At 37.7% G+C, this 72,089-nt stretch overlaps 1 protein-coding gene across 1 annotated transcript; it reads left to right on the forward strand.

Annotated features, from left to right (window-relative positions):
* Positions 1 to 29,812: 29,812 nt before the first annotated feature.
* On the forward strand, positions 29,813 to 31,893 carry LOC149147132 (uncharacterized). The gene is made up of 2 exons (XM_089440524.1): positions 29,813 to 30,029; positions 30,868 to 31,893. The coding sequence occupies exon 2, from the start codon at positions 31,056 to 31,058 to the stop codon at positions 31,695 to 31,697; it is 642 nt and encodes a 213-aa protein (XP_089296650.1). The 5' UTR covers positions 29,813 to 30,029; positions 30,868 to 31,055; the 3' UTR covers positions 31,698 to 31,893.
* Positions 31,894 to 72,089: the final 40,196 nt, after the last annotated feature.

Below are 72,089 nucleotides of genomic sequence, written 5' to 3' on the forward strand. Positions count from 1 at the left end.
GGCAAGAGTAACAACAAGTCGTCCACTCTCCAACAAACATCTGCACAAGCTGCAACACATGTGTAGACTACTGAAGCATCTCTGCAACATCATCATCAAGCCAACACACAGCTGCAACAAATCATCCTCATGAGCATAAGCATGAAGACCTAGATGAAGACCTAGTATGAAAGCTCATCAAGTGTGGCAACTCCATCCATGAACAACTTACAACCAACAAGATACATCATCGAGGTTGACATCATCAATGCCAAAAAAATCATCCCAATGCCATCTCAACTAGCTGCAACCATGCTACAAGGAAGACATCCAAACACCAGCTAGTCTACATAGGGTTAACATCAATGCCAACATGAGCTAGTCCCCATAATGAACCAATGCCAATATCAACTAGTTGAAACCATGCACACTGTTATCACTTAGAATAAAAATTTTATGCATATAGTCCTTGGTCCTAGTTCAATGTCAAAGGTCTGTGTCATATGGTTTTCGTTTTATGTTTCATACTTAGGATTTGGAGTTTTAAAGGTGTTTGTTTTAAATTATACTCTAATCCTATTGGTTCTCCTCCACCATCATTGTGTTATAAGCCATGTCTTGTCTTATCCTATTCACCGAGTCTTTTCGTGATTTCGCAGCGTAATCTCCTATTGGCCAGTTTCGCAGCGTAATCATTGTTCAGTCATTTCGCAGCGCGTTATCATTAAGCCATTTCGCAGCGCATTATTAGAATTTTAAACTAACCGCGCTGCGAAATCGCGGATTCGTGCATTTTGCAGCGAATCTTTCCTAAAGTGTCAAGTCTGTTAATGAGTCACCAATTTTGTCCTCTCATGTCAGTTTTTGTGTACCTCCCGTAGCATGTCTAAGCGCTCATTAGTCATCACTCCACCAATAGATTTGATGAAACACACAGAAATATCATTCCGATGGATTGTACCGTGCATGGATCTTGATGATGATTGTGAGTGTTACATAAGTGACAAGCCTATCGGATGATGTATTTGAGTTTTCAAGCGAGGCTGTTTTCAAGCGAGCCTGATTACAAGCGAGCCTGAGTTAAAAAGAACTGAACCGCCATTTCAACTGAAGCTGTTGGTCATTGTGAGTGTAAAGATTTCAAAAAGCAAATGGAGAGGAAGGAACACAGATCTGGAAAATGCCAGAGGACCGAACCTGAAGGTTTAGACATAGCATTGAGGGATGAAGGCGTGAAGAAAGCATTCAAAGATGCCGGGTGCTGGAACTTCTGTAAAAAACTGCAAGGCGGACATGCGCAGGTAACCAAAGAGTTTGCTTTGAACTTCACCGGTTTAAATTCAAAAATAGCTATGTTGGAAGTTCAAGTGTCTCTGGAGGCAATAGCTGCTGTAACAGAAATCCCAAGAGGACAGCAAGAATGGTTTAAGAACTTTAAATTTGATATGAATCCATGTAAAGAGTTCTTAAAAGAGGCATATGTGAATGAAGACCTAACAAAAGCAGTACCCAGAAACTATATTAAGGAGCATTATGCCCTTCTTCTCACCTACATTAAGAAATACTTGACATGTGAAGGAAGATACAATAAGGTCTACTCTTATCATTTCAAGTTGCTTTTACATTTCACTGGGAAGGCTTCCATAGATATTCCTTTTTACTTATTTCGCAGTCTAAGTAAAATGTGTGATAAGGTGCAGCTGAGAAAAGAGGATTGCGAGACTTCTTTATTTCACCATGGTTTGATTAAATTGTTAGTTTTAGATGGCCTCCAGAAGATAGGCAGAGACTGGAATTCGTTCATCTTCATGGCTGGATTCCAAAGCAAAACTGGCCTTACTCCACAACCAGTCAGAGAACAACCAGTCAAAGAACTCACAATAGCTGAGCTTCAGAAGGAGGCCAGAGCTAAAAAGCAAACCAAGTCACAGCTTAAAAAACCAGTGAAGCCACTGATCATTAAAGAACAACCTCAACAAGCAACAAAAGAAAAGACTCAGGATGAGAAGACTGTAGCTGAAACAAGCAGAGCTGAAGCAGTTTCAAGAGTAAGGACAAGAAGCCAAGTAAGTAAAGAAAAAGGTAAAGCCTTAGCTGTTGAAGAAAGCCCAGTATCTAAGGCAAGCCTGAATGATTTATTGGAAGCCATTGAGTTTGAGCAAATTAAACCAGTGCATATTGATTTGACATAGTCATCACCAGAAAGTACCAAGAAGCCTAAGGCCTCAAAAAGGCTGAAGTTTGATGAACCTGGTGAAGAATTCATCTTCAAACCCAGAAGACCTATTACAAGGAAACAAGTAAAGGAAGCTGAGAAATTGCCCAAAACAGAGGAAGCCGAGAAATTGCCTAGAACAGAGGAGGCAGAGAAAATTAAGCAAAAAGACACCAACAGAACAATCATCATATCTCAAGGGGGAAATATTATAGCTATAAAGAATCAGCTAGAAGCAGCTAAACATGAGATTGCTCAGGTGAAGAATGCCACTAGGGAGTCTGCAGTCAGGTATGCAAATTATCGTAAAGCCGTATTGAAAGGAAGTGAAAACCTAATAAACCAGGTGGATTCAGTAGCCGATGTTTACACATGGACAGTACCTGCTATTAAAGAGGCCAAACTCCTCAGAAAGATAAACATGCATCTAAGAGCTGAGAATAAAGCTATGAGAAAGAAAGTGGAAGACTTGAAGGCACAACTAGGCCAGTTAGCTGCTGAATGAAATTGTTGTTCAAAGAAAGGTTTTGTTCCAAATTTTGTTAAATTTTGCTTAGTTTTGTTGTTTTAAAGACATGTAAATCCCTGCTATATATATCCAAGATCAAAAGAAGTTTTTGCAATCAAATGTCTGGGCAGTAAATATCTCAGGGAAAAGACAAGCTGTTTAAACAATTCAGCAGTTTCGTAGCGCGCTACGAAACTGCTGTAGGTGTTGATTTTAAACGCAGATAAACAGTTTGGTAAAATGATCGGGAATTTTCTAAAGGAAACACCTAAAGGACATGTAAGAGACCAAATGAAGCTATCACAGCCATTCAGATCAAGACAGGTGTACCTTTAAAAAGGTGAAATGTTTTGACTCAAGTTTAAAGTTTTTGTTATAAAGCCACTTTATTACCGGTCATTAGGGTTTTGAAGGAGTTACATACGAGGGATTTTGGCCTACACACTTTTCCATTGACGAAGTCTCCAACACATCAGGAATATAGTGGTGCTCTATATTTTTGGGTTATTAAAGGGCTAAAGACATGCTGCTGTATATTCGAGCAAGTTATGGAAGACTGGAACCGAAAAGCAAGGGATATCTCTCAACATCACTAAGCAGTTAAAGCATATAGCATCCAAGGCCAACGTGGCTCATCTCAGCCATCTCAGCCAAACTGAAAGGAGTCCAGGTGTCAGACAACAAGAAGGAATCATTCTACGAGGAAGAAAGAGTTAGAGTTATAGTCAAATTAGAACTCTTTAGAACTCCAGTTAGCACTAATTGTATTTAATAGTTTGTTGTAAAGCAGACAGGTGTCATCATAGGCAGAATTCGAGTTCCCCTCATGTTGGAGGAGGAAGCTCGAAGTAGTTAGAATAAGGATTTTCTATATATAGCTGGAACATCTATGTAATGAGGGTTGGATATTTGATAAAACGGAGTATTGTTTGGCTTGTGTAAAAACTCAGTTTCAGTAATATAATTTGCTGCTTTTCTTCTTAGGATTCATACAGTATTTCTATGTTCAAGATGTGTGGTTTTACTTTGTCCTGGATGTTTTTTCAGTTGTATAAATACACAATCACTCAGAATACACTTATGCTGCTCTGATTTCCTGTGTGTATTTGTAAACTGTGGTTTTCTATGAGTTGTGTTTTGAGCATCTAAATGCAACATGCCCTGACTTCTATGTAAAAGCAGTGTCATTGTTTACTGAAGTATGATTGACTCCATAAGCCCAATGGAAACTCATGTAATGTTCGTCCAGCCTTCATATTTGTTAATTTTACTTCACAAGAGTTAGCCATCTTACTAATAGTCAAAATCAATAACCTTGTTGAGAGAGCCCTCTCAGGCTAAGGAGGCTAAGCCTTAGTCAAAAGATTGGTCTGAAATAGTTACCCAAGGTCTGCCTGATCAGCAGCCTTTCAGTGCTTGATTTTGTGATAACACACACCATAATGCCAACACCATTGATAGATGGGAAAATAAAAGTAGTCAGTGAGACTTTGGTGCAACTTTGAGGGGTTGAACTTACAAGCATTTAAAGACTTAGGACAAAAATATGGTACATATACAACACCCTTATAATAGAGCAGTCCACACTTCTACAGGTAAGTCCCCAGGGGATGCCCTAAGGGTAGAAAAATTTGTTAAGAAGATCAGGTAGATCCATCTACAGGTATATGATACATTGCAAAAGTCACAAGAAAAATACAATGCCATGAATGATCAACACAGAAAAAAGAGGTTGTTCAAGGTGGGAGACAAAGTATGGTTACAATTGAGTAAGGAGAGGCTATAGGGTCCTCATAACAAAATCTGTAGGGTCCTCGTAACAAAATCAAGGCTTTGTGATATGGTCCCTTTGATATAGTACAAAAGGTTGGAGCTAATGCCTATAGAATAAATCTACCCTCTTATATGTGCATTTACTCAATGGTTTATAGAAAATTTGAAACTTTCTGAGCCTCCCATGCTGGATCAGGAAGAGGGACATGTCCTCCCTTCTGTAAAGGACACCATATGCTCAAGAAGAGTTGATAAAGGATACAATTTTGTAGAAGTGGTCCAAAACTACAAGACATGGGAAGTATGAGCTTTAGAAGATTGGGTTAAAAGGATAGCTTTGAAGCAAGGATAAATGGTATTATAAGGAGAAGGTGGAGAAAAAAACTGTTCACCTCATTCAATAAAAATTTTCGGGGTCCTAAAGCCTCAAAAAATGGGGAGGTATGATCCATATTGGATCAATGTATTAATTTTCATCCATCTTGATGCTTTTAGAGCGTAAAATTCGAAGAAACCAACTTGCATGGTCATTTTTAACGATGGTCCCATTTTGGAAAATTTCGAGTGAAAAACTTCAGGAGCCATTTTGAGGCCTTAAATGCCCACTTTTGGTGCTCCCAACCTTGCTATGGATCTAGATTCCATAATTGACACTCTGATACCTTCCCAACGACACAAGAATCACCTCAATGGGAGCTAACATGAGAAAGTTACACCTTTAGGAAGTTGACCTTTCAAAATAGACCACCATAATTTGAGAGGATGCCATGTCAACCCCCGTTACTCATGGAAAATGGGCTAGCCATGTGGGAACTATGAAGAAGACTCTATTAAGGGCTAAGTGGTATGAATCGAATGGAAAATGCCATCAACCCATGGTATTCATCCACCCATGAAATTTACCCATGGTATTGTAAGTGGAATCCACCCATGGTATTGTAAGTGAAATCCACCCATGGAATTTACCCGTGGTATTGTAACAAAAAAAGGCTATAAGTAACAAGTCACATTTTGTAAAAGGACAAATTGTCCACCACAATGTAGCTTTTACAATTATTCTCCATTTTAATAAAATATTTCTTTGTGGTTTTGTTTATTTGGAATTATCTTCTTTTTCTTCTCGTATTTTAGTTTTTTAGATCTTGGGGGCCTCTCCCCCAAAATCCATTTCAATCTTTTAGATCTTGGGGGCCTTCCCCCAAGATCCGGATTAGTGGTATCAGAGCAGGTTACGATTCCATGGGAATGAGGGTTTAATGCATATTTTAATTTCAAATTTTTGTAGCAATATTCAACAAACTTCAAGCATGTGTTGCGACCTCCACAGAGCACTTTCTTGGGCCAAGCAAGAAGTTTCTTTTTTTTTTTCATTTTTTTGCAGGAATTCTTTTTGGGTGAAGAGTTTGCAGATCAGATTTGAAACCATTGGTGCAAAATTTACAAAAAAAAATAATGGATCTAGATTCCTTGCAAAAAAATACCCAAATTCAAAAAAAAAATCTGTCAAATCAGAGTCTAGATGAGAGAGATATTACTGATTTAAAATCATCTATGTTGTAGAAATTTCTCTGACGACAATTTGTGGACGACACCTCTTCTATCATCTTTTTCAATTTTGGTGCAGGATTTTAGAACAATGATTGTAGATCTGATCTCCTCTTGAAAAATCACTCGATTTCAAAAACAAAAAGGGTCGAATCGGAGTTCGGATGTGGAAGCTATTGCTGATTTAAAATCAACTATTTTTTTCCAAACTTTTGTGACGCCGAAACAATTACATCGCGAACCTGAGATTCTAGAGTGTCCAGATAAGGATTTCCAACACATGGGAAGATGCAGAATGATCATTATGTTTCCAAAAATAAGTTATAATATGGATTCTGAGATATATTGACCGAATTATGTCCATTTTAAATCTAGTGCAGCATTCAGAGCAGGTTCCCTTTGGAGACGTGCCCTCCCACCCCGCTTTAGTATGCACCTGCTTCACATTCTTCAGTTTCAACATAGCAACATTCGGCTTGGGTTCTTTGGAGACGTGTCCTCCCACCCCAGGCTATGTAGGCACCTGCTACTTCATCAACAACCAATATCATGGTTATGGGTCAACCACACAAAATCTTTATCATCGAAGTCCATTTGTTAGGTTGCACACTGTTAGTATCACAATTGGTCACAAGCATTACAAGGTATCTATATCCTCGGATCTTCGTTTGTCATGGTTATGGGTCATTCACAAACCCACACTTCATCGAAGTCCATTTGCTAGGCCGCACACTGTCAGTATCAGAGTTGGTCACAAGCATTACATGGTATCTCTATCATTAGATCTTCGTTGATCATGGTTATGGGTCATCCACAAACAAAAAGTTCATCGAAGTCCATTTGCTAGGTCGCACACTGTCAGTATCACAGTTGGTCACAAGCATTATAGGGTATCTCTATCCTCAGATCTTCGTTCATCATGGTTATGGGTTAACCACATAAAACCCTTCTCTTCAGTGGTTCTTCATATTCAACAAAGGCTTTGCAGGAGGGAACTTCATGCAATGGGGACCATTGCTTCTTAAGGAGGAGGAATGATGTTACACAAAAATATCGTCACCATGACTATTTGTAGTCAGTATGGGTCTATCATCACTTATATTGTCCTCCTAAGCAAAGTCTCAGACCTCAGCTCTTCATGTCAAGCTTTGAAAATGAGAGAAAGACATTAAAAATCAACAAAGCTCTAGTTCCGCACTTTCTCTCACTGTTGCCTGCGGTCTTGCACCCCCTGTTCACATTACCTGCGAACCTGCCCGCTCTGTCTCTAAAGGAGTGGGTGCGGACCCCTATGAAAGTCAAAAAGGCGCAAGTTTATTCTAAAAAACTCACTTTGGGTTAATTCTAGATGATTCTAGAAGGAATTTTGACGTGGATGGTTCGCTCTTAGGTGGTTCATGCATCCCAAAAGAGAAGGAGCTAATCCCTTGATGAGAGGAGTTATCCCTTTGAAGGAGGGCTTTATCCCTTTGAAGGAGGACCTAGTAACTTCCCTCCATTGCACTATAAATTAAGGCATTGGGTTGGTTGCTAGAGAGGTTAGAAGTTGAACATTTTTTAGGGTAAATGCTGGTGGAATTGAGACTTCCTAGTTAAGCTTGACAAGTTTCACTCACTTCCCAATGAATCCAAAAGGTATGCGATCTCTCCTCTTCCATTTTAAACAGGTATGAGTAATGTTTGAGTTTTTGTTCAGGATAACGGATTTTTCAGGTGAAATCGGTCATTTTCGACGAAAAACATTAGAGTCACCTTTAAGATTTTTTCTGACTCCTAAAACATGAAAAGATCGCCGAGTTTTTCTTTTTAAACTCGTTAAAACGGAACTAAAAAGACGGTCCACTTACAGCTCTTTTCTTGACCATAAAAACATGAAAAGATTGTCGGATTTTTGTCGTTTCAAATTCGATATTGGTTATAAAACAACGTGTCATTGATCGCTTTTTTACTTTTTCGGATCAGAGGCACTAATTACGAAAAATACTCCTTGGTTGTAATGATCAAGCGGTTCTCTCAAGTATTATTTTATACTTTTTCGGGCTTGGGAGACACAAATTTACAAAAAAGGTCAACCATGGAGTCTTCTTAAGTTTTTTCAGACTCTCTAAAATTGAAAAACACCGAGTTTCTCCTATACTGGACTCGTTAAAATTTAACAGTAAAGGACCTGTTCAGTTACAAACAGGGACGGACCACTCCTTCTTAGGGTTTGAATTTAAACTAAGTTGGACTCATCCAAAGGATGAGCTTATAATCAAGCAAATGTTATCCTCCTCAAGCTTGTCAAAAATAAAGAGGTACTTGCCAGAAATGGTGGGGGAAAAGAGAGAAAAATGAGCCTGTTTGTCATACTTTGTAACCACTCTTGAACACGACACTTTTATTCACCTGGTTTGGGAAATCCTTTGCCTAACAGTTGATCAAACCACATTGAAAGTCTTCAGCCGGTTTCTAGGTATTAACTTTGGGTCAATTGTCACCAAACCATTTGCTCTGTCGTTATGTGTTCAAGAGGTCAGTGCAAATAAGCCATTCATCTGCAAAATATCTGTCATCCATCTTGACCATCCCTGAGTCAGTCCTTGCAACTAAATTTCTTCAAACTTGATCTATGATTTCGTGTTGTGGGCTTGCCTATGACGGATCGCTTTCTATCGACTTCAGATCATTATCTAGAAAGATGATCTAGAAATCGTCAGTACCTTGGGATCTGCATGCCTCAATGGCAGATTTCTCGCCTTCGATGATAGGTTGCATCATTGACCTTCAATCAAAGGATTCCGTCACATGTTCGACATCAACACATCTATTCACATCTCATGGATTGTACTGAGTACTTTGAGAGCCATTGACATTACTGGTGGTTTCTGTCACACTTGTTAACATTTTACATCATTGACTGATAATCAAGTGGTTTCTACCATGTTCGACTTCAACACATTCATTCACATGGATAGAATCGTACTATTTCGGGAAGTAGAAATGGAGACCCTGGATCTAGTTTCCACCATCCAGGTTACGAGGAATTTTGTATTCATTATACAATGGACTATTCATAAACAGATGACTGCGTCCATACTGTGTCTACATGTGTCTATACTTGTGATGTATTACAAGATCATTCCTATATCAGAGCAGTAGTTAGTTTTCTAGTCAGTTTTGATCTGAGTATGGGAATGCCTACCTCAGCGATGATATGATCTCATATATATATTTTGCATTGAATGTTTTTACAGGTTCCAACCAGGCTCTCCACAAGATGATCCTCGAAATGATAAAGTACTTCACTCTTCCTAGATGATAAATGAAATCCTCATCTACTACAGACTTTGCACTTTAGGGGGCAATTTGTTACACAAAAATATCGTCACCATGACTATTTGCAGTCAGTATGGGTCTATCATCACTTATACTGTCCTCCTAAGCAAGTCTCAGACCTCAGCTCTTCATGTCAAGCTTTGAAAATGAGAGAAAGACATTAAAAATCAACAAAGCTCTGGTTCCGCACTTTCTCTCACTATTGCTTGCGGTCCTGCACCCCCTGTTCACATTACCTGCGGACCTGCCCGCTCTGTCTCTAAAGGAGTGGGTGCGGACCCTTGTGAAAGTCAAAAAGGCGCAAGTTTATTCTAAAAAACTCACTTTGGGTTAATTCTAGATGATTCTAGAAGGAATTTTGACGTGGATGGTTCGCTCTTAGGTGGTTCATGCATCCCAAAAGAGAAGGAGCTAATCCCTTGATGAGAGGAGCTATCCCTTTGAAGGAGGGCTTTATCCCTTTGAAGGAGGACCTAGTAACTTCCCTCCATTGCACTATAAATTAAGGCATTGGGCTGGTTGCTAGAGAGGTTAGAAGCTAAACATTTTTTAGGGTAAACGCTGGTGGAATTGAGACTTCCTAGTTAAGATTGAGAGGAGAGATCACATACCTTTTGGCTTCATTGGGAAGTGAGTGAAACTTTTCAAAGTAGAGGAGACTTCTTGTTGGACCTTGGGAGGAGCTTGTACAGCATCAAGGCACAGGTTGTAAAGTTCTTCTTTGATTTGAATTAATACAATGGACTCATTTTTCTAAACAAATTGTCTTATGTCATTTGTTTCATGAATTCCTTGATCATCATGATAAATATGCTTTATGATATTGGCTTTTCAGGTGCTATTTAATTTGTTTGCTTGTTTGTGTTTGCAGATTTGCTACCAGGGAGCTCATTTGGATCAAAGGAGCGAGGCTTCCTCAAACTTGCATTGGACCCAAGGTAGGCCTAAAACACTTGTTTGCCTTTGTTTATAAATTGCATACTTAGAGAAAGATAGTTTTTGATTGGCTTGCTTGTCACTAGATATCATTAGATTCTAGGGAGGTCTATCTTGTCCGCAAGAACGACTCATTCTGTGTGACAAATGATACGAATGGAAAATGACATCAACCCATGGTATTCATGCACCCATGGAATTTACCCATGGTATTGTAAGTGACATCCACCCATGGTATTGTAAGTGGCATCCACCCATGGTATTTATCCACCCATGGTATTGTAAGTGGCATCCACCCATGGTATTCATTAACCCATGGTATTTTCCCATGGTATTGTGACATCCACCCATGGAATTTACCTATGGTATTGTAACAAAAAAATGCTATAAGTAAGAAGTCACATTTTGTAAAAGGACAGATTGTCCCCCAAGATCCGGATCATGGTAACTCATATTGAGAGTTGAATGGGTCAAATTTAACCCCTAGTTGGCTATCAGGTTGTGTTATAATTGGGTCACTATGAGGAAAAGGGGTTCCATTTTATTTGAGTGCATTTTGTTCCATATGAATTAGAGTAGTTGAGAGTGGATAGAAAGGAAGCAAACAAAGAGGATTTGTGTACAGTAGCCACCCATGGGCCACAAGTCTCACTTTGTTGTACTTGCATCCATTTTCATTCAAAGAAAGAGAGAGCAGAGCAACCTCACCTTCAAACTAGGTTTTCTCTCGGAAGGTTTTCCCAAGTCATATCTTGTGTGTGATTATATTTGTGTCTATTCTCTATTTTTTGTATTTCATATATTGAATGCATAAGCATAACATCGTAATTAACATATCTAAAAATCTAAGGAAAACTCAACCCTCATAGAGTAGATTTCGTATTTTTACATATAATTTAGTAGATCCATTGTGATGCATTATGCAATGGAAATCTCCACAATAATTCATGGATCAACCATGCAAGGTGTTAGATCTAGCACAAATCTCTCTCTAAGGGGGCATCACCCATTGCACCATATATTTGTAGCACTAGTGTGAGTATTATAGTGATATGACTAGTTAGCCTTTTCCATCATATTGTTCGTCTTATGTTTTGTTGCTTGTATTTTAACATTTTTTCCATCCTACCTCTTCAAACTCCAAAGACCTTTTTCTAATATTCTCTTCCTTTGTGCAAAAATAGAGAAACTTTAGTGAATACACAATGGCTAGGGTGAAACCTTAGCAAAGTTTTTCTTGCATACTAAACCCATCCTCATTCTTGCCCTAAACATTGTTTCACTTGACAAAAATTTATATAAACATTTATATTTCCTACACACAACATATATAAAATTTACATATATACTAGATTAGATTCATCTTAACTCTGGATCTACCAAGTGTAGAAAGAGATCAAATCTCTTTTCACTCTAAAAGAGGTTTGCACTTCAAAAGATTTGATCCCTCTTGATGTTTGGTAGATCTGGAGTTAAGATGGATTTAAGTTGGTTTAATTATTATTTTTTATTAAAGCTATTATGATATGTGTGCATAAATTACTGTCCATTTTATATTTAAAAGAATTATATATATATATATATATATATATATATATATATATATATATATATATATATACATTCAAAAATGCTTTAATTCTTTAAATAAGTTATATTAGAGATGAATACCATAGAAAAAACCACGGGTTAAGAATATCTTGGGAAAAATCATGGATTGTCAAAACTAAGAGTAATATTTACATGACATGACAACATCTCTTCCATAAGGCTATTTATTATACTTTTTATTTATTTTAAACTATATGATATTAAGAATAAAAATAATATTTTTGAAAATATATATAGGTGAGTTTATATGTTAAATTGCAATAAAGCCAAAGAAAGTGGTAGACAACTTAATCATTTAACCATGATTAATTTAATTAAATAAATTATTAATATTTTTAATAAATTTAAAATATTTATTTAATATATTATTATATTTTTTGAGTGCATTTGTTTTTCTTTGATAAAAAAATTATGATGTTTATCTATAGTTTAACAATGATAATTCATTTTTTGTTATTTTTTATTATTATTTAAATCTATTTATTTGTAAGGTGATTGGTTGAGGTCTTATTATGGGATGTTTAGTAACTTCCATTTCTATTAGTTACTAATATTTTTGTTTTATTTCCTTTTTATTTAACTTTCTTGTTATTTTTTATTTTTTCTCTATTATTTCCATTTTTTTGACTTTTAGTTTTTTCTCTAATTTTGCAATTTAAGATCACTTAGTATTATATTAAAAACATATTTTAATCATTTTAAATATATGTGTGTGCGCTAATATAAACAATATTAGTTAATAATATTTCTTAATTTTTCTGGATGACTTTCAACAATACAATATTTTATTAGTTGTTTTATTTTTGTGATGAAATCTTTATCTTTATTTTTTTTTAGTTTAATTAAGCTTTATTTAAGCTAAGAGGCATGTACTAGCTACTATGTAGCAGGTACTAGCCCTTGTTATACCTGTAGCAATATGGCATTAGCCCTTGTTATACCTGTAGCAGATATGGCATTACACATTCAGTATTGTTCTCATTGTGCATTTGTTTTTCTTTGACCAAAAATTTATGCTGTTTATCCATAGTTTAACAATGATAATTCAATTTTTGCTATTTTTTTTCTTATTTAAATCTATTTATTTGTAAGATGATTGGTTGGGGTCTTATTATGGGTTGTTTAGTAACTTCCTTTTCTATTAATTACTAATTTTTTGTTTTTTCTTTTATTTCCTTTTTATTTAACTTTTTTATTTTGATTTTTTTCCTTTTCTCTATTATTCCATTTTCATGACTTTTTTTTAATTATAAAATATTTTCAAGTTATAATGAATTATTATTATATTAAAAACAATCTAAAGTGTATATATTATATCATGACTTATTGGATTTAAGACATCTGTGGTTTTTATCTTCTGACTTAGTTACCAGAGAATCCACAGTAAAAACAATATTTCGTCAACGTTTCAAATCCCAACTGGGATCCATCATCACGACTTCATGCATGCTTGATAGAAGAAAAGCTCAATTGAGGGATTAAATAGTAATGAGGAGATTAGGTTTTGGGATGAGATGAATGTCAGCCATGTTTCAATAATATTAATTTTTGATTAATTATTGATGAGTTAATTAATTGATTTTAATTTATTATAAATTATTATTCTAATTAAAATTAATAACTTAATTTTATTATTAATATAATATAATATAATAATCTTTATTATAAATATTTAGTGATTATTATACTAATACTACATATAGGTATTTGATTTTAATATATGTTAGTATAATATAATATTATTAATTATAAAATAGAATGTGAATATTTAATGAATAGTAATCTTTAGTAAATTGTATTAGTATTTAATATTTAATATATATATATATATATATATATATATATATATATATATATATAATATATGTTAATATAATATTTATTATAAAATAGTATGCAAAATCTATATATTAATTAATAATACATATTGGTATTTTAATAAATAGTAACATTAGTGTATTGTACATTAAAATAACTTAAAATAATAATTATTAATTAATATTAATAATATTAGAAATCAATATTAATAATTAAAGTAGTAATCATAATAATTAATAATTAATTAATAATAATAATTGATAATTCATGTCAAGTGTTTAATTTTTAATTATTAATAAATAGTTTAATTAATTAATATATTTATTTTTATAAATAGTATAACTAATTAATAGCTTATGATTAATACATCATAATAATGCTTTATAATATTAGTTAATGATAAGGTAATAGCTATATCAAAATTACTAATGTAAATATTGTAATTAAGTACTAGTTATTATTATTATTATCATAATTAAATTATTATAGCAATGCTACTAACTACTAAAAAAGAGAAAGGGAGAAATCTACCACTCAATGCTAAGCCTAAGATGTATTGTTGACCTTAATTTCTCTGATTAGGGGAAGCCAGCTACCACTAATCTCCATACCATTGTCTCTGTTGAGATTATGCGGATGCTTCATAATTTCAAGAGCTTCTCTAATCTTTCGTCTATGATGTTGTTCTTCCCTTGCGACAATTGAGGCGCTTTCCAAACAGACATGGTGTTTTGTTTTTGAGGAGTGTTCTGCTAAGGTCGAGGTAGGAGACCTTTCATTCTTAATATCAGCTCCATGTTCCTTGAGTCTAGTCTGCAGTGAGCGACCTGTTTCACCAATGTAGCTTTTTCCACATGAACAATCTATTTTATAGACTCCCTTAAGCTGATGTCTATCAATACTATCTTTGACCGACCTCATACCTTGCCTAATAGTTCCAGGTGCTGAGAATTGCGTGTTTATGTTTTTCTTCCTTAGGATTTAAACAATCTTATCTGTTACTCCATGAATATAAGGTAGGAAAACCCTACCACACTGAGACTGGTCTTGAGCCTTAGGTTTATGAGATAACATCCTTCTTTCAGCTTTCTCTATAGCTCTTTTAATCTCTTTTTCTTTGTAGCCTATACTCTTAAAGGTAGAAACTAAATGTTTCTTTTCTTCATTAAGATGCTCAGCGTCAGAAATTCGAAGGGCCCTGATAGCAAGAGTGTTTAAAACACCAAATTTTTGGGCTGTGTGATGGTGGGAATCAACGTGGAGGTAGCTTTCTATGTGGGTTGACTTCCTGAAAACCTTATGCCCTAAAGAGCCATCCTCTTTTCTGATGATGAGCACATCTAAAAATGGAATGCTCATGTTTTCTTCAAGTTCCATGGTAAATTTTATTTCTGGTGAGATAGAGTTCAGGTGAATAAAGAACTTGTCAAGCTCTGTTTTACCATGTGTCCATTTTATATTGGTATCATCGACTAATCGCTTCCACCAAGTTGGCTTCAAAGGGTAAGATTCCAGGGCTTTCTTTTCAAAGTATTCCATGTATAAGCTGGCCACGATTGGCGAAAGAGGTGATCCCATTGCCACACGGATGTCTGTTCATAATATATTCCTTGGAAAGTGAAGACAGTTGATCGCAAGCAGATTTCGACCAATTTTGGAGTTCCTGGATCAGTAATATCTCTTATAACCTAAATGGCTTCATCAAGAGTAATCTTGGTGAATAAGGACACTACGTCAAAGCTAACAAGGATGTCATCACGTTCTATCTTCTCATTTTTAATAAGATTCACAAAATCATGGGAGTCTTTGATGAAAGAATCAAAGTTTCCAACAAGGGGCTTAAGGATTTTCGCAACATACTTAGCGAGCTCATAAGTTGGGGATCCAATGGTATTAACTATTGGTCTAAGAGGAACCCCTTCTTTATGGATCTTGGGTAACCCATAGATTCTTGGGATAGTTTCACAGGAAGGGGTCAATTTCTTCTTTAATTTATCTTCAAGGTTGGAATCCGAAATTATCTTTTTTACTTCCTTCATAATCTTGGGAATGGGATTATTGTTCAGCTTCTTATAACTCCCACATCTGAGGTGTTCATTCATTTTGCATACATAGTCTTCTTTATCCAAGATCACCGCTGCCCCTCCCTTATCTGCCTTAAGAACCACAATTTTATCATTGTTCCGCAGGGATTTCAAGGCTCTTTGTTCTTCTTTACTCAAATTACTTTTGGGAGTTTTGGCCTTTCTTATGATGAGGGAAAATTCTTGTCTTAATGCTTCTTTATCTTCCAGAGGAAGATTATTAATCCCATCCTCTATGCTGCAAATCAAATTTTCAATAGGAAGGTTTCTTGGAGTAACTGCAAATCCCAAACCTTTGCTGAGGACATTAATGACTTCAGGATCTAATTCTTGGGAACATAGATTTACCACTTTCCTTTTTAGTTTAGTCTGAGATGCGTTTTTAGGCCCTGGTTGCTGTTGTTAATTCTGGTTTCGACTGAGGTATGTGTATTACTTTTGTGCGAGTTCTGATTATGCCCATTATCATTAGACAAGTCATGATTATGCGTATTATCATTCTCTAAACATTCACTGCTATTGATTCCGGTGCCAATGTTATCGCTATCTGAATTGTCAACAGTGCCAAACGAATTATCTATGCTTTCCAAATACTGATTAATCCCGCTTACAGTGTCATAAATATTACCGATATCTGAGTTAGAATTCTTGTTATTTGAGCCTTGCTTCTGCGAGTCATCGTTGTCCAAATCCGCGTTATCTTGCTTCTGCATGTAATCGTTGTCCAAATCAGCGCTATCTAAACTCTGCTTCTGCGTGAACTTGCTGTCTAAACCAGCATTATCCAAACCTTGATTCATCGTTTTGCTATTGATGCCGATGCTGCCTTTGTTATGCGCAATAACTTTCTGATTTACATTGCCAACATGATAGCTGCCTGCGTTATGCATTTTTCTGGCATGTGAATCCTGAATTTCGTTATGCGCAATATTCAAATTCGTCGTTCTAACTTCCGCTGAAGAGCAGCAACTCATATTAATTTCTTTGTTATGCGCAGTCCCTTTATCCAAATCCGCAGTTTTCAAATCCATTGTTCTAACTTCCGCTGAAGAGTAGCAACTCAGATGAATTTCTTTGTTATGCGCATTCCCTTTATCAAAATCAGCTGTTCTAACTTTTTTTATGTCTGATGAGGAACAGTGACTCAGAAAGTTTTCATTTATTCTCATCGATCCTGATCCTTCTGAGTCTGTCACATTTTCAATGGCATTGTTCAGATTTTTATATTTAAATAAATTGGACAATTTCTTGTGATGTGTTTTCTGAGCAATGTGTCCTACATTAATGGCTTTCAGAGCAGCCCTAGCGTCAATAATAGACCAGAGATCCTTGTTGATGATGCTGGCTAGTTTTAGGTGTGCTGAGAACAATGAGCGTCCAAGATTATCCAAAGAAGCCCTAACCCTCTTAATTTCTGCCCGAATTAAAGAAATGCTTAGTTGAAAAAACGCCTTTCTGTTAAATTTGTTATGAAGTCTATGATTAATCTGTGCAAATGGGGGAATGAGATTATTGTCACGACAGTTCTTAAGAAATTGCAGGTCTGCAGCTCTCCTTGCTATCTTCATTCTAAATTTTTCTAGTCAAATGATTTCACTCCATGTATCCCCTCCGTATAGGGAAATGATTTTGGATTTAAGACATCTGTGGTTTTTATCTTCTGACTTAGTTACTGGAGAATCCACGGTAAAAACCATTTTTCGTCAACGTTTCAAATCCCAACTGGGATCCATCATTAGGACTTCGTGAATGCTTGATAGAAGAAGAGCTCAATTGAGGGATTAAATAGTAATGAGGAGATTAGGTTTTGGGATGAGATGAATGTCGACCATGTTTCAATAATATTAATTTTTGATTAATTATTGATGAGTTAATTAATTGATTTTAATTTACTATAAATTATTATTTTATTATAAATTATTATTCTAATTAAAATTAATAACTTATTTTTATTTTTAATATAATATAATAATCTTTATTATAAATATTTAGTGATTATTATATTAATACTACATATAGGTATTTGATTTTAATATATGTTAGTATAATATAATATTATTAATTATAAAATAGAATGTGAATATTTAATGAATAGTAACATTAGTGTATTGTATATTAAAATAACTTAAAATAATAATTATTAATTAATATTAATAATATTAGAAATCAATATTAATAATTAAAATAGTAATCATAATAATTAATAATTAATTAATAATAATAATTGATCATTCATGTCAAGTGTTTATTTTTTAATTATTAATAAATAGTTTAATTGATTAATATATTTATTTTTATGAATAGTATAACTAATTAATAGCTTATGATTAATACATCATAATAATGCTTTATAATAATAGTTAATGATAAGGTACTCGGATGCGGGTGCTCTCGAGGCTCATTTAAGGAGGGCTCATGTCACGCTGGCAGCTGGATATGCACCTGGCAATCCTGCACGGCCCTCGATCTCCTCCGGCGGATGATATGAATTGCTCTCAATACTAGCAGTTTTTCAAGAATTCGGTATTGAATGCGCTCCCTGTTCGAGACTCTGCGCAGGTTGTTATATTCATGGCTTCGTCTGTGGTTTTGGCTGTCATTCTCATCGAGTCTCTCTTCATTAGGCTGTCTTTATTCCTACATCCCTGTGTTGCTCTAGTAGTTTGGTGGCTTCTCCAGTGTAAGCTCCTTACCTGGCTTGCCCACCTTCATTCTTGTTCTGTCTGGTCCTGTTCATCTCATCCCTCAGGTCCCTTTGTTCTTTTGACGATGGTGCGCCGTCAGGGTTGCTCTCGCCGTGGAGGCACCAGTGGAAACTGCGGTCGTTCTCAGCCTACTCCCCAGAACATCATACCTCTGGCTTCGGCCTCCCCATCCTCTGACCATGGTAAGCCCTTCCCGCATAATTCATTCCAAACCACCCGTTTTAAATTTCATAGTCGGCTCAACAGACCGATTCTCTCAGCTAGTATTACTGTCATTTTAGCTAAGGAAGAAGACAAGCCCAGTAGCTCGGTCCATACCTCGCCCTCGCAATCTCAGGATGACAGTGTGCTCCAGGGAGATGTGGTTGGTACTGTGTTTAATCATGATGATTTGCAGGTTGAGGGGAACGCTCCTGAGGCCCCTAAGCCTCCAGAAGACAATATTCAGAACAACTTGCCCGCGGTCGATCCGGCGCACCCATCTAATTGCAACCTGTGTTTGATAGCTCCTCCAGGAGGCAGCAACATGGGCACTGGGGACAATGTGGATGACATGTGGATGGGCTCTCCATGCCGGGTGGAGAAGGATGCTCGGGACCCTTTGTAAAATGCATGATGATTACGGATTCGCACCTCTGGTTCTTCTTTCCTGGGTGTTATGCTATTCTGGCTTTTGTTAAAATGTTTTGTATCAGGTCTTGGCTAGGCATAGTAATCAGCTCTCATGGTCATATGCTCTGTATCACGTCTTGGCTCGGCAGGTTTATCAGGCCCTTGTTTTTGTTCAGTTTTGCATATAGTTATCAGGGCGGCACTGAAATTATCACAGCCACAGTTCTCATATGCCCTGTAATGTGGTTCACCACCTTGGCCAGCTTTTTTTGTATGTATGGATTCTGGGAATTATGTATCGGGTCATCTCAATCCCGGTATTGGGTTAACGGGTTATCTGGTTATCTAGTTATCTGGTCTTATGTTCTCTGGATCAGTGTGGTTGGATGGCTTCGGCCTTCTCTGAGGTCTTGACCTCCTTGTAAATATTTCTCTTTATTAATAGATTTAGCCTTTACTTAGAAAAAAAATAATAGTTAATGATAAGGTAATAGCTATATCATAATTACTAATGTAAATATTGTAATTAAGTACTAGTTATTATTATTATTATCATAATTAAATTATTCTAGCAATGCTACTAACTACTAAAAAAGAGAAAGGGAGAAATCTACCACTAAATGCTAAACCTAAGATGTATTGTTGACCTTAATTTCTCTGATTAGGGGAAGCCAGCTACCACTAATCTCCATACCATTGTCTCTATTGAGATTATGCGGATTCTTCATAATTTCAAGAGCTTCTCTAATCTTTCGTCTATGATGTTGTTCTTCCCTTGCGACAATTGAGGCGCTTTCCAAACAGACATGGTGTTTTGTTTTTGAGGAGTGTTCTACCAAGGCCGAGGTACGAGACCTTTCATTCTTAATATCAGCTCCATGTTCCTTGAGTCTAGTCTGCAGTGAGCGACCTGTTTCACCAAGGTAGCTTTTTCCACATGAACAATCTATTTTATAGACTCCCTTAAGCTGATTTCTATCAATACTATCTTTGACCGACCTCATACCTTGCCTAATAGTTCCAAGTGCTGAGAATTGTGTGTTTATGTTTTTCTTCCTTAGGATTTTAGCAATCTTATCTGTTACTCCATGAATATAAGGTAGGAAAACCCTACCACACTGAGACTGGTCTTGAGCCTTAGGTTTATGAGATAACATCCTTCTTTCAGCTTTCCCTATAGCTCTTTTAATCTCTTTTTCTTTGTAGCCTATACTCTTAAAGGTAGAAACTAAATGTTTCTTTTCTTCATTAAGATGCTCAGCGTCAGAAATTCGAAGGGCCCTGATAGCAAGAGTGTTTAAAACACCAAATTTCTGGGCTGGGTGATGGTGGGAATCAGCGTGGAGGTAGCTTTCTATGTGGGTTGACTTCCTGAAAACCTTATGCCCTAAAGAGCCATCCTCTTTTCTGATGATGAGCACATCTAAAAATGGAATGCTCATGTTTTCTTCAAGTTCCATGGTAAATTTTATTTCTGGTGAGATAGAATTCAGGTGAATAAAGAACTTGTCAAGCTCTGTTTTACCATGTGTCCATTTTATATTGGTATCATCGACAAATCGCTTCCACCAAGCTGGCTTCAAAGGGTAAGATTCCAGGGCTTTCTTTTCAAAGTATTCCATGTATAAGTTGGCCACGATTGGCGAAAGAGGTGATCCCATTGCCACACCGGATGTCTGTTCATAATATATTCCTTGGAAAGTGAAGACAATTGATCGCAAGCAGATTTCGGCCAATTTTGCAGTTCCTGGATCAGTAATATCTCTTATAACCTAAATGGCTTCATCAAGAGGAATCTTGGTGAATAAGGACACTACGTCAAAGCTAACAACGATGTCATCACGTTCTATCTTCTCATTTTTAATAAGATTCACAAAATCATGGGAGTCTTTTATGAAAGAATCAGAGTTTCCGACAAGGGGCTTAAGGATTTTCGCAACATACTTAGCGAGCTCATAGGTTGGGGATCCAATGGTATTAACTATTGGTCTAAGAGGAACCCCTTCTTTATGGATCTTGGGTAACCCAGAGATTCTTGGGATAGTTTCACAGGAAGGGGTCAATTTCTTCTTTAATTTATCTTCAAGGTTGGAATCCGAAATTATCTTTTTTACTTCCTTCATAATCTTGGGAATGGGATTATTGTTCAGCTTCTTATAACTCCCACATCTGAGGTGTTCATTCATTTTGCATACATAGTCTTCTTTATCCAAGATCACCGCTACCCCTCCCTTATCTGCCTTAAGAACCACAATTTTATCATTGTTCTGCAGGGTTTTCAAGGCTCTTTGTTCTTCTTTACTCAAATTACTTTTGGGAGTTTTGGCCTTTCTTATGATGAGGGAAAATTATTGTCTTAATGCTTCTTTATCTTCCAGAGGAAGATTATTAATCCCATCCTCTATGCTGCAAATCAAATTTTCAATAGGAAGGTTTTTTGGAGTAACTGCAAATCCCAAACCTTTGTTGAGGACACTAATGACTTCAGGATCTAATTCTTGGGAAGATAGATTTACCACTTTCCTTTTTAATTTAGTCTCAGATGCATTTTTTAGGCCCTGGTTGCTGTTGTTAATTCTGGTTTCGACTGAGGTATGTGTATTACTTTTGTCCGAGTTCTAATTATGCCCATTATCATTAGACAAGTCATGATTATGCGTATTATCATTGTCTAAACATTCACTGCTATTGATTCCGGTGCCAATGTTATGGCTATCTGAATTGTCAACAGTGCCAAACGAATTATCTACGCTTTCCAAATACTGATTAATCCCGCTTACAGTGTCATAAATATTACTGATATCTAAGTTAGAATTCTTGTTATCTGAGCCTTGCTTCTGCAAGTCATCATTGTCCAAATCTGCGTTATCTTGCTTCTGCGTGTAATTGCTGTCCAAATCCGCGTTATCTTGCTTCTGCGTGTAATCACTGTCCAAATCAGCGCTATCTAAACTCTGCTTCTGCGTGAACTTGCTGTCCAAACCAACATTATCCAAACCTTGATTCATCGTTTTGCAATTGATGCCGACGCTGTCTTTGTTATGCGCAATAACTTTCTGATTTACATTGCCAACATGATAGCTGCCTGCGTTATGCATTTTTCTGGCATGTGAATCTTGAATTTCGTTATGCGCAATCTTCAAATTCATTGTTCTAACTTCCACTGAAGAGCAGCAACTCATATGAATTTCTTTGTTATGCGCAATCCCTTTATCCAAATCCGCAGTTTCAAATTCGTTGTTCTAACTTCCGCTGAAGAGCAGCAACTCAGATGAATTTCTTTGTTATGCACATTCCCTTTATCCAAGTCCGTTGTTTTAACTTTTGTTATGTCTGATGAGGAATAGTGACTCAGAAAGTTTTCATTTATTCTCATCAATCCTGTTCCTTCTGAGTCTGTCACATTTTCAATGGCATTGTTCAGATTTTTATATTTAAATAAATTGGACAATTTCATGTGTTGTCTTTTCTTAGCAATGTGTCCTACATTAATGGCTTTCAGAGTAGCCCTGGCGTCAATAATAGACTAGAGATCCTTGTTGATGATGCTGGCTAGTTTTAGGTGTGCTGAGAATGCTGAGCGTCCAAGATTATCCAAAGAAGCCGTAACCCTCTTAATTTCTGCCCGAATTAGAGAAATGCTTAGTTGAAAAAACGCCTTGCTGTTAAATTTGTTATGAAGTCTATGATTAATCTGTGCAAATGGGGGAGTGAGATTATTGTCATGACAGTTCTTAAGAAATTGCAGGTCTGCAGCTCTCCTTGCTATCTTCATTCTAAATTTTTCCAGTAAAATGATTTCACTCCATGTATCCCCTTCGTATAGGGAAATTATTTTGGATTTAAGACATCTGTGGTTTTTATCTTCTGACTTAGTTACCGGAGAATCCATAGTAAAAACCATTTTTCGTCAACCTTTCAAATCCCAACTGGGATCCATCATCAGGACTTCGTGAATGCTTGATAGAAGAAGAGCTCAATTGAGGGATTAAATAGTAATGAGGAGATTAGGTTTTGGGATGAGATGAATGTCGGCCATGTTTCAATAATATTAATTTTTGATTAATTATTGATGAGTTAATTAATTGATTTTAATTTATTATAAATTATTATTTTATTATAAATTATTATTCTAATTAAAATTAATAACTTATTTTTATTTTTAATATAATACAATATAATAATCTTTATTATAAATATTTAGTGATTATTATATTAATACTACATATAGGTATTTGATTTTAAAATATGTTAGTATAATATAATATTATTAATTATAAAATAGAATGTGAATATTTAATGAATAGTAATCTTTAGTAAATTGTATTAATATTTAATATTTAATATATTTAATATATGTTAATATAATATTTATTATAAAATAGTATGTAAAATTTATATATTAATTAATAATACATATTGGTATTTTAATGAATAATAACATTAGTGTATTATATATTAAAATAACTTAAAATAATAATTATTAATTAATATTAATAATATTAGAAATCAATATTAATAATTAAAATAGTAATTATAATAATTAATAATTAATAATTAACTAATAATAATAATTGATAATTTATGTCAAGTGTTTAATTTTTAATTATTAATAAATAGTTTAATTAATTAATATATTTATTTTTATGAATAGTATAACTAATTAATAGCTTATGATTAATACATCATAATAATGCTTTATAATAATAGTTAATGATAAGGTAATAGCTATATGGCGGCTAAATGCCTACAAGCAGGAACAAGCATCAGCAAGGCTACTAGGCATTGGAGGTTGGCCAAAGCGACGGAAAGTATAGCAGAACTCATCACGGAGATGAGAGGCTTAACCTTCCAGACAGTGAGGAGAAAGGCTAATGGTCTGGCTGACCATCTAGCAAACTTTGGAGCAGACAACCCGAACATCGTCATGAACATGTGTTGGCACGAGATCGATAGCCCAATCATCAAAGTAACATGCGAACAGCTGGCGACAAAAGACTTAATCCAAGCCACCCAACCTTAATAGGGGATGGCACTTGGCCCCGGTATCGGATTTACAAGGATACCGGTGGTGGTTATAAGCCCAAACCTTTCAATGGGATGATTGGACATTTGGAACGGTGGAGCTCCTGGCGGCGGCAGGTTTCTAAGAAGGGCGATCATTACAATTCGAGAAACGGGATGCACAACCTCAGCAACAGCGCAATCATCACGCATGGAGAGGGTCCGTATTGTAAGTTTTCAATGCCATTAATGGCAATTCTGTGTGAGAAGAGGTGGAACAAGACTCCGCGGATCAGAATCGAGCATGCCAGCATACGGGGCATCTCAAACTTCACCCGCCACCACCCCATCCGATGGAAAGTACCAAACACTTGGCGTAAGGCTCGTCATACTGGAAGCAGCCTTCTGCACTCCTATTCGACCTGCGTCAGCCTCGCTTGTGCGATCCTCAATCACACTTATCACCAAAGTACTACCACCTTCAAAGGCAGTAACTCCATCCTCATGAGGATGCACAAAGGAATTTGCTATAAAGCAGCGGGCAACTGCCCTGTTTTCCTCACAGTTCTTCGAGTTTGTATTGAGATTGATTCTGTAAACGGAATTGGCTTGAGTCGGGAAAGATACGAAGTGTTGGTGATGGATGCGGGAGGAAGTCGCTGCGCAGCAGCAAACCGGGACCTCCAGGAAGCCAAGGGAGGCTATGAAACTCGGACTGTAACAAGAATTAAACGCAAGATTGCTGAACTCGAAGCTCAAGCCAAGCAGGAGGAGGAAGGAAGAACGGAGGAGGATATTGCAGCGGAGGTCGACTGGTTGAAAGACCCGGGAACCCCCTCGAAAAGGGCAACTCAATTTGTCAGGACCAAGGCGGAAAGTTGGCGCACCAAGACCCTCATAGCCAAGGCTCTGGATTCAATTGAAAAGGAGAAGCAACACATTGTCACAGAGGTGAATCTTACAGAGGCACAAATGGCTAAAATCATTGATTACAACAGCGTGCTGGACAGCAAAATCTCCACTGTGCATGAGGCAGTCAAAACTCTCAATCGGATGCTAACGCTGCTCATCAGGTTACTGAGAGACTCTATTAACACGGCTCCTGCTGCACAGCCGGCCACCACTGCTGCGGACCAGCCCGAATCCCTTGAAGCAATGCAGGCGAAGGTTGATCGCCATGTGCGGGAGATAGGCCTGGATACCATCGGCCAGATGGGAAAATACATCTAAGGAGACACCTGTGCAGTTCTCCTCTGACCTCTTTCTGTCTCGGCTTTATATGTCTGTGTTGTTGTTTCATACTTCTGTCTCGGCATAAGCTTGTCTGTGTTGTTGTCTCTTCTGTATTGTGTCGGCAGTACTAGTGATAAAGTTGTGTTTTGCTCTGTTTCGAGCCACCCTGCGCGGTGGGCTTATTTTTAGTCCTTTTGTGTCACAACTTCTAAGCAGGCAATTAGCTATCGTTTATTGTACATCCCTGCTTGAACTGCTTCGGCAGTTTTTTTGTATTATACTTGTTCTATAATATAATCTTCTAACTTACACAAAAAGATAAGGTAATAGCTATATTATAATTACTAATGTAAATATTGTAATTAAGTACTAGTTATTATTATTATTATCATAATTAAATTATTATAGCAATGCTACTAACTACTAAAAAAGAGAAAGGGAGAAATCTACCACTAAATGCTAAGCCTAAGATGTATTATTGACCTTAATTTCTCTTATTAGGGGAAGCCAGCTACCACTAATCTCCATACCATTGTCTCCGTTGAGATTATACGGATGCTTCATAATTTCAAGAGCTTCTCTAATCTTTTGTCTATGATGTTGTTCTTCCCTTGCGACAATTGAGGCGCTTTCCAAACAGACATGGTGTTTTGTTTTTGAGGAGTGTTCTGCCAAGGCCGAGGTACGAGACCTTTCATTCTTAATATCAGCTCCATGGTCCTTGAGTCTAGTATGCAGTGAGCGACCTGTTTCACCAATGTAGCTTTTTCCACATGAACAATCTATTTTATAGACTCCCTTAAGCTGATGTCTATCAATACTATCTTTGACCGACCTCATACCTTGCCTAATAGTTCCAGGTGTTGAGAATTGCGTGTTTATGTTTTTCATCCTTAGGATTTTAGCAATCTTATCTGTTACTCCATGAATATAAGGTAGAAAAACCCTGCCACACTGAGACTGGTCTTGAGCCTTAGGTTTATGAGATAACATCCTTCTTTCAGCTTTCTCTATAGCTCTTTTAATCTCTTTTTCTTTGTAGCCTATACTCTTAAAGGTAGAAACTAAATGTTTCTTTTCTTCATTAAGATGCTCAGTGTCAGAAATTCGAAGGGCCCTGATAGCAAGAGTGTTTAAAACACCAAATTTCTGGGCTGGGTGATGGTGGGCATCAGCGTGGAGGTAGCTTTCTGTGTGGGTTGACTTCCTGAAAACCTTATGCCCTAAAGAGCCATCCTCTTTTCTGATGATGAGCACATCTAAAAATGGAATGCTCATGTTTTCTTCAAGTTGCATGGTGATCCCATTGCCACACCGGATGTCTGTTATGCACAGTCACCAGAAAGAGGTGATCCCATTGCCACACCGGATGTCTGTTATGCGCAGTCACCAGAAATAAAATTTACCATGGAACTTGAAGAAAACATGAGCATTCCATTTTTAGATGTGCTCATCATCAGAAAAGAGGATGGCTTTTTAGGGCATAAGGTTTTCAGGAAGTCAACCCACACAGAAAGCTACCTCCACGCTGATTCCCACTATCACCCAACCCATAAATTTGGTGTTTTAAACACTCTTGCTATCAGGGCCCTTCGAATTTCTGACGCTGAGCATCTTAATGAAGAAAAGAAACATTTAGTTTCTACCTTTAAGCGTATAGGCTACAAAGAAAAAGAGATTAAAAGAGCTATAGAGAAAGCTGAAAGAAGGATGTTATCTCATAAACCTAAGGCTCAAGACCAGTCTCAGTGTGGTAGGGTTTTCCTACCTTATATTCATGGAGTAACAGATAAGATTGCTAAAATCCTAAGGAAGAAAAACATAAACACGCAATTCTCAGCACCTGGAACTATTAGGCAAGGTATGAGGTCGGTCAAAGATAGTATTGATAGACATCAGCTTAAGGGAGTCTATAAAATAGATTGTTCATGTGGAAAAAGCTACATTGGTGAAACAGGTCGCTCACTGCAGACTAGACTCAAGGAACATGGAGCTGATATTAAGAATGAAAGGTCTCGTACCTCGGCCTTGGCAGAACACTCCTCAAAAACAAAACACCATGTTTGTTTGGAAAGCGCCTCAATTGTCGCAAGGGAAGAACAACATCATAGACGAAAGATTAGAGAAGCTCTTGAAATTATGAAGCATCCGCATAATCTCAACAGAGACAATGGTATGGAGATTAGTGGTAGTTGGCTTCCCCTAATAAGAGAGATTAAGGTCAACAATACATCTTAGGCTTAGCATTTAGTGGTAGATTTCTCCCTTTCTCTTTTTTAGTAGTTAGTAGCATTGCTATAATAATTTAATTATGATGATAATAATAATAACTAATACTTAATTACAATATTTACATTAGTAATTATGATATAGCTATTACCTTATCATTAACTATTATTATAAAGCATTATTATGATGTATTAATCATAAGCTATTAATTAGCGATACTATTCATAAAAATAAATATATTAATTAATTAAACTATTTATTAATAATTAAAAATTAAACACTTGACATGAATTATCAATTATTATTCTTAATTAATTATTATGATTACTATTTTAATTATTAATATTGATTTCTAATATTATTAATATTAATTAATAATTATTATTTTAAGTTATTTTAATATACAATACACTAATGTTACTATTCATTAAAATACCAATATGTATTATTAATTAATATATAGATTTTACATACTATTTTATAATAAATATTATATTAACATATATTAAATATTAATACAAATTACTAAAGATTACTATTCATTAAATATTCACATTCTATTTTATAATTAATAATATTATATTATACTAACATATATTAAAATCAAATACCTATATGTAGTATTAATATAATAATCACTAAATATTTATAATAAAGATTATTATATTATATTATATTAAAAATAAAAATAAGTTATTAATTTTAATTAGAATAATAATTTATAATAAATTAAAATCAATTAATTAACTCATCAATAATTAATCAAAAATTAATATTATTAAAACATGGCCGACATTCATCTCATCCCAAAACCTAATTTCCTCATTATTATTTAATCCCTCAATTGAGCTCTTCTTCTATCAAGCATTCATGAAGTACTGATGATGGATCCAAGTTGGGATTTGAAACGTTGACGAAAAATGGTTTTTACTATGGATTCTCAGGTAACTAAGTCAGAAAATCATGACTTATTATTATATTAAAAACAACTTAAAACGTATATATGTTAATATAAACAATATTAGATAATAATGTTTCTTAATTTATGGTGATGACATTCAACAATACACTATTTAATTAGTTATTTATATCTATTATTTTTTACTTTAATTAAACTATGTTTAAACTAAAGGGGAGGTACTAGATACTATATACAGCTTGAGTGGGCCTAATGGTTAAGAGCATGTGTTTCCTCCTAAGAGGTCACAGGTTCAAAACCAGAGGGGGGTAGAGTATGTATGCCTTCGTAGACTTAGCAGTCAAATCGCTGCGCGGAGGTGGGTCCCTTGTCCCACAAATAAGGGGGTCTCATACACCAATTTGGTGTCTGGCTTGGCTGTGACCTTAAAAATGGATATTATTATTATTATTATTATTATATAGCCTTATTAATATGTTAATTTTTTTCCAATATATTAATTTTTTTCCCAAAATAATTAATTTAAATATGATGAAAATAAGTCCATAATAAAAGAAAGCAACACTAACAAATAAAAGAAAGCAACACTAACAAAATTAATTAGAAAATATTAAAGTAGTAATTTAAATCTGATGAAAATAAGTCCACAATAAAACAAAGCAACACTAACAAAATAATTAGAAAATATTAAAGTAGTAGTATTGCAGCCGCTAACAAAAACAATTGACTTTAGCGTGTTGACTTCATTTTTAATGAAATATTTAACAGTATAAATTACATTTTTCATATCGAAAAATATAAACCCCCTAGATAGTGGGTTCAAAACGTTCACCGGGCAATGAGTCAGATTTGAAGGCAGCAAAATAAAAAAATTTAAATTAAACGAACATGTAACTACTGTGATAATAATCGGTATAGTTTGAACTACAGTCTTCTAACAAACACACAATTATTAAATTAAAATTTACAAGGTTGGAATCACTTTGCCCATTTGTGGGAAAATTAATCCTATAATTCATCATGGTGGGACCCGCATGTAAAATTGTTTTTGCGATCATGGTGGGACCCACATGCAACAATGTTCTAATGCATCCTTGACCCACATATAACATTGTTACTCTACATCATCGTGGGACCCACATGCAACAATGTTATTATATACCATGGTGGGACCCACATGCATCAAGGTTATTGAACACGCAGTCATTAGGTTGGCCACCACCCAGAAAGAATTAGGCCATTGACCACCAATGACTCCACCATTTCCGCCTCGTCTGTGATACCCGATGTCAAATCAGATGATGTAACATCCACCTGAGTAGGCCTTAGAAACTCAATTAATTAAATTCAAAGGATAAACTGTGAAGACTTTTCTAGGAGATAGACACAAAGGGGAAGACATCGCAACAGTGGAGGGTCTGTCTGATGCAGAGGTCAGAACTCCATAAATATGCCTCTATTGCCATAATTAAGGATCCCATCCGTTGAATCGCTCGTGGTTGTAGGCTGGATCTACCCGGTTTTTATTCGACCATAACAGGTATGCATAGCTTCCTTGCTCTCTGAATTTTTCGACCTAATAATGAATCCGTTATTGGTTTTCACAGATGCAAATTAATTGATTTAAACATCTGATGCATGAAACAAATGATTAATGATTCCCTTAAAAAATAGCAGATATGCTCTTATAATTTTAATTGTATGGATATCTATTCCATTAATTTGTTTTTGCTTGCATCTGGCTAGGTTTAAAATCAGTGAATTAGCATATATACAGTATCATGTCTCAGGATTAATGTTGTTTTTATATACTTGAATATTCTGTGACTAGAATTTGATTTCTGGATCCGAGCAGTCTTAATCTCAGCAACTTAGTATGTGTTTTTTTTTGGCTTTCAAGGACATTCTGTTGTTGTAGGTGTCTCAGGATTGATGTTATTACTGTGTGATGTACCATAATTTTAGGATTTTGTCTGGGATTCTGCTCTCTTTACCAAGTCTATTAGAGAGTTATTGGAATGAAAAACTAATGATAGTGGGTACCTTGTAAAAGACCTAGGGTTGGTCTTTTGATTAAGGATCCATATCCCTGTGTAAAAGGTTTATTATGGCAGGTTGTGTATGTGGACACTCTTGGAAGTAGCAATTTAGTTAAGGTTTCATATCAATTTGTAAGAGAAGTTTCCAGTTTGAAATGTGTAAGAGATTTCAAGTTCCAAGTTCTGTAGTTGGGCACTGTGGAAATAGCAAGTTAATTAGGGTGCAAGAAGTTTTGAGTTTCAAGTTCTATCCTTGAAAATTTCACTTTCTGGCATATGAAAGTGATATTTTGCTTCTTAGGCCACCGTTGATCTTGTGTATTTTATGATGGTTTCCAGATCAAATTCCAAAAGAAGTTCCCTGGCAAATCCAGGTCAATTTAAGGATTTGTGCATTTGGTATTGTTGGGATTTTAAAGAAGTTTGTAGTATCATCGATATTTTATGCTGTTGAAGTTGGCAAAAGGAGCATTGGTCTTAAAAGGTCAACCCTGTAAGGTCCTGATCAACCCTTTGACGAGATAAAAATGGACAGAAATTCAGAATTTTATGAAGAGACATCGTCACAGAAAAATCAGGCATCCGGATCAAGTGATGGAGGTAGTTTTGACTGCAATATTTGCTTAGAATTAGCCCAAGATCCTGTGGTGACTCAATGTGGTCATCTGTTTTGTTGGCCTTGCCTATACCAATGGCTACAGATGCACTCCATATCAAAAGAATGCCCTGTTTGCAAGGGCGTAGTTGAAGAGAAGGTAATTCCTTTATATGGGAGGGGTAAGGTGGGTTCTGCTGATCCAAGAACAAAGCCGGTGCCTGGTGTTAATATTCCTCACAGACCCTCTGGACAGAGGCCTGATACAGCTAGAACGACAGACCATCATTACCCATCTCAGGGTTTTAATTTCATGGCAGGCCAAGGTCCAGTGCCTGTTGGGTCCTTTGGGAATATAACATTTTCTGCAGGATTCGGGCTGTTTCCTTCTCTGTTTGGGTTGCAAATGCATGGTTTTTCTGACACACCGTATGGAAGCCTTGGTATGCCCAGTAATGGCTTTCACGGAGGTCCTCAACAAGTAAGACATGGTCATCATCAGCAGGAGACCTTTTTATCAAGGTTTCTCTTGTTTTTGGTCTGTTTGGCTGTTTTCTGTCTTTTCTTTTTCTAATCTGATTTTGGCATTGCTTATTTGGTCAGCCACTCTTGAGTAGTAGAAGTTCGTCTTTTTCAGGGTTTTTGGAAAAAATCATGATTTTGTTTTAAGGTGGAACACTATACCTAATGATGTACATAAGCTGTAATAGCTGTTTATATGTATCTGTAACCATGCTGGTATTAAGATAAGATTCTTTTAGCATTTTTTATGTGTTTTTCATACTATGAAACTGTCTAGTGTGCTAGCCAAATCAGTATATGTTCTGGAAAAGTGGCTTGTTTATGAAGTTCCCAACTTAAAAAGGCATTTAATTTTTGTTTTTTTGGTCAACATAGCCGATGACAAAGTACTGTAATTGCTTGTGGAATGAATTTGTTCAAATTAATTTTTGTTTTTTTGGTCCACATAGCAGATGATAAAGTACTGTAATTGCTTGTAGAATGAATTTGTTCAGCATTATGTTCTGAGTCTGCTGCTGCATCCTCAGTTAACATCTATTTATGCTATTGTAGCTGGTGTACTCTATTAACGCTGCAGTGCTTTCAGATACCTTCAGATGAGGTTAAACTACATATCTGATCGTTCTCAAATTTCTTGCTAGATAATTATGTCTTAGTGTCAGACAAGTCTGTGCAGATTAAGGCTGCAGTTGCTTTCTCATGTCCAAGTCATCATATGGATGAAGCCATGCTTTTTCATCTTTTAGAGCCATCTGATATCCCCAAGAGAGTGTTTCTACATAGCATGTTTTGAACAAATGCTGAGTCATTTTAGGGTACATAAGAATAGTCTGTCTCTCTATCTATTTCTAATGCTTTTCCCTAATACACCTTGACACTATTAGGGGATCTAATCCCCACAAGTAAAGTTCACTGCTTATATGTTTACTGAGACTTTTGTCTCTGTTCTCTCTTGCTCTGAGGGTTATAGTGGTATTTCAGTTTAGTTTTTGGGTTATAGTGGTATTTCAGTTTAGTTTTTGAGTCATGTTGAGTCGTAGCTTTGGCCAAAAAGGTACACCATAGTAAAGTGATTTTGTTATTCTTTATTTCAAGAATATATGTAATCTTTGACATTTTTTAAATAATTATTTTTAGATTACATTGGAATGGAATCCAAATATATAATTTTAATATTTTTTTGTACATTAAAAAATAATTTGTACTATTTATTTATTTGTATTTTAAAATGGCGTAGTCTAACTTATAGACGAAATAGTTTTTTTTCACCGGATTTATAAAAATCTGGCAATACAATTTCAAGATTTGTTGTTTAAAATATGTTTTTGAATGCATAAATAGATTCAGCACCTTGAAAAACCCGTGGGGCACTCGAATTATGCAGATTAAATAATTTAAACTCAAGCTTTTAAAAATTTTGGTTGGATTTTGATTAAAATTAACTAGAAAAAATGTCGTGAAAAAATGCATTTCGTCTATAAGTTAGACTACGGCTTTTAAAATTATTTAATGTAAATAAAATTTGCTCACATTTTTACATAAGGGGAAGAGTGATGCACCATAGAATTACCTTATTTCACTCATCTTCCTTTTCCATTTGTCTTCTAAAGACCTAAAGCCTTGTAACCCCTAAGCACGATTGATTTTGAATTGATTATTTTGTTGCCATTTATAATATTTTAATTAATTATTCATAATTGGCTAATTTAACAATGTTTTATGGGATTTTGTGATGAAATACATAATTTTGCATGCATATTAGATGATGAATGTGTTAGTAATAAGTTTATTATTAAATCATAAATATACTAGCATAACCACATTAATAAATGTGGTTGATATACGCCGTAGGCGTCAACTTAATATATGCTATATTATAAATCTAAAATGCAAAATTAATATATTAATATTGTTAATATATTAATATTAATATAGTTAATATATTAATATTGTTAATATATTAATATTAATATAGTTAATATATTAATATTAATTTTATAAATCTAATAGGCTAAATTAATCTTTTAATAGTAAGAAGAGTCTTTTCGATAGAAATCACATAGGAGAAACGCGTCGGCAAAATTTTCTCCTTATGTGATTTCTATCGAAAAGACTTTTCTTAATGTAATATGGATCACAGAAGCCTGAATTCATATATTAATATTAAATTAATATTATTAATTATTAAATATTGTTAATAACAAATATTAGTAATAAATATTGTTAATATATTAATATAAATATTGGTAATATTATTTAAATAATAAATAATTCATTTCATTATTAATTAAATCATTAAATAGCTAATTCATTCATTATTAATAATTAAATATAAACATATAATTCATTAATTATTAATAATTAATTTGAAACTAAATAATAATATAATAATATATCCCGGATGCGGGTGACTATGCGGCGTGAAGGGCAGGTGTCAGGTGTGGCTCGTCACGTGGGCAGGTGTAAGCCCGGACGAGCCACGACATACCAGAACGCAGGTGACTTAAATGCGATGGGAGGCACAATAATTTGGGTTTTATTGCTGGTTCAGACGGCATTCAATGTGCAACCGCGATCGAGGCAAATGGCGCTCAATATTTTCGCTCCCCATGTCGCCTGGCTTCATTCCTGCAAGTGATCCGAGCAGAAGTTGGCAGAGGCAGAACATTCTCTGGCTCAGTGCAAAATCACTCAGAGGAATTCTTGTCCGAAGGGTAACTCGAAAATGCAAAGAGAGAGGCCCAGGATGAGCAGTCGCCGGGGCGGTTCCAGGGGCTGCTCTGCTACTTAGCGACCAGTCAATTCGCCTTCCTCCTCGGTGGGAATCACTTCTGAGCATAACAGAGGCTCGAACAGACTTGACGGACGCGGCAATGTGCGTGGGTGGGAAGAAATTCCGGACTGTGGTCATTTGGAGCATCCGGCTGTTCGCTACCGGATCCCCTGCACTCTGGAAAACAACACTCTCATTGTCTCAGTCATGGTGGAACATTGCAGCAATCTCAGAAGGCCTCTGGACAACCTGAATGTGCCAGTGGTTGACATGCAAGTTCCCACGGTGGATATGCGGCGGCCAACCAAAGCAAACTCTCCCCAAGCCACTCAAGCTGCGGATGCTGGCCCCAGTGAGCCGGTTCAGAGGTCGCTGCGCTCGGACATGGAGGACTCACAGAAACTCAAAGGACCGGCGAAGGATGAGCCTCACACAACCGATGAGGACTAGCACTTCCGTCACTCTGTCTTCCGCTGCCAGGAAAGCCACTCTCTGTTTGTCTTTCATGCTCTTTGTCGATTTACTGCTCTCTCTGTCGGTTGGTCTATGTGTCATCCATGCCGGATTATATGTCCACCGTGTCAGTCTATGTGTCCATCGTGTCGGTTTATCTGTCCATCGTGTCGGTTCTTATGTCCATTGTGGCGGTCTACATGTTTATTGTGTCGAATCAAATGCTGGCTATGTCGATTCAGATGTCCCAATTTTGTAATGAAGCTGCCCTGAAAGGTCTATCATGGGGAAAAATCTCTCCGGAGATGCAGGGCCACGGCCCTGGTGTAATTTTGCTGTAACTTTTGATTTTTTGTAATATAAATAGCCTAGTCTTACAGAGAAAAAAAAATATATATAATAATATAATTATTATCATTATTTTAATAATAATTATTTATTAATAATTGACCACAATTAATTTTATAACACATGGTTGATGTTTGTTGAATAATATTAAAGCAAAGGCACTAATATTATAAAGCCAAGGTATATAAACCCTAAGATAAATATTATAAACACTAAAATAAACATGATTGGTTTTCATATTGAGGCAATCCCTATGGTCGATTTTCATATTATACCCTAGGAATAATATTGTAAGCCTTATTAATATTATTATACCCTAGGAATATGAAACCTTAGATGAATAAACCCAAGGGATTGGTTGACCATGATTGACCATGGTTGACCTTGATTGATATTATAAACCCAAGGGATTGGTTGACCATGATTGACCTTGGTTGGCTATGATTGACCATGGTTGACCTTGATTGATATTATAAACCCAAGGGATTAATACTAAAACCCCAAGGGAATATTATTAAGCCCAAGGGACTAATATTATAAACCTAAGGGTTAATAAACCCAATGAATTCATATTATAAACCCAGTGGATTATAAACCCAAGAGATTTATATTAAACCTTGAGAATAATATTATAAACCCTATCAATATTATTCTTCCCTAGGAATATGAAACCTTAGATTAATAGACCCAAGGGATTGATATTATAAACCCAAGGCACTAATAAACCCAAAAGATTAATATTGTAAACCCAAGCTATATAAACCCTTAAATAAATACTATAAACCCTAAAACAAACATGGTTGACCATTGATGACGATGGTTGATTTTTCATATTGAGACAATCTTTGTTACAATGCGCTATTGACTATGGTTGACCATGATTGATTTTCATATTGAGAAAATCTTTTTCACAATGCGACATTAGATCTTGTTGACAATGATTAACGATGGTTCATGATGGTCGATTTTCATATTTAGACAATCTTTATCAGAATGCGACGTTGGACCAAGGTTGACCATGATTATTGACCATGGTTGATCTTCATATTGAGACAATCTTTGTCGAAATGTGACATTTGACGATGGTTGACGATGGTTGGTTATGATTGACCATGGTTGACCATGAACCCGAGGGAATAATAAACTCGAGGGATTAACACTAAAACCCCAAGGGATTATGAACCCAAGTGAATAATATAAGCCCAAGGTATATAAACTCTAAGATAAATATTGTAAACACTAAAATAAACATGGTTGACCATGGTTGACTATGATTGACTATAGTTGACCATGGCTGGCTATGATTGACCATGGTTTACCATGGTTGACTATGATTGATATTATAAACCTAAGGGATTGTTATTATAAACCCAAGGGATTAATACTAAAAGCCCAAGGGATTATGAACCCAAACGAATATAATTAAACCCAAGGGACTAATATTATAAACCCAATTAATAAACCCAATGAATTTATATTATAAAATCAATGGATACTAAACCCAAGGGATTTATATTAAACCCTGGGAATAATATTATAAACCCTATCAATATTATTATACCCTAGGAATATGAAACCTTAGATTAATAAACCCAAGGGATTGATATTATAAACCCAAGGCACTAATAAACCCAAGGGATTAATATTGTAAACCCAAGCTATATAACCATAAAACAAACATGGTTGACCACAGATGATGATGGTTGATTTTCATATTGAGACAATCTTTGTCACAATGCGCTATTGAACCATGGTTGACCATGATCGATTTTCATATTGAGAGAATCTTTCTCACAATGCGACATTGGACCCTGGTTGACCATGGTTGACCATGATTAACGATGGTTCACGATGGTTGATTTTCATATTGAGACAATTTGTGTCAAAATGCAACATTGGACCAAGGTTGACCATGGTTGTCACAATGTGACATTGGACCATGAGACAATCTTTGACACAATGTGACCATGGGTATTGACCATGGTTGATGACTAATTTTTAGATTGAGACAATCTTTGTCAAAATGCAACATTTGATCATCGTTGACCATGATTGACCATGGTTGGCTATGATTGACCGTGGTTGACCATGATTGATATTATAAGCCAAAGGGAATAATAAAACCAAGGGATTAATACTAAAACCCCAAGCAATTATGAACCCAAGTGAATAATATTAAACCCAAGGGACTGATATTATAGGTATATAAACTCTAAGATAAATATTATAAACACTAAAATAAACATGGTTGACCATGATTGACCATGGTTCGCTATGATTGACCATGGTGTACCATGATTGATATTATAAACCTAGGGGATTGTTATTATAAACCAAAGGGAACATTATTAAACCCAAGGGATTAATGTTATAAACCCAAGATATATAAGCCCTAAGATAAATATTGTAAATACTAAAATAAACATGGTTGATCACAGTTGATTTTCATATAGAGATAATCCTTGTCACAATGCAATGTTGGACCATGGTTGATTTTCATATCGAGACAATTTTTGTCACAATGCGATGTTCGACCCTAGTTGAGCATGATTGACCATGTTTGACTTTACAAAACATGGTTGACCATAGTTGACCAAGGTTGGCCATGATTAACCATCGCTGACCATGATTATCATATTGAGACAATCTTTGTCATAATGCGACATTGGACCATGGTTGAGACAATGATTGATTTTCATATTGAAACAATCTTTGTCACAATGCGACGTTGGCTAATGGTTGACCATAATTGATTTTATAAAACATGGTTGACTAATAATATTAGATCAAAGGGACTAGTATTATAAAGCCAAGGTATATAAACCCTAAGATAAATATTATAAACACTAAAATAAACATGGTTGACCATGGTTGATTTTCATATTGAGACAATCCTTGTCACAATGTGACGTTGGACCATGGTTAACCATGATTGATTTTCAAATCGAGAGAATCTTTGTCATAATGCGACATTGGACCATGGTTGACCATGTTTGATTCTCATATTAAGACAATATTTGTCACAGTGCAATGTTGGACCATGGTTGACCATGATTGAATTTATAAAACATGGTAGACAATGGTTGGCCATGGTTGACCATGATTGACCATGATTGACCATAGTTGACCATGATTGATAATAAACTTAAAGGAATTTAAACCCTAGGAATATGAACCCTTATATCAATAAACCTAGGGGATTGATATTATAAACCCAAGGTATATAAACCCTAAGATAAATGTTTTAAACCTTAAATAAACATGGTTGACCATGTTTGATTTCCATATTAAGACAATCCTTGTCACAATGCGACGTTGGACCATGATTGATTTTCATATTGAGACAATCTTTGTCTCAACACGACGTTGGACCGTAGTTGACCATGGTTGATTTCCATATTGAGACAATCTTTGTCACAATGCGACATTCAACAATAGTTGACCATGCTTGGCTATGATTGACCATGGTTGACCATGATTGATATTATAAACCAAAGGGAATAATAAACCTAAGGGATTGATATTATAAACCCAAGGAAATAATAAACCCAAAGCGTTAATACTAAAACTTTGAGGAATTATGAATCCAAGGGAATAATATTAAACACAATGAACTAATATTATAAACCCTAAGATAAATAATATAAACACTAAAATAAACATGGTTGATCATGGTTAATTTTCATATTGAGAAAATCCTTATCATGATGCAACATTGGACCATGGTTGACCATGATCAATTTTCATGTCGAGACAATCTTTGTCACAATGCATCATTAGACCATGCTTGATTTTCATATCGAGACAATATTTGTCACAATGTGGCATTCAACCATGGTTGACCATGATTGACCATGTTTGATTATATAAAACATGGTTGACCATGGTTAACCATGATTGTCCATGATTTTCATATGGAGACAATATTTATTTTAAAGATTATATACCTTGGGTTTATAATATTAATTCCTTGGGTTTAATATTATTCCCCTGGGTTTATAATCCCTTGGGCTTTTAGTATTAATCCCTTGGGCTTATAATATCGATCCTTTGAGTTTTTTAATTTAAGGATTCATATTCCTAGGATATAATATTATTCAAAGGGTTTATTGCCGAAAGGATTTATCCCTTGTGATTATTGCCGATTTTTTTCTCAATAATTAAAGTATGGATCACAGAGACCTGAAAATTATAAATCTATATAAATAATTAAATATTTTTCATTTTATAAAGTTAATTATAAACTATAAAAATATTTATCTTTCATGCTATATAGTTAATTATAAATTATAAAATCTACATATTCTTCTTTTTATATAGTTAATTATAAAAAATATTTTTATTTTATAGCATAATAATTAAATTATTTTAAATAATTAAAATATTTTTAAACCCTAAGATAAATATTCTAAATTCTAAAATAAACATGGTTGACCATGTTTTATTTCCATATTGAGACAATCCTTGTCACAATGTGACGTTGGACCATGGTTGACCATGATTGATTTTCATATCGAGACAATATTTGTCACAACACGACATTGGACCATAGTTGACTATGGTTGATTTCCATATTGAGACAATCTTTGTCACAATGCGACATTCGACCATGGTTGACCACGCTTGGCTATAATTGACCATGGTTGACCATAATTGATATTATAAACCCAAGGGATTAATAAACCTAAGGGATTGATATTATAAACCCAAGGGTTTAATACTAAAACAACAAGGGATTATGAATCCAATGGAATAATGTTAAACGCAAAGGACTAATATTATAAACCCGATGTATATAAACCCTAAGATAAATACTATAAACACTAAAATAAACATGGTTGACCATGGTTGATTTTCATATTGAGACAATCCTTATCATAATGCGACATTGGACCATGGTTGACCATTGATTTTCATATCGAGACAATCTTTGTCACAATGCGACGTCAGACCATGGTTGATTTTCATATCGAGACAATATTTTTCAATGTGATATTCAACCATGGTTGACCATGATTGTCCATGATTTTCATACGGAGACGATATTTATCTTAAAGTTTATATTCCTTGGGTTCATAATATTAATTCATTGGGTTTAATATTATTCCCTCGAGTTTATAATCCCTTGGGTTTATAATATCAATCCCTTGCGTTTTTTAATCTAAGGGTTCACATTCCTAGGGTATAATATTATTCAAAGGGTTTATTGCCGAAAAGGTTTATCGTTTGTGATTATTGCCAAATTTTTTTTCAATAATTCAAGTATGGATCAGAGAAGCTTGAAAATTATAAATCTATATAAATAATTAAATATTTTTCATTTTATATAGTTAATTATAATTTATTTTATTTTATTTTATATAATAATAATTAAATTATTTTAAATAATTAATATTTTTAATTAAATAATCCATATATTTTTAATTAAATAATTTAAAATAAATAAAATAATCTATTTTTTTATATTATTATTAAGAATAATTATTTTTTATTATTATTTAAAAATTTATATTTTTACTCATTATTTTATATTAAAAATATTATTCAGAAATATTGATGACTATTTTTTTTATAAATATTAAAAATTAATTATTTTATTATATTTATAATAAAATAAATATAAGCTCGAAGGCTATTTAGAGGAAGCAGGATGTGATGGCACGATCTTAGCTGGGATAGTTGTCATCCTTCTTCTTTATGCTGACGATATTGTTCTTTTGGCAAGGTGCCCATCTGATCTTAATAAGCAACTCAGGCTTCTTAAGGATTTCTGCTCTACCATGGGTATGACTGTTAACACTGACAAAACAAAAGTTATGATTATCAAATCCAAGAAGGACACTTACGCTAATTTTATGTATGACAATAATAACTTGGAGGAAGTGTATTCTTACAAGTACCTAGGAATTGATATTCATCACAAGCTCAACTGGAACCATAGCATTGAGAAAAGGATTAATGGGGGGTGGAAAGCTTACTTTGGTCTTGAAAATAATTGTAAAATAGCAAACCTTGTAATGTGGGATAAAAAGAAGTTCCTCTTTGAAACTTTAGTCACTCCTGTTATCTTATATGGCTGTGAGGTTTGGGGTTGCAGCATCTCTAGAGAATCATGGAGAAAGATTGAGCAAATCCAGAAGCGTTTTATAACTTATAACCTGAAAATTAAAAGTAATACACCCTATCCTATTCTCCTTATAGAAGCAGGTCTTTCCCCTATTGAGAGCCTAGCTATGCTTAGGTTTCTGTTGTACAAGCACAAAATCAGTAACATAGACGATCATAGACTTCCTAAGCTAGCTTTAAATTCTAGCCAAAACCACCTAAGGCTCAATCGAGGGTGGCATAAAGACACAAGGGCCTGGTTAAACTATTGGGAGATCAACGAAAATGATGCATTGCAAAACATAAATTACATTAAAGATATTGTTACTTCTAAGTTCAAAGAAAAAATGTGGTGTGAGAAAGACTTAGCGGCTAAAAGAAAATTAAGTTATTATAAGAAGGTCATCAACCCCACCCTAGAAGATCAAAAGTATCTCTCTATTTTAACTAGCTCAAAGAAGAAAATTAATATAGCAAAGATTAGAACGAATTCTCATGAGCTCCATAGTGAAACAGGTCGTTGGGCAGTTCCTAAAACGCCATGGACGGAAAGGATCTGCCATATATGTGAGAATAGGAACATCGAGGATGAAAACCACTTCCTCTTAGAGTGCCCCGCGTATAACCACATTAGATCTCAGTTTCACAATCTTTGTTACAATACTGACCTTCCTAGCCTTTTACAATGTCAAAATTATAGTGAGCTCGGGAGGCTTCTCTCCAAGCTTTTTGAGCATAGGAATAAAATCTTAAATCAAAATAGATAATTTGTTTATTTAGGTCCGATAGACCATTATTTGGTCTCAGCGGACGTTAACCATCATCATCATCATCATCATTATATTTATTTTTAATTATTTAATTATTAATATTAGTTAATTATATTTTATTTATTTCATTTTACATAGTTAATTATAAATTAAGTTTTTGTAATTTTACTTTATGTTAATGTGTAGCCACCGTTAAGTGTTGGAATTTGGGGGCATTGAAATTCAAAACGCACCTCCACCTATAAAATTAAAAATTAAGGGTTTTTTTTTTTTATCTTGACCTTTTTTAACCAAAACATCCTAAAACAACATATCATATTTTTTGGGTTTAAAACATGTTTATGTTTCTTGCCCTATTTTTATTTATTTGATTAAGAAAAGCGACTTTAAAAAGGTTTTAAAATATGTTGAAGGATCAAGTTAACAAGCCTATCCAACCAAACAACTTTTCAGTTCTAAATGTGTCACCAGGGCAGTGGGCGCATGACTGACCAATTGAATATTTTAGAAAATTCTTGAAAACAATCTAATGAGCATGATCAAAGTCAATTGTTTGATTTTTTTTATGCACGATTGATTTCCATAATACACAATCATCAGCTCATTGTGCTTGAGCAGATGAATGGCCAATTCCAATTCAATTGAATGACTGCAAGAGTCGACACTATGTACAAATGTGTCATCTTCATGCGAATCACATTGCAAAGTCTATGCAGATGTAATTCAAGACATATTCTTTTAACCTTGTGCTTGTCAACCATGACAATTTGCAATGGCTTCACGAATTCCCTTTATTTGCTAATGATATCAGACAATAAATACATCACGGAGGGCTTCCACGAACACCATTCAATTGGTCCATTTTCTTGCCACAATCCTCTCTCTGTACCTCTGCATATTTTGACGACTTCAAAATATGCAGGTTGCAACATTGAAGCTCAAGAATAACATAAACGGAATGGAAGGGAAAAACTATGAGGTGTTGCTTTCAACTTTTTCAAGTAGGTGGCAGAGTGCTTCGTTTCAAGCAGGTCACAGAGCACTTCGTTTCAAATAACCTTGACTGCAAATGATTAAAAAAAATAACATTTCACTGCCGCAAATTTAAGTACATTTTTTTCCATCGCTTCTTCTCCCTCACGCAATAGCCGTGGATGCAAGACTTAGACAAAGCATATTCTAATTATATTCCCCCAGGTTAAATTCAATCTGCTCATTTCAATTAAAAAAAATTAAAAATAAAGTCAACGACACCCCATCCACCTGGGGTCGATATAGGAACGCCTACGGCGAAATATTTTGTTTACTACTAGCTTAGATCTATCTTAATCTTAGATCTATCAAGCACGAAGAGAGATTAAATCTCTCGAGGTGCAGACCTCTTTTTTGAGTGCAAAACTTGAGGAAAGGTTTGCACCTCAAAATATTTGATCATTCTGAGTGTTTGATAGATCCAAAGTTAAGTTGGATGTAGGCTGGTTTCAGTTGTAGTGGTCATGGAAAATTTGTTGAACATTTAATTATCCTGATCATTTTAAATATGTCTAAGATTAATATGGTCATTTTAATTTTAAATTTGTTCGGTTAGCTCAATTTGTTGAGATGAGAGAGACTATTAATAACTTGAATTATGAAATATGATGAAATACAAATTGTGAATGGAAATTGACAATGTAACAATGTTGAATGATAGAAAATGTAAATAATAAGAATGTGGTCAATTACAAATAGTCTTCATTGTGGTCAATCTCAAACTATTTTCTTCTACTGTTTTTATTGTCGCACATGTTAGTTTTTCCATTTTTCATATGGATCATATGAAAATGGCGGTTGAGATTGTAGACCATTCAAACCTTTAACTTGAGGTATTGTAGTAAACGTCATACCTTATCTCTCTTGCTCTCCAATATTTGTTGAACACCTAATCTTTGGGATTAGGAATCCTAAGTAAATATTGTAAATAGATAAATAAACGGAACTAGAAGACGAAGCCACATTGAGAGATGAAACCCAAGAGTCTTCCTCTCCATGTATATGTCTATGTTCTATCTTAATGCAATGGCAACAAATTCATTTGGAGTTACCCTCCAGGCCTGACATGGTATATGAGCCAACTCCCAAATTAGTCCTTTGTGCTATAACTCCTCCTACAGAACTTTGCCATTTTTCCTCTGCTCTCTAACCCTCTACACAGATCCTATTGAAAGAAGCAGTGTTGAAAGGAGATGCTTTGAGTGTTGGATTTGTGCGTTGAACAATTTTTAATACCATATGTTATGGTGTGCGTTGAATGTTGCTTTCAGCTCTTCCATCCCGAACAATTGATCTTGAGCAAAGAGTACACTGCCAACAACTTTTCTCATGGTTTGGCGTTGGACTTCTCTGTGGGGCCCGTGTACATGTTGCGTTAAACATTTGCAAAGATTGTGTGATGTTTAAGTTTGGAGAGACTAGACAACGCTCACTGTGCATTGTGTAAAATTTTAGGTGCCACGATTGAAGGTGTTGAATGCCTTGCGACTGACAGATTTGATAACAATGCTTTTGCCTTTGTTGATCTCAACGTTTTCATCCTGGAGGATGGAAATCGGTTGCCTTCCGACCACTGTTTTTGTTGAAGGACTCAAATATTGTGAATGATTGTTGTAATAAGAATTGAAAGATTTTACTGTAAGAGATTGATATTGAGCTATCGATGGGTGAGTTATGTTTCAGAGCAGATTGTTTGGCTGCGGTTCAAGTGTGAGCAAAAAAGAAACCCGTGACTAGTATATATGTTGCATATGGATTTTTTATGGTACGATTACCCTGTGTTGAATTGGAGACCATGTTGGTGTTCATTGAAGTTTTTCTAAGCCTGTGTTGATCTGTTATATATTATATGGTATATGGTGCGGTAAGACACATAAACATGGTGCATTGAATGTATTTTTTTTGAAGGCCATGGTATATATGTTGATCTAAACATGGTGCATATATATTATATATTTATTTTGTGATTTGAAGTTTTTATGGCCATATATCATATTTCATATGTGCTTTGAGCCCTTTTTTATATGCCATATGGATGGTGTATATTGAGAAAGTGTATTTTTTAATTGATGATTTTTTGAAGACATAACCAGTGAACTTTATTGAAAATACATCAACCTTTTGTTGCAACCATGTAATTTTGAGGTCAGATTAGACTATATGATGCATTCTCTTATCTCCATTATGGGTGTAGTTCTCTTTGGAAAAGAGAACTATCATGAGTGGTCCCAGAAGATAAAGCACACCTTGATTTTTAATGAGTTGTGGAAAGGGATTTGTGAAGGAGAAGGAAACAACGCACGAGAAAATCCCACTTCAGATAAGGAGCTTGTCGTTTGGGAAAACAAAAATAGCAAGGCGTATGCCTTGATTGTAACGTCAGTAAATGAAGAGGTGAGTCGTCGTATTTCTCCATTTTCAAATGTCTTTGAAGCCTTAGTGAAGTTGAAGGAATTGTATGACTCACAGTCTGAACTTGAAGTTGTTCAATTGACGATCAAGTTGTTCAATCTTGAGTTGAAAAATGATGACCCTCTTGCCTTAGCATTAGAAGTAAGATCGATTATGCATGACATAAAATCTACTGGTGTTGAAATATATATTCCTCTCATAGCTTATGTCAAGGTGTTGTATCCCACCTATTCACATCATTGTGAGTCATTACAAGCAAGTGGAAACCTTAAGGAGATTACCTTTGACTCCCTTGAGAAGAAGTTTGCTGAGAGAGACAAGGATTTTGGGAAGAAGACAACTCCTCAGTCTATTGAAGAAGTTGTGTGCCTTGCAAAAAAAGAGAAGAATCATGCATAATATTCTTCTAGAGGAAGAGGTGGTCGAAGAGGATGAGGAAAGAAGAATTTTAGAGGCAGGGGGAAGACATTTACAAGGAGAAAGGTATGATCTTCATTGCATACTATGAAATAGAGATGGACATGATGGATCCACATGTAAGATTCCTTGGGACATAATTGAGCAGGAAAGAAATGAAGGAAACGTTAAAACAACTGACAAAGGGAAAGATAAAGCACCTGAGTCCACCATTATGTTGTGGCACATTGTAACATTGGAGTAACTAAAGACTTATTCAATGCTTCACTTGCTTCATGGAAAGATGTTTGGTTGCTTGATTCAGGAGCAACTTGCCACATGAATTTCAGGAGAGATTTCTTTGAATAATTCACTGACAATGTTGATGGAGCAGTATACTTTGCAAACAAGTCAAAACTCAAGCCATCAAGGCTCAACACCATTAGGCTCAAACTGCCTAGTATTCTAGACTTTCTTCTACATGATGTTCTATACCTCCCATAGTTGAGAAGAAACTTGCTGTCTTTGGTCCACATCCACCAGAAAGGACACTCCATTCATATATTTGATGGCAAATTCGAGGTCAAAAAAGGATCAGATCACTCACTTGTCATGACTAGGATAGAAGAAGAAATAATTCTAACGCTGCAAGGAACCTCTGCTCGTGCACATAACTTTGCATACAGTTCTCACTATGATGAAGGTACATTTCCATCAAGTCTTTTATTGCATGTTAGATTTGGACACTTGAACTATGACAACCTCAGTTTGTTGAAGAAAAATGGTATCACTGATTTGCCTACAATTCCTAGGAAACTTAAGCAATGGGATGATTTTATCTTAGGAAAGCACAACAAACAATATTTTCATGATTCTCATTTTAGAGCACATAAAAAAATTGAACTCATTCATTCTGATTTATGTGGTCCAATGCATGTTGCTTCTGCAAATGGTAATAAATATATGATGACATTTATTGATGACTACACCAGAATGTGTTGGGTTTATTTATTGAAGAACAAATATGAAGCTTTTGAAACATTCCAGAAATTTCTTGCACGCATTGAAAATGATGCACAATCTCATATTGGATCTATCCGTATTGATAATGGAAAAAAATATACTAGCATGGGATTAAACATCAAACAATCGTGCCTTAAAATCCCTAACAAAATGAAGTAACTGAAAGAATGAATATGGTATGTTCGATGATGTTTTTCAAGAATGCTAAGTTGTTGTTTTGGGATGATGCAGTTCTATGTGTTGTGGATATAAAGAATATATGTCCATCTAATGCTATAAAAAACAAGACTCCCTATGAAATGTGGTATCGCCACATTCCTTCGGTGAGGCATCTCAGGGTTTTTGGTTCCACCTACTATGCCTTGATACCTAAGGAACAAAGAAACAAATTCGTGCAAGCGTTTGCAAATGTATCTTCTTGGGGTATTCAAACACTTCCAAAACATATCCTCTCTATGATGAAGTGAATAAGAAGTTTATAATATCTAGAGATGTGATCTTTCTTGAATTTTACAAGACTGATAATGTTGTTGAGCGACAACTTGACCACTTGGATAGATTCAGACATGCAAAGTATTTTCAAGAGTTTGATAATGAGATTCCACATTTTGAAAGGGGGATTCCTATACTGGATTAATTTGTGGAATCATCTTTTGAAGCACTCTCTCCCCAGTATGAAGCTCCAACCACTAATGACACTTTGAGTGATGTGATTGACAGAATTGGGAGACTAAACCTTGATTCAGACCCATCTCAATCAACTGAAAATCCTGGGCCATCTCATAAAGGTCCTCCAAAATGGTTGACAAAGGCACTTGAAAGTGTTCGTCCTAATTGATCCAAGATTTTTTTCCACTTATAGATGCATCGGAATTGACACGAGTTATAGTGCTTAAAAACCATAAAAACATAAGCATGAAAAATGAAGACAAAAAGACATCATCACGAAAGATCATGACACAGAGATTTGATTCCGTAGTTCGTCCAATTTGGGCTACATCTCTGGGCCCTTCTCAATAGTGGGGAGGCCTTCTTTTATTAAGTGGCATGAAAAGAGAGAAGTACAAGTAAATTTTTACATAAAACATATGGAAGATATCTGGCTGATGGAGAGCCCGACTCTAGAAACAAACAACACCACTAAACTTCTGGTGAAAAATAGTGCAAAAACGCCTATCTAAACACCCAATTCGGATAATCAGGCCTTCTGCAACCTCTCAGAACCTCCTGATTGCTGAGGAATGGTTTCGAGCACCTGCTAGGAGCAGGTGCCACTATTCTGCTTGACCAAATTGCACTGCTCTCTCTGCTCTCCCCTTTCTTATGACAAAAATGGTCCTTTAAATAATCTGGGAGCAAAATCCATCAAAATCAGGGCAGTTTCAACATAATACCCAAGGTTAGTAGGCAGAAGGATTCATGGCAACGACCCTTCCACAATAAAAAATCCAATGTCTAATAAAGCAACCCATTACAACAATGCATGAGTCTCGGCGACGGGTTTATCGGTGTTTCTAGCTTATCGATGGATAGTCTGATGCCCAAACACAACATCTTGTGATAGCAATGGATCTGACAGGAGTATTTATCGTATGCCATAATGTCTCTTGTCTGACAGTCTCATCGCACTATCACAATTAGCGTGAAACCCTTGGCGCAATGGTTAGCACTCTGCAACATCGGCGGACCTGCCGGGTTCATTAATCACATTGTATAACATTTCGGGTTCGTGCCCCTTATCGCAGTATCGCAATCGACACTTTTCCCTTGAACCATATCGCAAGCACCAACCCTTTTGTGCAATTGCAATATGTGATGTATATCGCATCGCAACTAAGTCCTACCTGGGCTGATCCAAAACCTCTCCCGATCTGCGATTGCGATATGCGATATCACATCGCAACAGAGTCCTGTCGGAGCTCATTCAGAACCTCCTCCAATCCGCGATCGCAATATGCGATATCGCATTGCAACAAAGTAATGCTGGGAACGTCAAGGGCCTATTCTTCCTTAAGCACTCCTCCTTTTCGCTGATATGTGATATGCAGGGTCTAGTGGCATCCTGCCATGTGGCGCTCCCTTATTCGCTGAAACTATGCCATGTCATCTTCTCCCTGCTACTTGGACAAGTCAAACTAAAACTTTGGCTTGCTCTAACTTTGTCATCTGGACTCAAATTTGAGTGCCATTCACACCGTTGGAATCAGGATGACGAGCATTTTGATCCGATGCTAAGTTTATCCAGATTCTGCCATTTGAGTTTTGAGTCTTTCACCATGCCACTGGTACTTTTTTGAAGATTCACCTGGATCAATCCTCCCCACTAAGAGAAGATTTTGGTCCTCCAAAAACATTAATTAATCTACAATTACTCTGTACTCTGTCTGCACCGTAAGTTTCCTAATAGGTCATCCTTCCTTCTCCTTCACCTTTGTCCTTCAGAGCCATAAACAATGAGTCGACACCTGCATCCCCTACAAACCTGTAGTACAATATCTTGCAAACTACATGTTTAGCTCTATGACCAAAATGAGCCAAGCATCCCATACTTGCCATGAGTTTATAACACATACTTTGTGGTCAAGTTTACATAAAAATGGAAACAATACTCCAGCTATTAAGACAAGGCCAAACATCATTATTGCTTCAACAAGTGATGGAAAACACATCATCACTGCAACACATGATTTACACAAACAAGGCCAAACACTATTGTTTCTTCAACAAGTGATGGAAAACACATCCTCAGTTCCACTATTTAAAATGCAACAAAGAATAAGGCCAAGTATGATTTTTGCTTCAACAAGTGATGGAAAACACATCGTCACTTTTACAATGCAACACATGAAAAAAATAAGGCCATGACATTCTACCACACCTAGAAGAACCATATCTCACTTATCAAAGTGAATGGATCATCTCCGTGTGGCGCGTTCGTTGGTTGAACAAATGTTTCACGTAGTTCATGCTCGGATGCTCTTGTCCTTGCGACACTGCTATGGATGGAGCCTCCAACATGTGTCTCTCTAATGACCACCTCTGTCACAATGACTACAATGAGCCTTCACCTTCAAGATATGCTTGATATTCTTATTCTTTGCCTACTATTTAGAGGGTCCTCTATGCCTCATCTTTTTTTGTGTTGTCATTCTCTTCTATCACTTCACAAACAAATGGTTATGCAATCCAAAAAAATTGCAAGTCCTTCTATGCCATGATCTATGTCCATTATTAACAATGCGATTGTAATTAAAATGAACATTAAAATAACGAGACTGGTTATACCTTTTCTATCAGTCTCTGGTATGAACATGGGAACAAGAGCTTGCCTTAGCTCTATCTCTGCTATGCATACTGCCATAGGTTGATGGTGATGTGTCCCCATCAACCTCTTTCCTCTACGGTCTTAACAATGCCGTGGAAGCCTCTGGCATCTTTGAGCACTGTCCTTCAGTGCACCCCAACCTTGCGAATTGAGGTCTTTGCTCAACCTCCAATCACTGAGTTATCCCTTAGCTTTTAACACCAAGTTCTTCGTCCTTATACCTTGTCCTGGTAAGGAGTCTCATATTTTTCCCTGAAATTGGTATCTCCACATTTCCGACAGAAATTAAACTAGGTGAAGATGAAACTGAAGGGTTTTCGACATCTTTTATCTCCATCGTCGATTTGGAAAAATCTGATGAGGGTTTCTCATCATCTGTTATTGATGGTTCACTGGCTGTAATAGCACATTTCTTAGCTTCCCTCCTGACATACCCAAGTCCTATTCGACAGGGTAATTCTTTTTCTTTGATGGGATTGAAAATGCCTTGGCCATTAATTCCCAAGCCTTTTCCTTCATACCCCACTCTCTTCAATAATTTAGAACCTATTCCTGTGGTATGATTTTCAAAAGTAGAAAATTCAGCGAGGAATCATTTTCAGCGTGGAAGAATTTACCTCACATGAATAACGCTGCAACTTTTCCAAGGCTTCCTCCTTTGCTTGCAACTGCTGTAGCAGTCGTTGTTTCTCCTCTTTCTGTTGCTGTAGGAGCCTTTTTAATTCTCCATTCTCCTCTTGAAGCCTCTGATTAATCTCTACATTCAAGGAAGGCAATGATTGAAAAGAACCGGAAGAGGTAGATGATATATCACTCTTTGATCCTTAGGTCTCCTCCTCTTTTTGCTTCTCATATGTTGTATACATAATATCCACCATCTTGGACATACGCAGGAAAGTATCACACATTCCCTTGCCGCGCTCCATGGCTGCACACTTAATCATTCACACACAACTCTGTCATTCACGCACACTCTAACAACAATTGTATCGTATCTCTCCCCATGAGCCTCAATACTCGCCATGTCTCCTTTTTTAAGATGCTCGTCCTCTGAAGCCTATCTTTGGTTAGCGCACTCATGCAATTCGCATCACTTAAGAACTACTTTGATATCACTTGATCTAGGATTTTTTTTTCTTATAGATGCATCGGAATTGACATGAGTTACAATGCTTAAAAACCATAAAAACATAAGCATGAAAAATGAAGACAAAGAGACATCATCACAAAAGATCATGACACAGAGATTTGATTACGGAGTTCGTCCAATTTAAACTACATCTCAGGGCCTTGCTCAATAGTGGGGAGGCCTTCTTTTATTAAGTGGTATGAAAAGAGAGAAGTATAAGTCGATTTTTACATAAAACATCCTTATATATCCAATCTGGAAGATAACTGGCTGATGGAGAGGCTATCTCTAGAAACATACAACACCACTGAACTCTTGGAAAAAATAGTGCAAAACGCTTATCCAAACACCCAATTCAGATAATTGGGCCTTCTGCAACCTCTCAAAACCTCGTGATTGCTGATGAATGGTTCCAACCTCCTGCCAGGAGTAGGTGCCACTACTCTGCTTGACCAAACTGCGTTTCTCTCTCTACTCTCCCCTTTCTTCTGATACAAATGGTCCTTTAAATAATCTGGTGGCAAAATCCCTCAAAATCGGTGCAGTTTCAACATAATACCCAAGGTTTGCAGGTGGAAGGATTCGTGGCAACGACCCTTCCGCAATAGAAAATCCAATGTCTAATAAAGAAACCCATTACAACAACACATGAGTCCCGGCGGTGGGTTTATCGAAGTTTCTATCTTATCGACGGATAGTCTGATGCCCAGACACAACATCCCGCGATAACAATGGATCCGACAGGAGAATTCACCGTATGCCATAATGTCTCGCATTTGACACTCCCATCACACTATCGCAATCGACGTGAAACCCTTGGCGCAACGGTTAGCACTCTACAACACTGGCGGACCCGCCAGGTTTATTAATCACGCTGTATAAAATTTCGGGTCATTGTTTTGGTGCAAAAAGAGTTCTAAAGTACTTGAAGGGAACTCAAGACTTTGGAATCAAGTATACACAGGTGGGTGACTACAGCTTGATTGGATACTTTGATTTAGATTTCGATGGAGATAAAGAAACTTAAGTATCTACCTCATGTTATGTTATGAGTCTTGGATCAGGAGTTGTCTTTGTTGAATTTCCACGACCTTAGGTCTAGGTTAGAGTCTTAAAATCATTGATGCTACAAAACCAAGAATCTCAACCATAAATTTCTTTGCACAACAGAAATATAAAGCAGTAAATCACATATGAATAAATATACATAGTTTTTAACAAAAATGTACAATATGTACAATCACCAATCTTCGTTATATTAAACCAAATCTGAATAATACAATAGTCTATGGTATACAAGATACTATGAAAAACTTGCTGCGTATACTCGATGTCGTATCTTGTCTTGCCAGTCCTTTGCACCTGTGATGCTCACTAGTAGTGTCTTAGTCCATCAAGACCACTACACATTGAGACTACAAGAGGGTTGACCTCTAACATTGTTGCATGTCACTTCTATAGTATGTACACAAGCAGATCCAATCTTCTATATGGGCAGGCCTAATTCCCGAGGTCCAACTACCAGGCTAGCAGTCACCTTTGTCCATCAAAGTGCTGCACTTCGGCACCAATTTACACCTAATATTCAGATCCTCTTCGTCACTTCAAGATAGCTCGTCTAGGGCTACTTTGGGTAGCCAACACATTACCCTCCACCAGATCAATGGAACCCAATAATTCACTATCACTTCTGCTCCTAGAATGGAATATTCACCTCCTTGGAAATTCCTCCACACGACACCAACAAGCTGCACAATCAAACTGATCCAAACTAGTCAATGCATGACCCAACGCTCCTCCAAAACACTGTTGTAAATATGTTTTCACTTCACTGTTTGTGACAATCCTAGTTAGGGCACTTGCTACAGCCCTAAATCCACCCAATAGTCAATAAAAATCCATTTAAGGGCTGTGACACACCTTAGTAGAGCTCCTCCCTTGCTACGTGGCTGCCTTAGGGCATATGTCAACCCTTGACTACCCTTACACAAGCCTAGCTATAGTGCTATAGCCTGCGGCCTAGCACAACATCCCTCCTGTAGCAACCGTCCTCAAAACAATGCCCAAACAATCTTCCAAACAACAACATTTCTCCCTTCAAGGGCTCGACGTAGCATCCAACCACCTCGACACTTGAGACAACAACCTCAGACCCTGTTTCGACCCCAAAACAGACCTCCTATACTCGCTGCCCTGTCTCCTCCTTTGTTTCGGCTAGGGCTAGAGTTCTTCCTCTCAATGAATCCTTGTCTAAAGGCAACGTTGCACAAGATAGATGCCTTAATGACTCCAATTCGCCCTTTATTTATACACCAATAAAGGGTATCCATGAATTTACAAAGAGATACATCTATTGGAAAAATTTACTTCAAGCCTACATGACTTGAATACTAATAATTATTTGTCAACTTCAAAAATTCATTTCTCCACTTCTACAACTCAGAATTCGACGATTCTCAAAACATTAGATTCTCCTTTCCGCCCTCTATCGTCTCATGCCATCACATGTATAAATGTGCTTTTGGAATTTCCCCAAACACGATTGGGTGCAAAACCCCATCCTCGGGTTCCAAGCCCACAAGTGACTCTTATGGTGCTTTTCCCTCCAAACCTTGAACCCTAGGTGTTGGCTTGATGGGCCCTAACCTAGGTTCAATGTTAATTAGCCAAGAAAATCTCTACACTACTGGCCCTTTTGGCATCAATCTGCAGAGCGCGGACTGAAGTCTCACGCGAAGCAGTATGGGGGGATGCAGGAACCAAGTTTCCACATCCTGAGATGATAGTGATGCCGCTTTAAACCCTAACCCTTCCTTCGCGCAGATCGATAAGCCTTTTAGGTCTTATCGATATACTTCCCTTAGTCATCCTCTAGACCTCCACGAAGGTCTATGACTATCTTTCACGTACCCTAAATAGGCGATTCAGACACTTACACACCTCTGTAATTACTCTTACTGCTGTATTTACCCAGATTAACTTAAGTAGTGGATAACTTCAACATGCATTATGATTATCTTCACGTAAACAGATATTCTTACTTGCATTTATATAACAAAGTAAAACACAGATTCGTGCATCAATACAACATTAAATCATAAACCCAGTATTCAACATAACATAATTGCATGCATTCATAACAAAAGTAAAATAACTCATACGCAGGTAATTCCAGAATAATTCTCTTTATTGATGTTTAGATCTCCTTTACAGAATCTAACTACCTTGCGCACATAGCTGTAGGGGTCCATGAACTCACCTGCAGACTTCTACCCTAGGCCTCATGTGCACACAGCTACAGAGCCTCTTTCCTACGCTAAGACTCTTCACTCTTAGCTCTCACAAACCCATTACATCAATAACTCTTCAAAAACATATCTAAACTGAACTACTAAAAGACTCTTCTAAGACTTCTTTTTATACAATCCCATGGTCCGCGGACCATGGGTAGATCTCCTAAAGCCAACATGACTTACATTAAACAAAGGGCGGAAACCCTTTATGACTCTTTACATCTTCACGCTCCACGACCACAAAATGCGGAGACTTTACACTTCTTATACAAAACTTGGGCTTTTAACCCCAAAATTGACCCTAGGGGACCTGTTCCCAACAGGTCCCCAACACAAATATGGTGACTCGCCCCCGAGTCACTCTGCTAGCATGCAGATCTTGTCGCGAAGACCTCTTAGCTCCACATGTACTACTGCAACCTCGGCGGTACACTGCATCGCTGCCTGCTTAACCTACTCGATCAGCTGCTCTGTCACTGGTCCTGCACTATCTGCTTGTATTTTCTACTATGTTTTTTGTAGACTAGCCAATTTTCCTTCAATGGTGGCCATGAGCACATAGGCTTCATCTCGCTAAGGCCCCAATCTGGCCTTCAGTACTTCCTCCTTGCGCTGTGATGTGTCCAACAGTTCCTTCAGTGCCTTCGCTTCTTGCAGCTTCGCCAACCTCTGTGTGATGGCGATGGTGTGCGCCGTCGCTTTGACCTCATCATACTTTTGCTGCAGTTCCCTTGCCTTTGTTTCTAGTCGCTGCATGTTGGGATCTTCCTACAGGCTGGTAACTACTTCGAGCGATTGCTCGAAGAGCGAAGTGCAATCCTTCACTGCGATATCCACTGTGACAACTTCATCCTTGACAGCTACCTCAAGTTGCTCTCTGAATTCCGGTGGAGTCGAAGGCTAGGCCCTCAACTCGAGCTCTGTGATCTTAAGGTTAAGCTCAAATTGAACCTTAGCCAGCTCTATCCTTGCGTCGCACACACTTGCAGCAAGCTTCCGATTTTGGCATCGACTGACGCATTTTCTGGGATATTTAGCTCTGGAATAGTTCTGTAGGCCTCAGTTACCATAGCTATGGTGTGCTCATTCTTCTCTGTGATCTTCTTAAGAAGATCAATTGCTGAAGGATTTTCTATGAACATATGGGAATTTTTGACCTTTTTCTCGCTGATCACATTCAGTGCGCGCTTCTCTCTGGCCCGAAGTTCCATGATCACACCGTTTTTCAGGGTGTGAAGGGCTTCACTTGGCAGCACGACCAAGTTCAACCCAACCTTCTTGAGAGCACTGATGGTGGCCTTGTCAGCTTCCAATTCTGTAGTTAATGCTCCGTCCGGAAACACGACGACCCGAGGATCCAAGGAGCGGACCAGCTCTGCTGCTTCTACGGTCCCAGGCGCCAATCTAGTTGATGTTGCGCTGTGTTGTCCCACACTGGTTTTCACTTGAGTGGCCTAGACCTGTAGCTCACACAGACCTATCTAAATGGAGACCAAGGCTTGTTTCTGTTGCTGCTCGAGCTGCTACAGTAGTTCCACTGTTGTGTCCCTCACTGTGTCCCTGATATCATTCAGATCACCTTCAGTCAAAGTGATCGGGTCAAGTGATGATTTTCTGGCCTTGGACTTCTTCCGCGACCCTACTTTTTCCTACTCCCTAGTGTGCTTAACCCGAAATGGAGTAGTCTCTGGGTCTGCACCTCCCTGTCCTGATTGCTGCTCTTCTTCCTCCCCCTGCGATGAAGGATAATTTTGAATTCTATCAGAGTCATGCTCTTCCTCTTCTTCCTCCTCCTCTGCCTGCTTCTTAGTAGCGCGCTCTGCTTTAGCTTTGTCTTCGACCTCCTTTTTCCTTCTGTCAGCCAACTACTGCATCTTCAGCCGGGCCTCTTCCTTCTTCTGCTTTGCGACAGACTTACTAGACCCATCTGACAAGTCTGAGGCCATGCACCACTCTGATGGCCAACTCTCTAGGACCGTTTTGATTGCATCGTCCGTTGCCAGGTATGGAAGATCATACCATTTTTTCTTGAGGTCCTTCTGCGCTCGGATGGAAACACAGTGGAAGTTCACTTTGAACTCCACATATCCTGACAACTGCTCAAAGACAGTTGGGGATAACCTTGGCTTGTGGTTTATCGTGGCACGGATGCTTGCCTCCATCAGCACCCAAAATATTTTAGCATCCTTGACCCTCGCGGCGTCCTTGGTGGCCTAGAGTGAAGCGAACTTTGCTGCTTCTGGTAGATCTGACGCGACCGGAGGAAATTGGCTGTCCTCTGGTAATTCCCATGCAACCAACACAATTGATAACAATAACCAAGAGTAGTGAAAGGTTTTACTCTAGTCTTGCACTTCTCTGCAGTTCACGAGGAACTCACCGCAGAGATAGTGCACCCAATTAAATTGTACGCCCTCTGCACGCTAAGCCACTAATGACACAACTGGTGCCGACACTTCATCTGCGCAACACTTCCTCATTGTTTTCCCAGAAAAAATCTGGGTGGCGACCTTAACTGCGGGGTCGATTATGCTAGAAATTGAGTATCCGCACGGTTTCTTGGCGAGCTTGATTTTGTCCTTCATTCTCACAGCAAGGTCACGCTCGCCCATCTTTTCGCCAAATGCCATGGCTAGATTGAACCCTGAATGTGGTAGAAATGTGACCCTATGGATGAACATATCTGTGATGGGTATCGGTTCTCCTAACCATAGGCACCCATTGTGCACTAAGCATAACAACTATTTGATCACCATCAAGGTTATGGGTGCACAGTGGTAATGCATCACCCATAGCAGGTTTAACAGTCCTACCTTGTCCACCCCTTTAATCCACTGCCGCGGCTCCAGCGTGGTGACACTAGAATCTTTATAAAACACATGGGTCATAAAGGTATCAGTTGCCAAGTGGGAGAATCGCTCTATGTCCACCAAGTTCCAATCCTTCATCATGAGAGAGGGAATGAACGCCAAGCACGACCCTTCAAACGTGATCTAGTTTGACAACAACGGGGTATTTAGCATAAATTTCCCCTCATCCGGGTCCTTTGGGACCTTCACCTTACCTTGGCGCAGAGGGATGTACTCATGAAGCTTTGAGATAGGGTCTACACCCTCAATGTCAATGTCCTTTGCGCCCATATACATATCTTTGGTGCCCTCCTCAGATTCCAAGTCTACCACCTTGCCTTTCTCCTCTGCGGTGGGCTTTTCCTTCTAGTGCTTTCTTGGCGACTCATGCACTGGCTGTGTTGCTTTCTGCTTATACTTCTTTGTCTTGGGACCCTCTTTGGGCAGCATAGGCCTTGGCCTGGGTGACCTCTACGATTTTGGCACTTCTGCAGGTACTTCTACACTTGCAATCTCAGGGGCAGCTCCCTTAGATGCCATCGATCCTCTAGCACTTGTAGTTTCCACGGGCACTGACATGAGTCTAGTAAGAGCTCTTGGGTTACTTTAGGCAACTTGTCAAATACTGAACTAGCCACCAAAGCTTTGAAATTCCCAAGGTTCATGTGCGCTTGATAACTCAACACCTCAAGTCTCAGAATGCAAAGTGTTTTTCGTTGGGCAGCCATCTGTAATTTATAAGTGATTCGAATTTGAATCCGATTGTTCCCCCCAAAATCCACTCATAAATGCTAGATTGGTGGCAGATTCTCAAAGATCTCACTCTTAAATTCCGACTTAAATGTCGCCCCTCACTTCACTTAGCCATTTTCCCACTGTCAACTCATGAACAATGACCATAACAATCACTTTCTAGATGCCATGTGTGGTCTCTCCTTCTATAGCGCAACTCCCTTTGCACTTCTACCGATACTGTGACATTCCTCCCTTCCACATAGTCCCCTAGTCGCGCATCTCTACAACCCGGGCAGTGTAGTTTATAGTCCTGCACCTCCTTCTAGCTATCTGGAGCACTAAGATTGTGCCTCCATCATATAGTCATCGGGTTGGATCCCCGGTGTATGGCTTCAATCGACTGCCATTTACCTTCCTTGGAAATGGCTCTCCATTCAACTTCACCAACTGGACTTCTCCACCATCGGTAATCTCCTTGATGACATAGGGCCCCAGCCAATGCATCCGCAATTTTCCTGGAAAGTTATCAAACTTGCTGTCATATAATAATACTGAATCATTTACCTTGAAGGTGCGCAGTTTGATATGCTGATATTGTGATGCCTTTCTGCGCTCCTTTTGAACTTGCTGATGGAATCCAACCAAAAATCTATCCTCTTCTAGCTCTGCCAGCTACACGAGCCTTTCTTCTAGGGCTCCGTGATCTACCATTCCTGGGAATGCCACTATGCACAGACTAGGTACAATGTACTCCATTAGAATCACAGCTTCATGCCATAAACCAACCTGAGAGGCGTTTGTCCAGTCATGTTTTTGCAAGTCATTTTGTAAGTCCATAGCACCGTTGGTATGTGCATTTCCTAGTGATTCCTTTGTGCATTGCAAACCTTCGTCAGTGCATTCTCCAATATCTTATTAAACGCTTCCACCATCCAGTTAGCTTGTGGGTGATATGGTGTACTCTTCTGATGATAAATTTGGAACTCCTCCATTAGCGCGCTGATCATCTCATTAAGGAAATGCGTACCACGATCTCTAATCAAAATCTTTGAGAAACCAAATCGAGTCCATACATAATCAAAGATGAACTTTGTTGTTGTTGCCCACCCATCTTATTTCCTGGAGGTTGAATTGGTCCTACAAAGTCAATCGCCCACTTTTCAAATGACTATAATGACATCTACGGATTCAGAGGTAGCTCATCCCTCCACAATGGCCTGCCCATCCTTTGACACGCATCACATGCCTTACAATAAGCCTTTGAATCCTTATGAAGCATCAGCCACCATAGCCCAACGCGTAAAATCTTCTGTGCTGTAGCTTTTCTTGCATAATGTCCTCCCATGTCTCCATGAGCTTCAACAAGGATGCTGTTTTGTTCAAAGTTAGGTACATAATGTCGCAGAATTTCATTCGAGCCCATTTTATATAAATGCCCTGCAATGACAGAAAAGTTTGCTGCGCGCACCATTGGCTCCATCTTTTGTTGACCAGTATACCCTTCTAGAGCCGTCCCCGTCATTAGGAAGTGTATGATATTTGAAAAGTGATTGTCTGCAACACGTACTGCAAAGAGCTGTGCATCAGGTAGTCCTTCCTCCAAATTAGTAGGCTCTTCTCCTGTTTCAATGCACCACAAATGATGTGGTCCTACAGTCAATCATCCTCGATTTACAATAGCTTCGAAGTCATATTCCTGAAACAACAGTAGTCATCTGCATATCTTTCCCCCCAACACAGGCTTCTTAACCAGATAATTCAATGTAGAATGGTCTGTATACATCTTGAAGTGTTCACCTAATAAGTAATGTTTGAACTTTTGAAGGGCGTACACCATAGCCAATCCTTCGCGCTTTGTCGTTGAATAATTCTTCTCAGCTTTATACAATTTTCTACTTGCAAACGCTATAGGGTGATCCAGCTCTCCCTCACCGGCCTGTGTGAGTACTGCCTCGAGTGTAATACATGACACGTTCACATGCATATGAAATTCCTTCTTCCAATCCGGGAAGACTAGGATCGGCGTGGTGACCGTCTTTTCCTTCAACACATCTAAGCTTTTCTAACACTCTTCATTCCAACAGAACGTAGCATCCTTCTTTAGCAGCTTCTCCATCGGCACGGTAATCTGGGCATAGCTTTTAATGAACTTTCTATAGTATCCTGTATGTCCCAACGTTGCGCGCAACTATTTCACACTTCTTGGTGCCTCCAAATTAATTATAGCCACGATCTTAGTAGGTTCTACCATCAAGAATTGTTTGCATACCATGTGACCTGGAAAGATCCCAAAAGGGACACAGAACAAACATTTCTTCAAATTGAGCATGATATAGTACCTTCGACATGTATCCAACATCAAGCGTAGACTGGCTACGTGGCACTTTACCAACCCAAATACCGTCCAGTCATCGAAGTATACCTTCAAAAACTTGTGAATGAAGTCCTTGAATGTCGCCATGACTACACGCGAAAATATCACCAGCACATTCTTGAGTCCAAACGACATCACAGTATACTAAAAGCATCCCCATTCAGTCGTGAAAGTCTTCTTACTTATATCCTCTGGCGCGATCTTGATCTGATGGTACCCAGAGAACCCATTACTAAATGAATATGCTTCTTGACCACCAACATTATCTAGTACTTCGTCGGTAAACGGAGTCGGAAAGGGATCTTGTACGCAGAAATCATTCAACTTCCTGAGGTCTACGCATATCCTTATTTCATCCTTTTGCTTATTTTCCTGAGCCACTATTGGGCTCACCCAATCAGATTCTTCGACCTATTCAATAATACCTATGGAAAACATTTTATCCAACTCTAAGTGAACCTTCTCTTTATACTTGGGGTTGAGGCGATAAGGCCTTTTCTTAATCGGCTTCACGTCTGGTTTCAATGTGATTTTCATAGCTCCCAGGTCCCCTATTATCCCTTTCAAATCTGAAAACTTCGTAGGGACCAAGTCGTGATATTCACGGGGCAATTCAACGACCTTATCTACTGTTGCATCATCCTAGTAGTCCCCAATTTTTGCAAATTTCAGCTTTGCTTCTGTACCAATGTTCACTTGTCTCATTCTCAGCAGCGCAATGATATATGGATTCTCAATTTGCGGTCCTTCAACTACGCATTGACCTTCAGTGTCTGGGATATTAATGTTCTTCGAGTCTTCATCCTCTTCCTCAACAGTGACATTGTAGCACTCCAGCGCGTGGCTCAGCTAGGTGGTCCAATCTAGTTGAATTAAGTCCAAGGTATCCTGCGGTACTTTGAAGATTGTTGCCTTAACTTCTTGCAATGCCTCGTTAATACTTTCAAACCTATCCTCAAAGCTAAACGTCATTAAGAATCCCTATCGTAGAAAATCCCATTCTTCAGTGCCATGGTGGAGCTCTATCTCCAATTACCATTTATATCCAAAGTATGACAAAACAGATGCACTCATTCAGGCTGAGGCTCCGCTCCATAAACCTTAGTCCATTTGGCCAGGTGATCGCGTGGGTCATTCCTTCCGTCATATTTCTTTGTTAGACGTACTTGTGGGTGACCAAACTATAACTGCATCATCTTTCTGTAAACACGCCAATCATCAAAATTGTCTGTGTGCGTACCCCACAATCTTGCAGGCATAGTGCGCAACCCCCAATCCAAGGCCTGGAAGCGATGCTTCTCTGGCACTTCCCTCTCAAATGTATCCAAAAATTTATCAACGTCAGTTAAACCATCATAATAAGGTAGATTCCTTACCTCCAATGATACACAATGCAATGACTTGGTCATCATATTACAATGCAGCGTAGATACTTCATGCAGTCAGTTCTACTAGTGTTCCAACTCCTCATCTTTATCTGAAGTGCAAAAGCTTTCACGGTCCCATGTAATATGTCCATCCACTGTCGGATTCACCCAATCCTGATCTCACGCTGTTATCCTATAAATCTGGTCCAAGTCATCGTTGCTTTCATAATCGCGAATGGGTTTAGTATAACGCGGTCCTTCTACAGTGTAGAGGGGCACTACTATGCGAAGCGATTTCTTCTCAAATATCATCTTCCGCTTCTTCAAATTAATCACCCCATTCATGTTAGTGGTCCAATCGATCCAAAAGAGCACAGGGTAGGGATTGTTGTCATCCACAATCTATATCACTTTGAAGTCAGCCAATGTACTCGCACCCTCAATATCCATTGTCACTCCTTGCAATCTTCCCATAGGGATAATTTTCTACTGATTTTCCATCCTTAACTGAATCAGATACCACTACAGCACAGGTCTCCCCATTCTCTCCCATGTCTATTTAGGCAAAACATTCGCGTCCGACCCCAGATCCAGAATTACTTGATCCATCTCATATTCTCCTATCTGCGCAGTGAGCCTCATCTCATGCCCCATTCTTGCCTTATGCTTACCAATCTTCCTGACTATGCGCAGTCCATCATGAGCATTTTCTTTCTCAGCACACTTATTTATTAGTTCCTATAGTCCTTTCACAGCCTTGCTGTCGCGCAACAGCTTCATACAGGTCTCTAAGAAAGTAGTAATCATGGAAGGGTCCATCTCTTCAGCTAGCTTATCCTGACTTCCTGAGGTAGAGGCCTCAGCGAAGCTTTTCTTTGCTTCCATAAATGTTTCCCGTGTGCGCTTCAGATCAAACTCGACCTCCTTTTCTGGAGCTTTGCGGACCCATTCACTTTCTTCAGGCTGCTTCCCCTTATCTTCGCCAGTCGTCATCCCACTCGCAACACAATATTTACCTTGGGATCCTCTTCGCAAGGCTCAACCCTCATCATCTGCAGGTTCTGAGTCGGCTGCGGAGGTTGCGCCCCCTTTTCACGTATCTTAGCTAGAAATACCGAGAAATCTTCAGTTGTGTGGTCAAACTGAGTACAATATTGGAATAAAAGAGGCATCGGATTCAGGCAGTCTCACGTGTAGTGTCCTGTCCTCCACATTTGTAACAAATGCCTTATCCCCGACCTCTACCAGGTCCTCCTCCACTTTGGCCTTGTCCGTGCCCCTGATATTCGCCTCGCACTCCCTCGACACCTTGGTTCAGAGGCTGGGTTTCTTCCTGCACCCTATATGTGGGCGTTATATCCATCATTAACTTGTAACTATGACAATTGCACTCATCATGACCCACCAATTCACAAAAGTTACAGAAGAGCTGTTGCGGTGTCTGTAAAAATTTCTATAGCAGATGGCAATTGTTTGTCACGTGTTTTCCAGCTACCTGACAGATAGCACACCATAGCGTGGGCCCTGCACTTGGCCCTGCTTGAGCCTCCGACCTCAGAGGCATTGGTCCTCCTGCTGCAACATAATTCATGAAGATTGGGCAATGATCTTTGTCATGCCCATGGATTTTGCATTTCAGGCACCAAACTTCTTTGCGCACCTCTGGCTGAACTGTTTTATCATTCTTCAGACTCTGCATTTCTAGGCAAAGGTTCTACAACTGCGCATGAATCTGCTGAACCCCCAAATTAGCATCTTGCATCAGTGTCTCATGCAATCTCATCACAATTTCCAGAGCTTCCGCCTGGGTCCCAATCTTTTGCTGTGATAGCGCAACCCTTAGATGAGGCAGGAGTGAAGCCACAAACCATTCACGGTGCTACCCATTTGTCAGATTCATGTTAGCTTCGCAGATTGTACACTTCAATCTATGATCTAGATCCCAGGGTGTCTCACCAAGCTTCATCATGATCTCTTTGAATCCCAAAATTGATTGCGCTTCAGAGTTAGGTCTACTGAATTCCTTATTCAGCGTGGTCTAAATATCTGCCAACGCAGATGCCAGGTTATCAGTGCAGTACTTAATGTACGACGTCAACATATGTTCCTTCAAAGCACTAACCAACGTTGCTTTCTTCATTTGATCATCTGTGATACACCGAGCTTCCCATACAGCCTTCGCGACGAACCAAAACTACTCCAGATCTTCATTTCCCAAGCCCTTGAACACAGGTAGCTTTACCGAGTTTGCCATATTGAACGGTGGTAGAGGTGGCGGTGGTGTAGGTGAAGGTGAAGATGGAGGTGGTGTGGGTGGATGGGGTATTCACGGGAACCCTTGCTTTATCAACTGAACAATGCTATACGGAGAAGTCTGTGCTGCTTCCTCGTCGTCAGTCAGAGGAGGTTCAATCATCGGGCTATATTCAGGGCCTGTTTTCCCTCTATTCCTGAAGGTCTATGTTGTTGACCCGATGTTCGACAATCTTAGCATTTTATGGGAAGACTCTGCCAAAAGAGATGATGCATACAGTTAGGGGGAGCTTGTGATTCTTGATCTTTATTGTAGAAGCTATTAGTGAAAGGGTCCTTATGAAATCCTTGTTGAGCTATATTAACAATCATTCATTGATAAAGATCATTTCTCAGGAGCACTCCATTGAAGAACTTGATCTCTTAGCTATTGTTTGGACTGGTGTTGAAGATGTTTTCCACTTGATCACTAAGTAGAAATTGGAACAACAGAGAATGTCATATAATACTAGAGAAATATGACAATTAACCATGTTGCTGTTATTACAGAAGTTTATGTCTCGACTTAGGGGTTGAATGTGAGAATAGGTAAATTATGGACACGAATAAAGGCAACCTTCAAACAAACAGATACATCTGGGAATGAAGCATGAAGCAAGAGAAGTTGGCAGCATCTAACCAAACTGAAGCATTTTTGAAGCCATGATAAAGTAGTTCTGAGACATGAAGAGGGGATAATGTGCTAGTTACAACAATCCTTCTATCTTGAGTAAAAAGAAGATCACTATGACAGGGGGAGTAACAGACCCATGAAGATCTACTATTCATGAAGAAGAGTAGCAATTCAACAGGGGGAGTCCCTGTGCACTCCTTTGCCATTGATGTCAAAGGGGGAGAGAAGAAGAATATTGCCATCAATAAAAAAAGGGGAGATTGTTAATCTAGGTTGTCATTGATGTCAATATGGCAATATTCTAGACAGTAAACAATGATGTGAAGCCAAGTAGAGCAGATCCATGAAGCAATAGGAGTATGTCAATATGGCAATATTCTAAGATACTAAATGATTCCTTATCAGTCGAGCAACTAAAGTTCCTCTCCTTATCAGTCGAGCAACTAAAGTTCCTCTCCTTATCAGTCGAGCAACTAAAGTTCCTCTCCTTATGAAGCCAAGGAGAAGCAAAGCAGATCCGTGAAGAAATAGGAACAATAATCCAAGGAGCAAAGCCATGAGGAGAAGCAGAGGAAAGCCAAGCTAGCCAAGCCATGAGTATTGCAGAGTATCAGAGGAGTTAACAGAGGAGCCATATCAGACCAGAGAAGAGCGGAAAGTCAAGGGAGCTGAGATGATTAGGTTTTGAGTGAGAAGCGAGAGGTTGAGTGTTAGAGGGGGTTTGAGACAGAGGTCAATTTATTGTTGTAATTGAGCCAAGAGGGAAAGAATCATGCCTGGTGTGGAATCTTGTTTATCTGCGTTCAATAGTTAACTGGGTGTTTCTTTGTATTCCCACTGAAAAGCATAAATCTCAATGCTTAACGCTTTTATTCACAAATCATGATTATCTTGTGATTAAGTGTTAATCTCATGGTTAAATGATTAAGCGCTTTATTTAAGTGATTGATTAATGAACGTGATTATATTCCAAAAAGCGGGTTTGTAATAGTGGCAGTAGTTATTTGGTGGACGGTAGGCAATAAGTGGTATTTAGAGGAGAGCACCTGATTCCATTCAATGGTTGACACGTAGCAACTAGAGGAGAGAGAAAACCGCTTGTTTCGAGCGGGTAACTCTCGTGCAAGTAGTCCACCCAAAATCGTTGTAGGCTATTGGATCTAGCACAGGTTTATTGACGACGAAGGATCAACGGAATTTTTTGGGTTGATTGGGTTAAGTTGGGACCATTAGATCTGGAGAGAAGAGAACTATGGTGCAGCAAGCTTCCGATGGTTTGTGTTGATCGGAACGAGTATTGATCGTCGGATCTAATACATATGAAATCTATGGTGGAGAATGAACCTGATAAAGTTAAACCTCAGGAACTGTGTCTGAGCGGGTTACGATCGTCGGATCTAATACATATGAAATCTATGGTGGAGAATGAACCTGATAAAGTTAAACCTCAGGAACTGTGTCTGAGCGGGTTACGTCATCACCATTGTAATACGCCCTAATGCTATATCGCGTCCAGGTATCATGGAAGTCACACAAATCATAAGGGTTGTCACTATCGGACCACTGATTGTGATTGAGATAGTGACGTGGCATGTGGGACCTCCCTATTGATAGAGGAAGCGATGGACCAGGAAGCCGAAGAATCAAGCAAGCGTAGATGGACGAGCGTTGAGGAAGCTAAAGCGACCAGGGGAGGGAAGCCGAAAGGTCAAGCGAGCACAGAGGAAGAGGAAGTTCAAGCGAGCGAAAGGGAAGCTAAAGGTCAGGCGTATCAGTATAAGAAAATAGAGAATTGCCTTTGTGAGTGGTTGTTGGCGAACTGGAAGAAGGAAAGGAAGCCGTCGGTTCAGCAGGATAGAAAGAGGCCACAGGTCCAACAGGACAGAAGGAAGACGAAGGTCCAGCCGGATAGGAGGCGGTTGAAGGATGAAAAAATTTGTTGATCGTGTTACCTTGTGAAAGACTCAGACCTGTGATGAATTAATCAGGTACATAATGCATTCTAAAAAACAATTCTGTGATATAATAAACAATGTTTTATCTAACATCGTTTGAAGGGAGCAATAGTTAGCACTGGCATTGAATCATATGTGATTTTGTTTTTGGGAAGTAAGAGAACAATGAGAAGCAGTCATGCCTGAAGCATTTACTGTGACTGGTAGAATAGAGGCTTCAAACAGAGAGTTGGTTCTCGTGCAGAGCTTAGTCCAGCTAATAGTAGACTCACTAAAGCTGTGTGGAGACATTATCAGAGATTATGATGGCTATTTGATATCATCATGAGATAACTTTTGCAGACTCTGTGTGGACAATATGAAGAGTTGTAAAGACTTCTTCATATGAAGACTGGTTGCCATTGATGCTATAGCATGGAGACTATAGTGAAGCTGTAAACAGACAAAATTTAGTAAAGAAGAGTTTTGGGAGCAGAGAATCGCTAGCAAACATGCCTTGACAAGATTGGGTTGGAGCCCTTGGGGTTGGAGCCTTAGAATTGGAAGGATTGGTGTCCTTGGGGTTGGTGCCTCAGAAGTGGAAGGATTGGTATCCTTGGATTTGGTGCTCCTATATCCAAGGTTGGTGCCTTGACAACAGAGGGTTGGAGCCCTTGAGGTTGGTGCCTCAGAACTGGAAGGATTGGTGTTCTGGGATTTGGTGCTCCTAAGTCCAAGGTTGGTGCCTTGACAAAACAAAGTTGGTACTCTGAAGGTTGGAGCCTCACAAAAGTCCAAGTTGGTGCTTGGCAACAGATTGGAACCATATATATATTGTATCTATTTTATTTCAAAGATTATATTAATAAGAGCATTTATTCTTGTTGTTCATCTTGTGTTCTGAATATAAATGTTTTAACTAGTAAAATAACAGTTGAAAAGAAATACTGATTCACCCTCCCTAGTGTTTCCAACAATTGGTATCAGAGCCAGTACCTTCACTCAAAGCCTAATAGCTTGAAGGTTGATCTTTAGAACAAAAATGGTGAAGCCAAGGAAGAAAGTCTCCAGTCCTCCTAAAGATGTGTCCCCATCTACCACTGAAATAGAAGACAACCAATTTGAGAAGGCTCCATGGTTCAATGAAAACTTTAATAAATGGGAAGTAAGAATGAGGAATTTCTTAAAGACTCAAGGCATTGAAACCTGGAAATCAGTGATTGTTGATAGCATGATGGGTGGAGAATCCAAGGAGTACAATGCAAAAGAAATGAAGGAAATCTTGAATGGGCTACCTGATTCTATAAAGAACAATTTAGGAAAATGTTCGTCAGCAAAGGGTATATGGGACAAACTTCATGACCTTCACTCAAAAGGAGCATTGACCATGCCCATTAGTCAAGAAGATGATGGAAATCAAGAAGGAAATCCAGAACCCATCACAGAAGCTGAAAATGAGAATGATGATATCAAGGCTAAAGAAGATCTAGAAGATGAAGAGAATGAAAAAGATTTTGTAGAAGATCTCCTCGCTCAACTTATGGCTGCCATGGAAGAGATTATCAATTTGAAAAAGGAAAATGAGGAACTTAAGAAGAAAGCACTAGCTGGTGACCAAGACCAAACAAGGAAGAAAGTTGACCTTGTCAAGCTTCAAGTACAAGAAAGGGATGAAGAGCTTGCCAAGCTTAAGAAGGAATTTCATCAAAGCAAAATAAAGCAGCATGAAGAAGTCATATCCATGACAAATCAATTGGATAAAGCAAAGAAACGGGAAGATACCTTGTTAAGTCAGCTTGAACAAAGGGACAAGAGCTTGAACAAACTTGAAGAAGAGATTGGTCAGTACAAGGTAGAGGTCTCCTCTCTCAAATCTCAACTACAAGAAGTAAGAAAGTTAGCACAAGGAGCTGAGAAGACAATGGAAGCATTGGAAATCATAGAAGAACATGTTGATGAAGAAGAAAAGGAGAGAAACACCATGATATGTCAAATAAAAGCAAAGGATGAAGAAATTTTCAAATTAAAATCTAACATCAAACTTCTCAAGGATGAAACATGTAAAGCTACAAGGATCAAGGAAGAAATGGAGAGCAATCTAGCAAAGGAAAATGAAGAAATCTTCAAAATGAAGTCAGATATCATCTCCCTAAAAATAGAAGCAAATGAAGCTGCTCATATCAAGGAAGAAATTGAAAAACAAATTGCTAAGAAGAATAATGAGTGTGAAAGATTGGAAGAAGAGATTGTGTTCCTTAGGAAAAAGGTTGAAGGGATGAAAAAAACTTTGAAGATCTCTCAAGCCTTGGACGACATGCTCAACCATCAAATATTTCCATTTGATAACTCAGGTCTCGGGTATGCAGGTGAATCCTCAAACAAGAATGATAATTCTTCAAACAAAAGGGATGTGAAGAAGCCAGAAAGAAATGGTGATGCTCCTAGTTCCAACAAAGGCAAGGAGAAAAATCAAGGCAACAATGGAAGAAATCCTGCTCCAAGAAGAAATGTAGATAATTTCAAGGATGCTAGAAGCAATGGTTATCATCAAAGGATCTTAAGATAGAAAGACTTCAGAAGTACATCAAGGAAATATCCATCTCCCAGGTACCAAAGTTTATTTCTTGGTTATTGTTATTCTTGTACAAACTTTGGTCACATGATAAAAGATTGTAAAGCATATCATAAAGATAGATGTTATGGTCCCCAACCATATCATAAAGATAGATATTATGGCCCCCAACAATCTCCAAGGAACAATTTTGCAGGAAGAAATCATGAATTCTTATTCATGAACAATGTATAATGCTTCAAGTGTCATAACATTGGTCATATGGCACATGATTGTAACTTAACTTGGGCTCTTACACAAGCTAGAACCATGCAAAAGAAGAAAGTTACACAAGTATGGAGAAGGAAGCAAATACAATCCGAAAGTCCCTTGAACTCTCCAGCCAACAACACATGTTGTTGACCTGACGTTCGACAATCTTAGCATTTGATGGGAAGACTCTGCCAAAAGAGATGATGCATACAGTCAGGGGGAGCCTGTGATTCTTGATCATTATTGCAGAAGCTATTAGTGAAAGGGTCCTTATGAAATCCTTGTTGAGCTATATTAACAATCATTCATTGATAAAGATCATTTCTCAGGAGCACTTCATTGAAGAACTTGATTTCTTAACTATTGTTTGGACTGGTGTTGAAGATGTTTTCCACTTGATCACTAAGTAGAAATTGGAACAATAGAGAATGTCATCTAATACTAGAGAAAGAGGGAAAATTACCATGTTGCTGTTATTACAGAAGTTTATGTCTTGACTCAGGGATTGAATGTGAGAACAAGTAAATTATGGACACAAATAAAGGCAACCTTCAAACAAACAGATACATCTGGGAATGAAGTATGAAGCAAGAGCAGTTGGTAGCATCTAACAAAACTGAAGCATTGTTGAAGCCATGATAAAGTAGTTATGAGACATGAAGAGGGGATAATGTGCTAGTTGCAGCAATCCTTCTATCTTGAGTAAAAATAAGAGCACTATGACAGGGGGAGTAATAGACCCATGAAGATCTACTATTCATGAAGAAGAGTAGCAGTTCAATAGGGGGAGTCCTTGTGCACTCCTTTGCCATTGATGTCAAAGGGGGAGAGAAGAAGAATATTGACATCAATAACAAAGGGGGAGATTGTTAATCTAGGTTGTCATTGATGTCAATATGGCAATATTCTGGACAGTAAACAATGATGTGAAGCCAAGTAGAGTAGATCCATGAAGCAACAAGGGTATGTCAATATGGCAATATTCTAGGATACTAAATGATGATATGAAGCCAAGGAGAAGCAGAGTAGATCCGTGAAGAAACAGGAACAAGAAGCCAAGGAGAAAAGCCATGAGGAGAAGCCAGAGGAAAGCCAAGCCAACCAATCCATGAGTATTGCAGAGTATCAGAGGAGTTAACAGAGGAGCCATATCAAACCAGAGAAGAGCGAAAAGTCAAGGGAGCTGAGATAATTAGGTTTTGAGTGAGAAGCGAGAGGTTGAGTGTTAGATGGCATTTGAGACAGAGGTCAATTTATTGCTGTAATTGAGCTGAGAGGGCAAGAATTGTGCCTGGTGTGGACTCTCGTTTATCTGCGTTCAACAGTTAACCGGGTATTTCTTTGTATTCCCACTGAAAAACATAAATCTCAGTGCTTAATGCTTTTATTCAAAAATCATGATTATCTTGTTATTAAGTGTCAATCTCATGGTTAAACGATTAAGAAATTTATTTAAGTGATTGATTAATGCATGTGGTTATATTCCAAAAAGCAGGTTTGTAATAGTGGCAGTAGTTATCGGGTGGATGCTAAGCAGTAAGTGGTATTTAGAGGAGAGCGCCCAATTCCATTCAATGATTGATACGTAGCAACTAGAGGAGAGAGAAAAACCGCTCATTTCAGGTGGTAACTCTCGTGCAAGTAGTCCACCTGAAATCACTGTAGGCCGTTGGATCTAGTGCGGGTTGATCGACGACGAAGGATCAACGAACGGTTTTGGGTTGATCAGGTTAAGTTGGGACAGTTAGATCTGGAGAGAAGAGATCTATGGCACAAAAAGCTTCCGATGGTTTGTGTTGATCGAACTGAGTATTGATCATTGGATCTAATACAGATGAAATCTACCATGGAGAATGAACCTGATAAAGTTAAACCTTGGGAACTGTGTCCGAGTGGGTTACGTCATCACCATTTTAATATGCTCTAATTCTATATCGCATCCAGGTATCAGGGAAGTCACGCAAATCATAAGGGTTGTCGCTGCCGGACTGTCGATTGCGATTGAGATAGTGACGTGGCATGTGGGACCTCCCTGTTGGCAGAGGAAGCCATGGGCCGGGAAGCCGAAGAATCAAGCGAGTGTAGATGGACGAGTGTTGAGGAAGCTAAAGTGACTGGGGGAGGGAAGACAAAAGGTCGAGCGAGCATAGAGGAAGTGGAAGTTCAAGCGAGCCAAAAGGAAGCCAAAGGTCAGGCGTATCAGTATAAGAAAACAAAGAATTGCCTTTGTGAGTGGTTGTTGGTGAATTGGAAGAAGGAAAGGACGTTGACGGTCCAGCAGGATAGAAAGAGGCCGAAGGTCTAGAAGGACAAAAGGAAGATGAAGGTCCAGCTCGATAGGAGGCAGTCGAAGGACGAGCAATTCTGTTGATCGTG

The sequence above is a fragment of the Pinus tabuliformis genome, chromosome 9, assembly GCF_031772625.1.
Source record: "Pinus tabuliformis cultivar Carrire ecotype Pingquan chromosome 9, CPIR1, whole genome shotgun sequence".
Taxonomy (NCBI): Eukaryota; Viridiplantae; Streptophyta; class Pinopsida; order Pinales; family Pinaceae; genus Pinus; species Pinus tabuliformis.

Excerpts from the sequence above, each read along its gene's own strand:
- LOC149147132 (XM_089440524.1), top strand. The coding sequence starts at position 31,056 with ATGGACAGAAATTCAGAATTTTATGAAGAGACATCGTCACAGAAAAAT.